Raw genomic sequence first — 72,089 nt, 5'->3', positions numbered from 1 at the left:
CGTTCGAAGCGAAAAATTCGTTAAAATTGAGTCGCCAAAGACAGAAAGTTCGAAAAAAAATGTACAAGGAGCGGTAAAAAAAAAACCACCCCAATTGATGAATGCTTGTATGTTAGAGAGAGACAGCGAAACGTCCAAGTTCAAGTGAGAGTGAAAAGTGTGGAGGTGCGAACAGTACAGAACCCTGAAGTTTGCGTGGCAAAGAGGCTGAAAACGCAAAGAGATTGACGATCGTTGGAATTTTGCACAAATTTACGTGGCAATGAGGCTGATATAGCGTAATTTTGGTAAATGTGTTGGAGTATCGTCGTGGGAACTATTCACTGAGATGGTAGATTTATGTGGCAAATGGCCTGGAACATAGAATCTATGTGGTGAGCAGCTGTACCTAGAGTGGGAAATTCTTGAGAATTGGCGGCAAGAGAAGCTACAACAATTGGCGGCAAGAGCGAGAAAGCATTAGACGCACAAGTTTGGCGGCGTCAGTGGAAAAATTTGTACAAGAGCGAGGCATCGGCATTGGCGTCACGAGCGAGACATCGGCATTGGCGTCACGAGCGAGACAGCGTTAGTGAGAGCATTCGTGAAAGATAGGCATATCAGCAGAATTGGCGCGAATAAACGGCGTTGGTGAGTCAACACGAGCGAGCGAGAAGGCAACATAGTGGTGAGCCAGATGTTTATGTTAATTAACAGTATGTTAACAGAACGAAAAATGTTATAATTTAAATTGAGTTGATGCAATCATTAAATTAAATCAAGATAAATTTATGTCAAAATTATAACTAATAATTTAAAGATTTGCTTGAATAAAAGTAAAGTAAATTAATGTTGATTCAAAAGTAAAGTAAATAAATTTGGAATTAAAAGAAAAGTAAATGTTAAAAGAGAAATAATTATATTTTGAAATTGCTAAAAGAAGAGAAAATTAAATTACTAACAATAGAGTAAGATTATACTTTTGTAAAATATATTGAAATTTCAGCTGTAACGAGTAAGCTACGACGAATACAAAATCAATAGAGACGAAGTATTAAGTTTAAATGTAAATGAGCTCAAAGCAAAGTTAGCCAGTTTGAATTTGGCAATAACTGGTAGAAAGCAATCGTTGCAAGATCGTCTTCTCGAACATTTCGGTTTGGTGGCTGACGAAGTCGAGGTTGAATCCGAAAGTGATGATGCGGGATCATTTCAGTCTACGGCACCAACTGTAGTTAGAAATAATTTTACTTTGCGCGACATTGAGGATTCTCTTTCTTCGTTCAATGGGTCAGGTCAACCGTCTATAGAAAATTGGTTACGGGATTTTGAAGATAATGCAGAAGCAGTTCAATGGAACTCTTTACAGAAATTTATCTATGCGAAGCAATTATTAAAAGGTGCAGCAAAAGTTTTTGTGCGTAGTGAGCGAGGAGTGACTGATTGGATATCATTAAAAAGAATTTTGTTAAGCGAGTTCGGCGCAGAAGTATCAGCAATTGAAGTACATAAATTGTTGCGAAATAGACGTAAACGCCCAAATGAAGATTTTCGTGAGTACCTTTATAGTCTGAGGGAAATAGGCAGTTCCATAAATTTAGATGAAGCTAGTCTTATAGAATATTTCATAGAAGGAATACCTGATTCAAAAGCTAACAAAAGTAACTTGTATCAGGCAAAGACAGTCATTCAGCTGAAGGAACAGATTACAATTTACCAAAAGGTTTACTTTGGTCACCCTCAAGTGGTAAATAGAAATAGAAATCATAATGAGAAGGATGATAAAAAAGCGGAAATATCTAAACAACCGAGAAAATGCTATAAGTGTGGCTAAGTATCTCATTTGATGAGTGAGTGTCCGAAGATTAAGTGCTTTAAATGCGATCAGATAGGGCATAAAGCATCAGTATGCCCGACACGTAAGTTAGATACTAAAAAGGAATACAGTAGGGCTAGTACAATGTCAAAAGAAATCAATGTAAAAGGAAAAGCTATTTTCAAAACAATATCATGTGGAAACGTTGAGCTGTCTGCACTCATAGATACAGGATGTGATCTATGTTTAATAAGAGATGATATTATCAGAAAACTTCATGGTATAGAATTAAACGATGAACGAAACCGTTTATTGGGAGTGTGTAAAAGTGAGTTAAATACTATAGGTAGTTTTAAAGCGCAGGTGACTATTGATGGTCTTCAATGGCCCTTAACGTTCCACGTTTATAGAAAAGAGGATATTGACTACGAAGTAGTGATTGGAAACAACATTTTAGAATTAGCTAATTTGGTTATCACAAAAGGAAATGCTACTTTTAAGCCTAGAGAAGAAGAAGTGATGCCAAACACAGAAGCGAAAGAAGCTGTACACAATGAAGAAGTGAAAACTCCGAAGGGTATGTTACAGGAATTTGAGAGTTTGTGTTTATTAGCTGAAGAAGAAAAGAGTGAAATAGATTTGTGCCATTTAACTAAATCGGACGTCAAAGAAGTCAAGCAGCTTATTCACAGTTATGTACCACAGTCTTCAAAGAAGAGTCCAGTCGAAATGAAAATATTATTAAGTGACGAATGCCCAGTATACGAACGGCCAAGGCGTTTATCTTTCGTTGATAAAGGTATCGTGGACTCAACAGTAGAAAAATGGTTAGCCGAGGGTATCATTCAACCAAGTACATCAGAATATGCGTCTGCTATAGTTCTTGTTCCAAAAAGGATGGAGGAAAAAGACTTTGCTGTGATTATAGACGTTTGAATGCTAAGATTGTAAGAGAACATTTCCCAATGCCACTCATAGATGATGTAATTGAGAGATTGCAGGGTAATACAGTGTTTACAACCTTGGATCTTGAAAATGGATATTTTCATGTTCCTGTGGAGCCCAACTCAAGGAAGTATACTGCTTTTGTGACACATAGCGGTCAGTTCGAATTTTTGTATGTCCCATTTGGAATTTCGAATTCCCCTCATGTGTTTTCCCGCTACATCTTTGCAACATTTATTGATTTGATTAGAGATGGCACAGTCGTAACATATATGGATGATCTAATTATTCCTTCAAAGGATATTAAAGAAGGAATTTACAAGCTGAAATGTGTGTTAAAGAGGGCATCTGAGTTTGGTTTGCGCATTAAATGGCAGAAGTGTCAGTTCTTAAAAGAAAGTATAGAGTTTTTGGGATACATTGTCGAAAAGGGTTCTATAAGGCCTTCTAAAGCAAAAACACAGGCGGTGAAAAATTACCCAAAACCACAGAATTACAAGAGTGTACAAAGGTTTCTTGGGCTAACTTCATATTTTCGTCGTTTCATAGAGTCTTACGCATTGATAGCAAAACCACTGTCAGACTTGTTAAGAAAAGATGCAACGTTTGTGTTCGGTGACGATCATCAAATCGCATTTGAACAGCTAAAGGCAGCCTTGATTAGCGCACCAGTTTTACGATTGTATAACCCAAAGGCAGTAACTGAAGTACACACTGATGCGTCCATGTTTGGTTACGGAGGAGTTCTTCTACAAAAAGATAGCGATGATCAGTTATTCCATCCAGTACAATATCTCAGCCGGAAAACCAAGCCTGCGGAAGAAAAATATCACTCATACGAATTGGAAGTGTTAGCAATAGTGGAGGCGTTGAAGAAGTGGCGCGTATATTTACTAGGAATAGAATTCAAAATCATAACAGATTGCAATGCTTTTGCAATGACAATGAAAAAAAGAGACATTCCAGTAAGAGTTTCGCGTTGGGCTTTATTTCTTCAAGAATTCAAGTATGAAATTGAACATAGAAGTGGCAGTAAAATGAAGCATGTAGATGCTCTAAGTCGTATGTCCTGTTTAATGTTAGAGGATTCAATGCATCACAGACTTAAAATAGCTCAAGCTAGTGATGATTGGATTAGGGCAGTGACAGCTGTTTTAGAGCATCAGACTTATGAAGATTTCTTTATAAAAAGCGGTGTTTTGTACAAGGATCCCATTAAGGATTTAATTGTAGTCCCATCACTTATGGAAGAGGAATTAATTAAGATTGCACATAGAAAGGGTCATTTTTCGGCCAAAAGAACTCAAGAGGAAGTTGAGAGAAAGTTTTACATACCGAAGTTGTTCCAAAAGGCCTCTGAGATTGTAAAAAATTGTATCGAATGCATTGTTTCGGAAGGTAAAGCAGGCAAGAAAGAAGGTTTCTTAGCTCCAATAAATAAAGAAGTTAAACCTTTAGGGACTTATCATGTCGATCATGAAGGACCTATGGATCCGACAGCGAAGAGTTATAACTATCTATTTGTAGTTGTCGACGCGTTTTGGAAATTTGTGTGGCTCTATCCAACAAAAAATACGGCATCAGAAGCGGTAGTAGATAGGCGTCAAGCATCAGTTTTTGGAAATCCAGGGCGTTTGTTTCTCACCAGTTCGGAGATTATTGTAAAGAGCAAAACATTCAGCATTTAATGATAGCTACCGGAGTACCTAGGGGAAATGGTCAAGTTGAACGTATCCATAAGATAATTATTCCTATGCTAACAAAACTTTGTTATGAAAAACCGACTATGTGGTATAGGTACGTTGAAAGAGTGCAGCAAGCAATCAATAGTACCCCTCCTAGAAGCACAAAAGTGTCGCCATTTAAATTATTAACCGGGGTTGAGATGAGAACTAATAGTTTCCCTGAGTTACAAGAACTTTTGGAAGAGGAAGCCATAGAAGAGCTAGAAATTGAACGCACTAACGTTCGTCAGGAAGCTCAGCATAATATTGAGAGAATCCAAGAGGAGAATCGTAAAAGTTATAACAAAAAACGCAAAAAGGTAGTTGAGTATAAGATCGATGATTTGGTAGCAATTAAGCGAACGCAATATGGTTCAGGATTAAAACTTAAGGCTAAATATTTTGGACCATATAGGGTGGTGAAAGTTAAGTCTCATGGACGCTATGACGTAGAAAAGGTAGGAGATCACGAAGGTCCTGGGAAAACCTCAACTGTCGCAGAGTATATGAAGTCGTGGAATGGTCAAGTGAATTCATCAGACGATTTAACATTCGAGGCGAATGATAAGTCAGTCCGGCCGAATGTGGGAATGGGTCGAGAGACGAGAAGCGGTCGATTGTACTGAACCAGTTCAGAGGTGCATAATTTAAAGTTTATCAACGATATCGATGACAAACCATCGATATCATTTGAGAAAAGAGTTTTATGGCGTCAAGTTGTGTCGACCGGTTGTGCTCCTCGTGGCTGCTCGAATAAGAAGAGTGTAGTTATGTGGTAATTAAGTGATAAATGTATAAAGAAATAATGTTGAATAAAACTGATTGATTGTGAGAAAAAACGGCCTAGAAATTCGGGAGGAAAAAGTGGGATTGCACTAACAGTCCCACAAATTGGTGTCAGAAATGGGATTGCACTAACAGTCCCACATATGTATCCGCCCATATTTATAAATAAATACATATATATTTTTTCCAGCACTATCGGGTCCATATTTATATATCCGCCCATATTTATAAATAAATACATATATATTTTTCCAGCACTATCGGGCCCATATTTATATATCCGTCCATATTTATAAATTATATATCTAATTTTTTCCGGCCAGTATTTTGCGCACATATATATATCCGCCCATATTTATAAATAAATACATATATATCTTTTCCAGCACTATCGGGCCCATATTTACATATATATCCGTTCATATTTAAAAATTATACATATATTCTTTCCGGCCAGCCTTTCGCGCTCATATAGATATCCGCCCATATTTATAAATAAATACATATAAATTTTTTCCAGCACTATCGGGCCCATATTTATATATTCGTTCATATTTAAAAATTATATATATATTTTTTCCGGCCAGCCTTTTGCCCTCATATATATATCCGCCCATATTTCTAAATAAATACATATATATATTTTTTCCAGCACTATCGGGCCCATATTTATATATCCGTCCATATTTATAAATTATATATATAATTTTTTCCGGCCATTATTTTGCGCACATATATATATCCAGATCCAAATTTATATAAAAACGTCTTTTCTTTTTATTCTATACATCTTCATTTATATATTTCATCCGTGTTTTGTTTTATACGTACTCCCATCGTTACTCACGAATCCATATAAACTTGTTTTGTAATCATTTCGCTTCGTCTACGTGTAATTTTCAATCCGCATTCGTGCGTTCGTATATTATTCCGCATCTATCCCCATTAAAGGGGCTTCGTTTCCGAGCCACACGCGAGAAAATTCTCCCGCCATCCTGCGGTGCACAGTGAGAAAGTTCTTGCGTCCCCATACAGTCCACTTCTCACTTCCAAAACAAAAAAAAAGGGACGCGCACAAACTGGGTGTTCGTCGGTAAGGTCGTCCCCTGAGTATGTCCACGGAGCCGTCCAAGACTGCGCCGAAGTCCAACAGTCTTTCGTCTCCCTCTGCAACTCCGGAGAAGGTTCGGCCTCCGACAACTCCGGTGACCGTGAAGCGTACGGATATTTCGCGCAAGTTCTCGTCAGTTCGCAGCCGCAGCGAATCCCCAAGGTCCCGTCCGTCTTCGTCCAGCCTACCTGAGGGTCGCAGATTCTCGGTTAAAGACTCGAGTGAACACAAAGGTCGTTCCAAGCTTTCAACCCAGACCCAGATTCCGCACGTTGTTGTGACGCACTGTTCTGACGCTCCCGTCACCCGATCCGTATCACAACAGCGTAGAGAACACTCCAGAATGTCCCTCTCCGATTTCGTTCTAGCGTGCGTGAAGCACTAACTTCTGAAGTGCCCTTGTTTTCCATTAAAATGCACTTAGAGCAGCTCAAATCCCTTTGGTCAACTGTCGAGATGGAATACTCCCGTTGTCACAAGGCCTTGACAATCCAAGCCGACGAGGAAAGCTTGGCAAACATAAGCCACATCAAGGCGAAGCACGAATCCGCTTACGCGTCGTATGTGCGATGCGGGACGTTGTTCGGAGAACGCATCGAACAGCTCTCGGCACAGATGACGACTCTTAGGCGTCAGCCAACCGCTCCGTCGGGGCCACCGGGGCATAGAGTTCCTCCGTGTGAGGTAGAGACATTTGATGGCGACAGCCTAGCATGGCCCACATTCCGCGATTTGTTCGCCGCCATTTATATCGCCAATCCGTATTTGTCACAAGTGGAGAAGCTCTATCACTTGAACGCCAAGACGCGAGGGGAAGCGAGAACCATCGTGGCTAAGTCCCCCCTGACGAATGAGGGTTTCCAGGCCGCGTGGGAGAACCTCACCGCACGGTACGAAAATAGCCGTCTGCTTGTCATGACTCAAGCCAGACAACTCCTTCAGATTCCCGCGGTGGCACAAGAGTCGGGCAAATCCTTGCGAGAGCTGCAGACCGCGTTTCAAGGGTGTCTTACCGCACTTGAGCGTTCGGGTGTTAGTACTGAGAATTGGGATGTCCTACTTATCGCCATCTGCACTAGTAAATTGCCGAAGGCCACAATCCTCCTGTGGGAGCTATCAGTGACCAATAAGACTGTCGTCTCAACGTGGTCCGATTTGAACCAATTTCTTACCGATCGGTATCGTGTCCTGGATGCCACCGAAGAACATAAGTCGGAACCAAGTGTCCAAGCCATCCCCATTGGTCCCCGCAAATCCTCTGCAACGATGAAGGTCCAAGCGTTTCCAGCGAAAGCTCAGCTCAAACCGGCGTCTTGCAAGCTGTGCCATCGGGAGAATCACCCAATACGGCTCTGCCCTAGTTTTCTTGATATGCCTGTTCAGAGGCGTTTGGAAACCATTAGACAGCAGGGACTCTGTCTGAACTGTTTTGCCCGCGGTCATCAAGTGAAGGGCTGCTCCAGTGCGCATAATTGCCATACCTGCAAGGAACGTCATCATACTCTGTTGCATCCTAGTGATGTGTCCGTGCCCTCGGCCTCCGCTGCGCAAGTCCCACCATCCAGCGCCACAGAGCATCCGTCCACGAGCAACCAGCTCACAAATGCTCAAAGTTATTTTGCATCTACCCCAGGCAGAGGCCTTTTAGGCACTGCGATTGTCACTCTGCACCATCGTGGTGTGGATCATCATATTCGGGCGTTGATCGACTCTGGGGCCGATTCAACTTTTCTCTCCGAGCGTGTCTTCAGCATAGTCCAGCCCCCCTTCTACCCAGTAGACGCCGCGGTTACTGGCATGGGCTAGAGTGATGGAGGCTGCGCCGACAAGGTGTGTCTGCTAATGCTGTCTCCCCCGTGTGACAGACTGAACAAGATTGAGGTCTCCGCCCTGGTCGTATCCAAATTGTCAGGGGCCACTCCAACAGCTCCATTCCTTAATACGGTTCCGGCGCAGTGCCTCGATCGCCCCCTGGCTGACCCGTACTACAACAAGCCCGCGCCTATTGACATGATTATCGGTGTAGACCTGTTTCCCCACATCCTCGGAGAGCGGATCAAAAAGGAAATTGGTGAGTTCGTCGGGCTAGAAGCCATCTTTGGATGGGTTCTGTGTGGGGCTATCACTCCTGACCCTCCGGTGTCTCGATCAGTTTTCGCGGCACAGACGCGAGTTAGTCCCGAAGCAAAACTTGATGTACTCCTCACCAAGTTTTGGGAGGTGGAAGACCTTCCCGCAAAGCCGGAAAAGGAGGATGACGCATTCTGCGAGCGGAACTTCCAGGAGACCACCCAAAAAAAAAAAGAGGCGATATTTGTTCCCTACCGTTCAAAGGTCGAATAGCGTTGACTTGGGCCACTCAAGACCGATCGCGCTGGCTCAATTCCTGCGGAATGAAGCACGCCTTCTCAAGGATCCCGTCCTAAAAACGCAGTACGATGCCATTATTCAAGAGTACGAGGAATTGGGTCATATGATTCGGGTGACGCCGCCTCAAGATGGGAAAAACTTCTATCTCCCCCATCACGCGGTGTTTAAGCCCGATAGCACCACCACTAAGGTACGCGTGGTATTTAACGCGTCGAGCCCCTCCACACAAGGCGTAAGCCTCAACGATGTCTTGCACACCGGTCCCACTCTTCAGGCCGACCTCACGCTTCAGGTACTGAAATGGCGGTTCTTTCAATTCGTTTTCAACGCCGACATAACGCAGATGTATCGACAAATCCGAGTCGACCCCAGGCATACCCCCTTTCAGCGGATCCTCTACCGAGACCGCTGCGGCAATATTCAGGATTACGAGTTACAAACTTTCACGTTTGGGGTTAACTGCGCGCCATTCTTGGCGATCCGAGTCCTTTTACAACTTGCACAAGACGTGCAAGCGATGTATCCTCAGGCGAGCGAAATCCTTCGGAACTACATGTATGTTGATGATGTCCTTGCCGGCGTTCACACTGAAGCCGACGCCCGTTTCGCCATACGAGAGCTTCAAGCGGCCCTCCAATCTGCGGGCTTCCCGCTTCGGAAGTGGACTTCCAATAAGAAGGAAGTACTTCAAGCCATTCCGAGAGAGCACCTGCTGCGAGAGGACTTTCTCGAGCTGGAAGACGCGAGCACTGCAAAAACCTTGGGCATTCGCTGGCAAGCTGCTGAGGACGTCTTTTTCTTCACCGTAGCGGACCCCCCCTTGAAGGAATCGATCTCCAAGAGGCAGGTTCTGTCCCATATCGCTAAACTCTTTGACCCCGCTGGTTGGCTAGCCCCATTTGTCATCCGAGCGAAGATATTCATGCAGCAAATCTGGCTTACCGAACTGGGCTGGGATGATGTTTTGCCGCCTCTCCTGCTGCAGCAATGGCACGAATTCCTGCAGGTTTGCCCAGGCCTCAGTCGACTCCGCATTCCCCGTTGGCTAAACACCAGCGATAAGCTCTCTTGGGAGCTTCATGGCTTCTGTGACGCGTCAGAGAAAGCGTATGGAGCGGCCCTATATGTGCGGGTTCGGTACGGCGATCAAGTAGACGTCCATTTATTAACGGCTAAGACCCGTGTAGCTCCAGTCAAAACAGTCTTGCTGCCTCGGCTGGAGTTGCTGGAAGCGAGAACCATCGTGGCTAAGTCCCCCCTGACGAATGAGGGTTTCCAGGCCGCGTGGGAGAACCTCACCGCACGGTACGAAAATAGCCGTCTGCTTGTCATGACTCAAGCCAGACAACTCCTTCAGATTCCCGCGGTGGCACAAGAGTCGGGCAAATCCTTGCGAGAGCTGCAGACCGCGTTTCAAGGGTGTCTTACCGCACTTGAGCGTTCGGGTGTTAGTACTGAGAATTGGGATATCCTACTTATCGCCATCTGCACTAGTAAATTGCCGAAGGCCACAATCCTCCTGTGGGAGCAATCAGTGACCAATAAGACTGTCGTCTCAACGTGGTCCGATTTGAACCAATTTCTACCGATCGGTATCGCGAAGAACATAAGTCGGCCCCAAGTGTCCAAGCCATCCCCATTGGTCCCCGCAAATCCTCTGCAACGATGAAGGTCCAAGGGTTTCCAGCGAAAGCTCAGCTCAAACCGGCGTCTTGCAAGCTGTGCCATCGGGAGAATCACCCAATACGGCTCTGCCCTAGTTTTCTTGATATGCTTGTTCAGAGGCGTTTGGAAACCATTAGACAGCAGGGAGTCTGTCTGAACTGTTTTGCCCGCGGTCATCAAGTGAAGGGCTGATCCAGCGCGCATAATTGCCATACCTGCAAGGAACGTCATCATACTCTGTTGCATCCTAGTGATGTGTCCGTGTCCTCGCCGTCCGCTGCGCAAGTCCCACCATTCAGCGCCACAGAGCGTCCGTCCACGAGCAACCAGCTCACAAATGCTCAAAGTTATTTTGCATCTACCCCAGGCAGAGGCCTCTTAGGCACTGCGATTGACACTCTGCACCATCGTGGTGTGGATCACCGTATTCGTGCGTTGATCGACTCGGGGGCCGATTCAACTTTTCTCTCCGAGCGTGTCTTCAAAATGGTCCAGCCCCCCAAAACCCAGTAGACGCCGCGGTTACTGGCATGGGCCAGAGTGATGGAGGCTGCGCCGACAAGGTGTGTCTGCTGATGCTGTCTCCTCCGTGTGACAGACTGAACAAGATTGAGGTCTCCGCCCTGGTCGTATCCAAGTTGTCAGGGGCCATTCCAACGGCTCCATTCCTTAACACGGTTCCGACGCAGTGCCTCGATCGCCCCCTGGCTGACCCGTACTACAACAAGCCCGCGCCTATTGATATGATTACCGGTGTAGACCTGTTTCCCCACATCCTCGGAGAGCGGATCAAAAAGGACATTGGTGAGTTCGTCGGGCTAGAAACCATCTTTGGATGGGTTCTGTGTGGGGCTATCATGCCTGACCCTCCGGTGTCTCGATTTGTTTTTGCTGCCCAGACGCGAGTTAGTCCAGAAGCAAGAACTTGAGGTACTCTAACCAAGTTTTGGGAGGTGGAAGACCTTCCGCAAAGCCGGAAAAGGAGGATGACGTATTCTGCGAGCGGAACTTCCAGGAGACCATCCAAAGAGGGAAGGGCGGCCGATTTAATTTAATTTCAAACTGCATCACTTTGGACACATTTTCAATTAACTCCTATATATCAAGTCAAAGTGTTGTTTAGCAAGTTTGCAAGCAAATATACAATAACAAAATTCAACATTGATAAAATGTTTTTTTCTGAAAAAACCAACAAGTTGAGTAAATGTGAAAAAACTGTCTACTAACCTGACCATTTTCATATACCCCTTTCCAGGGTATCATGAAAAGCATCATTAATGCAGCGGCAACTAGCATAATTATCAACATTATCTACACTTATTTTTGTTGTCGCGCAAAAATTAATTAACAATTTGCATAATGATAAACGAAGTGAGTTAAAAGAGAACCAGCAAAATAAAGGAAAAGTGAAATCAAAATGAATCATAGTCCCCATGCTGGCCGGCAAGAGTTCTGATTTCATAGTGAAAGCCAACCAAGTCATTTGTCGTCATAACTTTTGTCATTAAAAGCAATCCTAGTGGAGGGAGGTCGAGAGGTTAAGCTGTACGTGATACCCGGACAAAGACAGGGTGTATACATTTTTCATAACATGCTAAATATAGAGGAGACATAGACATAGACATTCACATACAACATATAGACACAGAGACAGAAAGATAGACAGACATAAAGCGTGACAAAGGCAAGTCACGTTCCTTAATATGTCTGTCTCTATATGAGCGCTCTTCGATTGTTTGTGTGTGTGTGTTTCAGTCTAACACATTTTTAATTTATTTTCCTGCCACACATTCTATACAATGTACACTCAATAAAAACAATTCAACGGACATATGTGTATTTGTTTTCCTTTTGGTGTGCATCTAGCCGCAGCAGCAGCCCCCGAGCAGCGGGTTAAGAGCCCCTTTTGAACTCTCAAGTATGAAGTTGGCTTTTGCTGCTGTCATTGGTCAAACTTCCATTCACAGAGTAGACTATGCTTTTAACTGTAACGAAACAAAAGTCGTAGAGTCAATTCCAATCGGAAATATTTTCATTGTAGATTCAAAAGTCGAACCTTTAGTATCTAACGAAAACAAAAAAAAACAAAAATTAAAATTTCGCTAAAAGTGTGTTACATTTTGACTCTTTTACAATCTTTTGATCAAACTCAATTGATATTCCTTTTTGTCGTATCAATTGTATTTGTTTATTTTATATTCAGATTCTATGGTAAATCCAAGCAGATTGAAAAGAAGCAAGTAGCTGATGACCCAGGATCAAGAATTGACGAGTTCGAGCGTTATGCCGAGGACTCCGAGTTGGATGAAAGTGATGAAACAATCATTGAAGAAGAAAACGTAAAAGATTTTAATGAGGGTGGCGAACCGCACATGCAGCTGGAGAAAGAAATGGCAACTGGATCTGAAGATGGCAAGGACAAGGAAAAGAACGAGAATGACAAGGATGTAAAGGAGATAACTGAGGACACTGTATCCATGGAGGAGAGTATTGACTGCAATGATGAGCCCTTGGTTTTCGGCAATTTGAACCCCTTGCAAAGTGTCGAGCGGATGCGCCTAAATCGCGGAAGTGAAACTTCATTGGCGTCTCCGCAAGCAGAGCACATCAAGCAAAGGTGTTTGTTCTCTAGGGAGTCTGACGTCTAAGCATTCTGGACGAAAATTTGGATATTAATTAAATATTCGTTTTCAATTGTTAAATATTTGAGCAGAACAAAAAAAAAAAAAAAAAAAAAAAAAATCCCCCACAACAACCAAGTCTTGGCCATCTAGGCCTTAATCCTTTCAAAATTAATTTGTTGCCTTTGTGGTGCCGTCACAGGACTTACTCGTGCTACACAAAGACTACCAAACAGGAGGCATACACACAATATTCCATTGGCCATTTTAATTGGTTTGCTAGCCCATAATCTCTAGGTATAAGTCCCAGGTGGGATGGAGTAGCAAGTGTGCAAAGCATAAAAAATACTAAGTTGACAGTGGTCCAACTTGGCCAAGATGATGCAGCAGGAAAATCCCGATAGTCCCCTTCTTAGCCCTTGCTTCGCTCCCTAGTCTAGACAATTTTAATGGCCATTGTGGTAAAAGAAAAGCGCTTAAGATTAAAAAGCATCGCTTGGACTTGGCTGCGATGTCAGAAACCGCAAAGCAAAAATAAATACAAATACGAGAAGTCGACAGGAGGAATATGTGGTGACACGGTACTGAAATGGCGGTTCTTTCAATTCGTTTTCAACGCCGACATAACGCAGATGTATCGACAAATCCGAGTCGACCCCAGGCATACCCCCTTTCAGCGGATCCTCTACCGAGACCGCTGCGGCAATATTCAGGATTACGAGTTACAAACTTTCACGTTTGGGGTTAACTGCGCGCCATTCTTGGCGATCCGAGTCCTTTTACAACTGGCACAAGACGTGCAAGCGATGTATTTTCAGGCGAGCGAAATCCTTCGGAACTACATGTATGTTGATGATGTCCTTGCCGGCGCTCACACTGAAGCCGACGCCCGTTTCGCCATACGAGAGCTTCAAGCGGCCCTCCAATCTGCGGGCTTCCCGCTTCGGAAGTGGACTTCCAATAAGAAGGAAGTACTTCAAGCCATTCCGAGAGAGCACCTGCTGCGAGAGGACTTTCTCGAGCTGGAAGACGCGAGCACTGCAAAACCTTGGGCATTCGCTGGCAAGCTGCTGAGAACGTCTTCTTCTTCACCGTAGCGGACCCCCCCTTGAAGGAGTCGATCTCCAAGAGGCAGGTTCTGTCCCATATCGCTAAACTCTTTGACCCCGCTGGTTGGCTAGCCCCATTTGTCATCCGAGCGAAGATATTCATGCAGCAAATCTGGCTTACCGAACTGGGCTGATATGATGTTTTGCCGCCTCTCCTGCTGCAGCAATGGCACGAATTCCTGCAGGTTTGCCCAGGCCTCAGTCGACTCCGCATTCCCCGTTGGCTAAACACCAGCGATAAGCTCTCGTGGGAGCTTCATGGCTTCTGTGACGCGTCTGAGAAAGCGTATGGAGCGGCCCTATATGTGCGGGTTCGGTACGGCGATCAAGTAGACGTCCATTTATTAACGGCTAAGACCCGTGTAGCTCCAGTCAAAACAGTCTTGCTGCCTCGGCTGGAGTTGCTGGAAGCGAGAACCATCGTGGCTAAGTCCCCCCTGACGAATGAGGGTTTCCAGGCCGCGTGGGAGAACCTCACCGCACGGTACGAAAATAGCCGTCTGCTTGTCATGACTCAAGCCAGACAACTCCTTCAGATTCCCGCGGTGGCACAAGAGTCGGGCAAATCCTTGCGAGAGCTGCAGACCGCGTTTCAAGGGTGTCTTACCGCACTTGAGCGTTCGGGTGTTAGTACTGAGAATTGGGATGTCCTACTTATCGCCATCTGCACTAGTAAATTGCCGAAGGCCACAATCCTCCTGTGGGAGCAATCAGTGACCAATAAGACTGTCGTCTCAACGTGGTCCGATTTGAACCAATTTCTTACCGATCGGTATCGTGTCCTGGATGCCACCGAATAACATAAGTAGGCCCCAAGTGTCCAAGCCATCCCCATTGGTCCCCGCAAATCCTCTGCAACGATGAAGGTCCAAGGGTTTCCTGCGAAAGCTCAGCTCAAACCGGCGTCTTGCAAGCTGTGCCATCGGGAGAATCACCCAATACGGCTCTGCCCTAGTTTTCTTGATATGCCTGTTCAGAGGCGTTTGGAAACCATTAGACAGCAGGGAGTCTGTCTGAACTGTTTTGCCCGCGGTCATCAAGTGAAGGGCTGATCCAGCGCGCATAATTGCCATACCTGCAAGGAACGTCATCATACTCTGTTGCATCCTAGTGATGTGTCCGTGTCCTCGCCGTCCGCTGCGCAAGTCCCACCATTCAGCGCCACAGAGCGTCCGTCCACGAGCAACCAGCTCACAAATGCTCAAAGTTATTTTGCATCTACCCCAGGCAGAGGCCTCTTAGGCACTGCGATTGACACTCTGCACCATCGTGGTGTGGATCACCGTATTCGTGCGTTGATCGACTCGGGGGGCCGATTCAACTTTTCTCTCCGAGCGTGTCTTCAAAATGGTCCAGCCCCCCAAAACCCAGTAGACGCCGCGGTTACTGGCATGGGCCAGAGTGATGGAGGCTGCGCCGACAAGGTGTGTCTGCTGATGCTGTCTCCTCCGTGTGACAGACTGAACAAGATTGAGGTCTCCGCCCTGGTCGTATCCAAGTTGTCAGGGGCCATTCCAACGGCTCCATTCCTTAACACGGTTCCGACGCAGTGCCTCGATCGCCCCCTGGCTGACCCGTACTACAACAAGCCCGCGCCTATTGATATGATTACCGGTGTAGACCTGTTTCCCCACATCCTCGGAGAGCGGATCAAAAAGGACATTGGTGAGTTCGTCGGGCTAGAAACCATCTTTGGATGGGTTCTGTGTGGGGCTATCATGCCTGACACTCCGGTGTCTCGATTAGTTTTTGCTGCCCAGACGCGAGTTAGTCCAGAAGCAAAACTTGAGGTACTCCTAACCAAGTTTTGGGAGGTGGAAGACCTTCCCGCAAAGCCGGAAAAGGAGGATGACGTATTCTGCGAGCGGAACTTCCAGGAGACCATCCAAAGAGGGAAGGGCGGCCGATTTAATTTAATTTCAAACTGCATCACTTTGGACACATTTTCAATTAACTCCTATATATCAAGTCAAAGTGTTGTTTAGCAAGTTTGCAAGCAAATATACAATAACAAAATTCAACATTGATAAAATGTTTTTTTTCTGAAAAAACCAACAAGTTGAGTAAATGTGAAAAAAACTGTCTACTAACCTGACCATTTTCATATACCCCTTTCCAGGGTATCATGAAAAGCATCATTAATGCAGCGGCAACTAGCATAATTATCAACATTATCTACACTTATTTTTGTTGTCGCGCAAAAATTAATTAACAATTTGCATAATGATAAACGAAGTGAGTTAAAAGAGAACCAGCAAAATAAAGGAAAAGTGAAATCAAAATGAATCATAGTCCCCATGCTGGCCGGCAAGAGTTCTGATTTCATAGTGAAAGCCAACCAAGTCATTTGTCGTCATAACTTTTGTCATTAAAAGCAATCCTAGTGGAGGGAGGTCGAGAGGTTAAGCTGTACGTGATACCCGGACAAAGACAGGGTGTATACATTTTTCATAACATGCTAAATATAGAGGAGACATAGACATAGACATTCACATACAACATATAGACACAGAGACAGAAAGATAGACAGACATAAAGCGTGACAAAGGCAAGTCACGTTCCTTAATATGTCTGTCTCTATATGAGCGCTCTTCGATTGTTTGTGTGTGTGTGTTTCAGTCTAACACATTTTTAATTTATTTTCCTGCCACACATTCTATACAATGTACACTCACATATGTGTATTTGTTAAATTCCTTTAAATAACATGCTTTGTAAAAAACAAAGTGTAGAATCAATTCCATTGAAATTTTTTTTTTTTTTTTTCTTTTGGTGTGCATCTAGCCGCAGCAGCAGCCCCCGAGCAGCGGGTTAAGAGCCCCTTTTGAACTCTCAAGTATGAAGTTGGCTTTTGCTGCTGTCATTGGTCAAACTTCCATTCACAGAGTAGACTATGCTTTTAACTGTAACGAAACAAAAGTCGTAGAGTCAATTCCAATCGGAAATATTTTCATTGTAGATTCAAAAGTCGAACCTTTAGTATCTAACGAAAACAAAAAAAACAAAAATTAAAATTTCGCTAAAAGTGTGTTACATTTTGACTCTTTTACAATCTTTTGATCAAACTCAATTGATATTCCTTTTTGTCGTATCAATTGTATTTGTTTATTTTATATTCAGATTCTATGGTAAATCCAAGCAGATTGAAAAGAAGCAAGTAGCTGATGACCCAGGATCAAGAATTGACGAGTTCGAGCGTTATGCCGAGGACTCCGAGTTGGATGAAAGTGATGAAACAATCATTGAAGAAGAAAACGTAAAAGATTTTAATGAGGGTGGCGAACCGCACATGCAGCTGGAGAAAGAAATGGCAACTGGATCTGAAGATGGCAAGGACAAGGAAAAGAACGAGAATGACAAGGATGTAAAGGAGATAACTGAGGACACTGTATCCATGGAGGAGAGTATTGACTGCAATGATGAGCCCTTGGTTTTCGGCAATTTGAACCCCTTGCAAAGTGTCGAGCGGATGCGCCTAAATCGCGGAAGTGAAACTTCATTGGCGTCTCCGCAAGCAGAGCACATCAAGCAAAGGTGTTTGTTCTCTAGGGAGTCTGACGTCTAAGCATTCTGGACGAAAATTTGGATATTAATTAAATATTCGTTTTCAATTGTTAAATATTTGAGCAGAACAAAAAAAAAAAAAAAAAAAAAAATCCCCCACAACAACCAAGTCTTGGCCATCTAGGCCTTAATCCTTTCAAAATTAATTTGTTGCCTTTGTGGTGCCGTCACAGGACTTACTCGTGCTACACAAAGACTACCAAACAGGAGGCATACACACAAATATTCCATTGGCCATTTTAATTGGTTTGCTAGCCCATAATCTCTAGGTATAAGTCCCAGGTGGGATAGAGTAGCAAGTGTGCAAAGCAGAAAAAATACTAAGTTGACAGTGGTCCAACTTGGCCAAGATGATGCAGCAGGAAAATCCCGATAGTCCCCTTCTTAGCCCTTGCTTCGCTCCCTAGTCTAGACAATTTTAATGGCCATTGTGGTAAATGAAATGCGCTTAAGATTAAAAAGCATCGCTTGGACTTGGCTGCGATGTCAGAAACCGCAAAGCAAAAATAAATACAAATACGAAAAGTCGACAGGAGGAATATGTAGTGACACGGAGAAGCGAGAGAGTAAGGCATACAGAAAGAATACAAGGAGTACTCGACTTATTAACTTCCTGCAAAATGTGCAGATAATATAGGGAAAAAAATTTAAAGAGATTAGGTTGATTAAAGATTAGAAAAGAGTTGAATAAGAACAAGCAGTGGTAAAAGAGGTTTATAGAGGTTTGTTAGACTTATCAGACAAGCAAAATGATTTCAACACATTTTCCGTTTTGCCAGAGCCTATCCCACATTTGGGGTATCGTTCAAGTCGATGCAATCCATGAAATTTTTCGCCCACATGTCCAAAAGTAAACATTTTAAAGTTCAAAAGAAGGTCCTTAACCTGCAGCCTGAGGGAGTGGCAGATGCACACTCTAAACACGCTCAAGCCCACATACATGCACATATTTACACACACACACACAAACAAACTCTCTTGTATGCCATTGCAGCTGCAGTTGCATTTGCAGTTGTTGCCTTTGTGCTGGAGTTGCTGTTGCTTTGGGCTGCTAAATGAAGTGAGTGTCAACGCAAATGCAAACAAATGGGGAAAAAATGAATAAAGCAAGAAAAAAAGGAGCGAAAGGCGTCACAAATCAACAGAGGACTTTCATCAGAGGAGGTAACAGAATCCCCTATGTTTCTACTGTCATTTCAATCCCTTACCGCACGAACCCGGATTCCTCATCCTTTAAAACCAAATGAGGTCAGCGCTCTGGGCGGGGTTTTAATAAAATTAATGCACTCAAATGTCAGGACAAAGGCAAAATACATTAAAATAAAACAAAACGAAGTGTCACTCTAAATATAACTACAAAAAGAAATAAAATAAAAAAAATGAAATTTAACTTTATGTAAATTCAACTCATGCATTTCCCGTTGACATTTACACAAATGGACGGAATTTGTTGATTGATATGAAAGACAGCAGTGTCAATAAAGAAATTGAAATTTGCCATCAATCAAACATTGTAAGTTAAGTGCGGGTTATGGTATCCTGCAATCGCAAAGGTCAATCAAGGGTTCAACTGGCAGAAGTAACCAGATCACTTTTTTGCAACGGGAAACTCTTGAGGATCTAAATCCAAAGGATTGTTGATGCTGATCAAGATTTAATATACGGTCTCTGAGGTCCACAAACGCTTTCAAACAAGGAAACTTTTATCTCTCTTTAAAGTAGTCAGTCTTCTTCATACAAAGGGCTTATATATATATTTCAGTGTTTATCAACGATCCAGTGCTCTGCCCAACAGTGTAGATAATTCGTGCAGACATATCGGTTGTCGTCCTACTACACTTAGTAGGCGAGACTTATTAGTATGATGCCGAAAATTTATTGTCTACTATCAGTTGTTAATCACATTTTATTTTATTTGGCATTAAATATTCAGTTGTATTTGGTTAACTATTTTCATCATGGACAAATCCGACGGCTTCTTTAATCCATTTCTAATTGGACCACCAAGTAGTGGAGGTTGCTTGGACTTTGAAATACCTTTATATTTCAAATACTCAGAACCAGTATTTGAGGTTAAACCGGAGGCGGATATTCACTCGAGGGTAGAAACAGATATCTGTTGAAGTTTTATTATTCTGAATTCTTCTTTTCATAGCTTTCTTCGTCAAAAACTAAACCCAAATCAATTAAATTACTACAAATGAGTAAATTTAAGTAATTACTTTAAAATTCTCGGCAGCTACTTTTCCCACAAAAAACCACAATCTGAGATAATCGTGATTTAATTTCAATTAGCAAGAAATCTGCGTCTTACATTTTAGCATCATGGCCAATGCATCTTTCAATCCATTTAGTATTGGGCCACCGGATGGCAATGCTAGTTTGAACATCAAAATTCCCACATGTCCTTCCTACCCACCGCCAGTGCATGCTGTTACACCCAAAATCAAGGTACATACAAATCGATCTGTTTCACAGGCCTCCATGCCCGAGATGCAATTGAACTTGGCCGAAAGAAAGGTGCCAAATCACAAATAGGCGAAGTGGCTATTTCGAAAGCCATCAATGAAGAGATGGCTGCATTCAAGCAGCTGGCCACTGCTACCAGTCACGAACATCAACGCATACATGCTGGAGGAGGCTCGGAGATGAATCTGCCCCACAACATGACGAAAGATGGCTCGGACACGGTATCGTTGCAAACATTGATGCCAGTGAGAGTGTGCAGCAATAGCAGCAAAAATAGCAGGATGAGTGTGATGGGAAAAGGTTTCGCCTCAAAGTCAAGTGTCAGATCGAAAGTTTCTGGGAAAAGTCATGTTTCCGATGTCACCGAGGCTTCCAAAGGAACTCAAGCAGTATGGCTGAAATCACAAGGTGATTCAAATTTCGATTTGGAATCCACACATAGCGCAAAGGCTGTCATTAGTAATCTGTCCAAAGCAATCAAGGATTCTAGGCACAGTTTGAAATCTTCTCTAGCTAAATCGAAAATCACATCGGAAGGGACACTTGCAGCAAAAGTTTCCAAAAGAAGTTCTTTATCCAAGTCCAGTAATGTCTCTCAAGAAGCTTCTGCAAAATCTGATAAAATCTGTCAACCAAAATAAGTATGCATTCAAATGCCTCAAAGCCTACCAAATCGAATGTAACTATTAAATCGCGAGCAACCCTGAAAAGTTCGAAGAAGTCTTCGAATATTTCCATAAAAAGTTCCGACAATAAAAATTTATCATGCATAGAACTTGAACCTCCTAAGACTAAGGAAACAGCGAAGGATTCTGATCAAATATCTCATTATTCAATCAAGTCGACCAAGGACAACCCATCACGAATAGCCCAACAAACAAGGAATGAATCTCATCACTCAATTAACTTGGAGAACGAACCTTCCTCCCGCATCTTAATCGAAGAGAAGAAAAGACACTCAAGAAAAAAGTGCAGTCAAGGAAATTGGGTCAAGCGTTTCGAAGCAGCTAAAAAATTTTATTAAAGAAAACACTCCAAATAAAGTGATCGAAGAGGCCAATGTATTGGCCAACCGTCTGAAAGCTGGCAAAGTGAGTTCATTCAGACGCTTTAGTCCACTGATCAGCACCTATCCGACCTCCGAGCCCGAGAAACTTTTCCGTGATGATCGCATGTCCCAATGGTTCAAGGAAGCGGTGCTCTCCTAAAACAAGATTCACAACAACAACAATTCAATAAAAATTAAAGCTGAAACTAAAACTTTATTCGTTGCAATTTCAATTTTTATTAAATTTTTTTTTTTTTTTATACCCTTGCAAAAAGGGTATATTAATTTTGGTCAGAAGTGTGCAACGCATAGAACGAAGCATCTCCGACCATACAAAGTATATATATTCTTGATCAGCACGACGAGACGAGTTCAACTAGCCATGTCCGTCCGTCCGTCCGTCCGTCCGTCCGTCTGGATCAACGCAAACTCCTCATAGACCGTAAGAGCTACAGAGCTGAAATTTTGCACGTAGGCTTGTATATACTGCAGGCGTTGTATATCTCGGATTCAGCCGGATCGGACCACTATATCATATAGCTCCCATACAAACCCCAAAGTCACGAACAGTGACTTTTCTCAATAACTTCGTTATTTTCTATGCTATTATCGTGAAACTTAATATTAGAGAGTTTACTACGCCTATAAGCGACTATGCCAAATTTGATCAAGATCGGGTGACTATATCATATAGCTCCCATACAAACGGCCAAGTCACGAACAGTGACTTTCTCAATAACTTCGTTATTTTCTGAGCTATTGTCGTGAAACTTAATATTAGAGAGTTTACTACGCCTATAAGCGACTATGCCAAATTTGATCAAGATCGGGTGACTATATAATATAGCTCCCATACAAACGGCCAAGTCACGAATAGTGACTTTCTCAATACCTTCGTTATTTTCTGAGCTATTGTCGTGAAACTTAATATTAGAGAGTTTACTACGCCTATAAGCGACTATGCCAAATTTGATCAAGATCAGGTGACTATATCATATAGCTCCCATAGGAACGATCGGTGGAAAAAAGTGACTTTGATCAATATCTTCGTTATTTCCTATGATTGTAGGCCTTTCTTTCTCAAGCTTAAGCCTTTTTTAGATAAAACGTTCTTCCACATTGATGGCTAATAAGTAAGGATAGAGTTACCAAAAAAGTTGCAAGGGTATACAAACTTTGACGCGGTCGAAAGTTTTTCCCGGCCCTCTTGTTTTTTGTTTTGTTTTATTCATTCTATTGCAACTTGCGGTTGAACATTTTGCTGACATTTTGGGTCGTTAATTTAAATGCTCTGCAAAAAAAAAAAAGAAAGAAAACTGTTGTGGTTAGTTGTGCGTTCAAAATGCGCTGGGTCATAAAATATGCATAAACATTTGTTTCACTTGCATAAAAAATACAAAAAAAATAAATTTATTTGCATCAATATTCTTTGTCTTTAGTTTAAAGGGAAATACTGTACATGCTTTTGACGATTGTAAAATGTTATTTTAATTACAACACAAATGCAGTTAAGGGTGAATTAAAGCGGAAAAAAAATTAAAAAGCAGAGGGGGAATTAGTATATAGCTCTTTGTGTCCCAAAACTATGTTAGATTAGTTTAAAAAACCACTGCCGATTTAGGAAATATTAATTTGACAGGTTTTGACGTGAATTATATTTATGGCTTTTTTATCTTTATCTAGATTAGTACTTCAAAAGACTAATCTTAAGTGGTATTTGTTGACCCTTCATTCATTCCAAAACAGTTCAAAATTTTCTTATATTTGGAAAAAGCTGTTTTACATTGCAGCTAAAAATTTAGAAAAATACATGATCTTTCGTCTTGACATACTAATCCGGCTAATCCCATATTATGGCAAGTGTATAGATAAATATTTATGTAGCTTGCCAGTTTAGGGGGACAGAGGGGAGTGTTGGGGAATGAGTTAAGAAAAATTTTCATGTTGACCATGTTGTTTGGAAGCATTGTGGTTAATTTTATTTATTACAGCGCAAAATGCTAATTGCAACACAAACCATAACAGCAACAAAATTAGTCGGTGGCTAGCTGCCTAATCAGCATCTGGATAGCTGTTGTTGTTGTTGTTGTTGTTGGGTCTGTAACAATTATAACAAATGTTCATGGCATATACTAACTACATTTAATTGCATGTCAATTTGTTAGCACTGAAAATACTCGCATGGCCGGATGAATGTAAGGACTTTTGTAGGTAGCAAATGGGAATGATGGTTGGAGGGTGGTTGGCCAAGTAAGTAGGCCACAAATAAATGAGCCGAGTCCATAAAATATGTAAATGCAAACCATTTTTATGGTTCCTACTCTTACTTCTCCCACTTCATTTTGCTTTTTTTTTCTTTTTTGTGGCATCAAATAAAGGAAACAACTGCAATAATGGCCACCGAGCATAAAGTACCACCCAGAAATAACAGCAACAAACAACTTTGCCAAAGTGCAAAAACCAGCAACAACAACACCAACAAAGCCTTTCCAAAAGAAACAAGAGAGCAACGAGGCGCAGGTAGGGGCGATACACAGAAAAATATATTTAATACGAAAACTTTTGCAATAACGGAAATGAAATGGAAATGGACGCGCGCCAATAGACATAAATGTGTGCGAGGTGCCGCTGCCGCCACCGACAACAGGATACAAATAGGACACGACTGCAGCAACAGCAACATGAACAATATCAATGCAGGCCATGTGAAACAAAAGGGCTATACAATGCAAAAACAAATATACTAAAAAACAGGCACACCTAGTATATACACAGATCTCAAAAGTAAAACTAACAATATCCGCAAAAAGCGATTGCACAAAGCCAAAGAGGCAACAGTCAAGACCATAATGTAGGTAGGCACTGGAATAATAATCGAAATTGAGATGTTTTACCATGCGCACTGTCTCTATAGGCGCTTTCGACTGATCCTGATTATGGTACCTAGGCTTTCCATATACTATAAAAAGTTCCCAAATAAAAAAATTTCTATAAGTTACATTTAGTATCAAAATATATATTTTCAGAACCAGTTTTATCGAGCCCAGTTCGACTCAGTTATTAAGAACCATGTGACCAGTATCCCATAATTGAAGAGGAAGAAGCCGGACTGAATGTATTCCAAGGTTAATTGCATGATGGTTAAGATCGTTGAGATATACTCACCCTGTTCAACGTATGATATGATGAGAGAGAAAGCAACTAATAGATTTGTTTATTTTTTTTTTGTCAGTTCGGTTCAGTTTAGTGTTATTAAGAACCATGAGACCAGTATCCGATAATTGAAGACGAATTCAAAGAGAGCCACACTGAATGTATTCCAAGGTTAATTGCGTAATGGTTAAGATCGTTGAGATATACTCACCCTGTTTAACCTATGATATAATGAGAGAAAAAGCAAACCCGTAGATTTGATTTATTTTTTTTGTCAGTTCGGTTCAGTTTAGTGTTATTAAGAACCATGAGACCAGTATCCGATAATTGAAGACGAATTCAAAGAGAGCACACTGAATGTATTCCAAGGTTAATTGAGTAATCGTTAAGATCGTTGAGATATACTCACCGTATTCAACGTATGATATAATGATATAATGTGTAAGGAATGTTTTTAATTTATCACTTTATACTTAACCTAAATGAGTAAAAGATATAAAAGGATGTTTTTTTTTTTTTTTTTTTTTTTTTTTTTTTTTTTTTTTTTTTTTTTTTTTTTTTTTTTTTTTTTTTCATTGTATTTGTTGTGTACGACGAAGCAACGAAGAGAGAGTAAATATTTTTTTGTGTTAGACTTAAGTTATACTAAAACAAATTGAGACTTTTAAAGTCATAGGTTACTAGACCATTAGATAAAAAGTAAAACAGTTTTGCTCCTATCTTTGACCTCAAAATTACTCATATTAAGGATTCCAAGATAGCGTGGAAAAATGTTGAAAAACACTTGAACTTTCATACGGACAGACGCACACATATGGGAATCAAATTAAAATATTTTAATATTTAAAATCTTGATCAGCTTCAGAAGCTGAACGGCTTAACCATATCGGCCGTGCAGTTCGCATTTTTATTTTCGCTGCCAATTTGAAATTTATTAAGATGAAACTTGCTATTTCAAAACATGATGAAACAATAGCTTTCACTGCTCTAAAAAAATTTGGCGAGGAAGTTGGAGTATAGAGATAGGTCATCGTGTTTTTTTAATCTCTGTCTTTCGGGTCTTAGAAAAAGCAAAGAGAAGATACAAATGTTCACATTTAATAAAATTAAAAATAAAACAAAATGCTCGAAGACTTAGTGTTCTTTTTTCGTGACAACTTTCTTTTTGGCAAGTAAGTAATTTCTCTTTTCAGGTAAAAAGGTAAATTAATTTCATCTAAGAAAAAGCAACAAGAAACGAACTCAGAAACTGCTTCTCTTTGGCATAATTAATTGAAAGTGCACACACAAAAACCTCTCAAAATAAACTGCAATTTCAGCAGCAGGAACAGAGGCAACAGCAGCAACATTTGTACAAATTGCATCTACTTTAACGCTTAAACGATTTCGCTTTTATATATTATTTGCCAGTGTGTTTTTTTTTTTTTTTTTTTTTTTTTTTTTTTTTTTTTTTTTTTTTTTAAAAAGAAAAAAAAAAATTTTTAAAAAAAAAAAAAAAATTTTTTTAAAAAAAAAAAAAGGTTTTTTTAAAAAAAAGGAAAAAAAAGGGGGGGATCTTTAATATAGGAGGGGGGACCGCCTGGGGGTATTGCATCGCAGGGTGTGTTGGGGAGGGGGGATGTGGGCTTCTCAGACCCCGCCTGTATTGCGCTGCCTTTCGCGCGCGCGTAGCTTGCTGATCACCTGTTTCGCAAAGGTGCAAATAGCTGTCCAATTTCGTTGGTTTAACGTCATCAGTGGAACCAGATTCTGTGAAGATAATGGCTCACCACAGAGCAGTTCGGCCGCTGCCTTTCTGTCGCAAACATAGTGCATGCGAAGAGAGCATGATCAGGACTCTCCGACTCACCGTTCCTGCACCAAGTGCATTCCGCACTCGCCTGGTGACCAAATCTGAAGAGATATTCCCCAAAGCATCCATGACCGCTGAGTATCTGTGTCAGCTCGAAAGTTACCTCGCCATGCTTCCGTTGCAGCCACATTTTCAGATCGGGAATAAGCCTGAATGTCCACCTGCCCTTAATCGAGTTCGTCCAGCGAAGTTGCCAAGCGTCCCAGCTTTCCTGACGTGCCGCAGCCTTGACAACCTTTAGCTCAGCAGGACTCGGCGCTGACTCCATCTTGGTGGCATAGATGCGTTGTGCTTCATGTGCTAGCAGGTCGATGGGCGTCATACCTGCTATGACAAGAGCTGCATCGTCTGATATTGTGCGGAAGCCGCAACAGACCCTCAGCGCCGCAAGACGGTATGTGGTCTCTAGGCGTCTCCTATATGTCTTGACCGTCATGGCATTAGCCCAGGCTGGTGCCCCATAGAGCATAGTGGACTTCATGACATTCATCAGGAGCAGGCGCCTACCCTGTTTTGGGCCTCTGCTGTTGAGCATGATGCGGCTAAGTGACCGTCCCAACTCAGCTGCCCTGGCTCCAACAAGCTCCAGATGCTCCTTGAAGGACAGGCGCGTGTCCAGGTGTATAACGAGATACCTGATGGCCCGTGAAGAGGTAATCGTGGTGGCGTCCACGATGATGTTGGCAACCTCAACCGTTTTACGACTACTTATTAGCACAGCTTCCGTCTTTTGTACGCACTCCTTTTACATCATAAGTATGCGTCCCTCCGTGTGATCTGTAGTACAGAACTCTGTTTCTGAAGTAGTCCTCCATTGTTCTTGGGCCTCCATTGTTCTTGTGAGATACTCCGGGACTCTAAAGTTTCGCAATGCTGCAAGAATGTTGTTCCAATTTGCTGTGTTAAAGGCATTTTTAACGTCCAGCGTGGTGACAAGGCAATACTGCTTTTGCCCTCCCTTCCATCGTTGCCCCTCTATAGCCTTGGCAGCAGTGTCGACGACGGATTTGATGGCATCAACAGTCGACATAGCTCTGCGGAATCCAAATTGCATAGGCGAGAGGTCGCCAGCCGCCTTGATTGCTGCCTCAATTCTGTTGCTGAGTAGCCTTTCAAAAATTTTGCCTGCCGCATCCAGAAGACAAATTGGCCTATATCCAGAGGGGTCCTCTACAGGTTTATTTGGCTTTGGAATCAGTACCAGATTCTGTCTTTTCCACCTGTCCGGAAATGTACCTTCACCCATGCAAGCGTTAAAAACATCCGCGAATCTTTCAGATTGTAGGCCAATGGCTAGTTTTAAGGAATTGTTTGGGATGGTATCCGGGCCAGGAGCCTTGTCATTTTGCAATCTCGCTGCCGCCACTAACACCTCTTCTCCAGTGATGGGCCAATCTACTGGCAAAGCAGTATGCTGCATCTGTTTCGGGCCTATTGACGAGGTGGCCGGAAACAAAGTTTCCACAATCATAGCCATGCGCCCTTCGTCAAGAGCCGCCGGCTTAACAGCCCTAAGCTTTTTCATGGCTACTTTATAGGCCAAGCCCCAGGGGTCATTTTCTATCGAGTCACAAAGTTCGAGAAAACAGGTTTTTTTTCGTGACTTAATAAGCTCTTTAAGGTCCCTTCTTCTGGCTGCAAATTCTGCTTGCAGCAGCAAGAACTCTGACTGCCACGCGATCTTTGGTAGAGCCTTCTAGCACGAAGACACTTTTTCCTTGCCTCCGCAATGTTCTCGTCCCACCAGTAGACAGGGGCTCTATGTCGGCTATGCCCTCTTCGGGCCTTCATGCTAGCGTTGCATGCCGCCCTCACTGCGTCCATAATGGTGTCCGCCTGACTTGAAGCATCTCCGTCTAGTCGGGGAATGTTGAGTGCCGACGTAAAAATAGATGGATTAAGAGTATCCACGCGGAATGCTTGGCCTCCTTGATCTGTTCGCGGTTGGTTGGGCATTTGGTGTGCGCTTCTATTGATGGAGCATATAATGGCCAGGTGATCGCTACCAGTGTAAAAATCACAAAGTTTCCAGATTGAGTGAGGGAAAAGACAGGCACTTGTGAATGTAACGTCGATTACAGAGCCGCATCCTGCCCTACTAAACGTATGCTTGGATCCAGTGTTTAGCACAGCAATATCGAGGATGGCCCAGGATTCGAGAAGCGTTCTACCCCTAGCATTAGATGAACTGCTGCCCCATTCTTCAGACCAAGCGTTAAAATCACCTGCGATTATAACATTTTGCTTTGAACTTGCATCAGCGGAGATGGAGTCAATTATTCTCTCGAATTCCGTGAGTCTCAGGCTGGGGGGCTAGGTAGCAACTATAGTACCACATATCCCCGATTTTCGCGCGAACGTAGCCAAGGGACGAATAAATCGACTCCATAGCCGGTACGTTTTGTCCGCATAACCAAATGGCAGCTTTTTTAGACGAGTCCACTACCCACAGTGGGCCATCGCCTGTTTTATACGGCTCGCTCAAAATCGCTATATCAGCGTCTACTTCACGCGCTGTTTGCGCCAACAGATCCTGTGCCACTGCACAGTGGTTGAGGTTTAGTTGAATAAACTTCATCCCGGTTTGTTTGTTATTTGGGCGCCAGATCTTGTCAACGGGCAGTCTTTACTGCCGGCAAAATGCTTCCTGTCGGTGCGGTTTGCTTCGACGCAGTTGTAACAATTTGGATCGTTTTCACAAGCCGCAGCTTTATGTCCAGGCTGCCCACATCTGAAGCACCAGCTGGTTCGGTCAACTGTGCTCTTGCAGTTGAAAGCCACATGTCCAAAATTGAGACATTTGTAGCATCTCCGCTGAGCCACTCTTTCCCTGATGTGGCAGCTGAACCAGCCCACTACCAGTGTTCTCTTCTTTACAAGAAAGGCCGCAGCTGTCTGTGGCAGACATACAACTGCCATTTGGGTCTCGTTGAAGGTTGGTCGCAGCGTCTTCACTGTGATGGCGCTTCCCAATATACCCGTTGCCTTTGTAATGGCCGTAATGATGTCAGTTGCCGTTACCAGGCAATCTAGCTTCCGCAGTTCGATGTATGACAAGTCAGTGACAGTTCGAACTTTGGCGTTCATGCCCAATACGTTGCATATCTCCTCTTGTATTTTCCGGTCTCCATCTTTGCTTTTAAGCTCCAGAAGCAGATCGCCATTTTGTGTCTTCCTGGCCCTTACCACTTCGTCTTTAATGCAATTTAGCCGCCCGTCGTCCCGTCGGGTTACCATTTGCAACATTTGCGCATACGAAATGCCCTCTTCCGCCTTGATTATAATGGCATCTGGCCGACCTCTGCGCGGCTTGCGCCTCGCTGAGACCACTTGCCAATCTGAGGATGGCCCATGAGTACCCACAGTATCGCCCTCAATAGCATTAGCGCTTGTGGGTGCACTACCGCCTAACATGGCCGCATACGTGGGCCTAGACTGCCCGCTGCCTCGCTTTCTTTTGGGTGGAGTATTTCTCTGTCCGGGTGGCTCCTCTCTCGGGCGCTTTGGGCTGTCGGAGTGTGCTACCGAGTTCTCAATACGCTTGGCTTTGGTTGCCGGCCATGTGGCCTGCGTGGCCACATCCACTGTGGTGTTTTTTACGCATTTTCCGCCAAGAACTAAATGGCAGATCGCTGTTTGCAGCTCTATCATGCGCCTTATGTCGTGCATCGTGTTTTGATTCACATGCCGAACCTGCGGTTTGCCGTCATCCTTCTTCTTAAAAGTGTTCTCCAGTTGGCGTAGGAGATTGCCCAAGTCGTCAAGCTCCGGAATGCGCGATAGTACAACCGGGCTTAGTACCGGCGTCCACCATGACTATCAGACGGTGGTAACGGTGGCCTGGCCGGCGAAGCCACTGGCGACCGCGTCATCCTACTGCTCTTTCTAAACGCCATCTCTTCGCCCCCCTGATCAGTGGCCACACCATCCCAGCGGGCTTGATCCATCGACGCAGTCATTTTGTCCATTTCCCTATGTTGTTTCAAAATTAAATTTGAATTTAAATTTAAAAATGCAACGGCAAGGGAACGGCGCGTAGGCGCCACCTGGCGAATGCAGCCTTGGGCACAGCCCAAAGCCTATTTGCGTTGTCCAACACTGGTCGCTCAGCTGATCAGTGGCGCTTTGAGGGGCAACTCTACAAGTTTATTTCGCTGCCACAAGTGAACGTGCGTCCAAAACGGAGTGGATTCCGGATAACAGAGAGAATGGGAGAGATCTACGCACCAATACTATGACGAAGGCGGCGGCTGGAGACAAAAGGCGCCAAGTTCCCCGAGCGCCAACGAGAACGAAGCTGGCTATGAAAAGATCCCAAAGCCCTCGCGTAATGGCAAAATGGCCAGGCTGTCGCAGGTAAGCCTCCCTGTACCTTGTATGGCCTCTATATATTGGATGGCACCCTGTGTAATCAAAATGGCGGCTGTAGGGTGGACCCTGTACCTTGCTATGGCCTCTATATAAAGGGTGGCGCCTTTTTTTAATCAAAGTGGCGGCCGTAGGCTGTAAAATTAGGCACCCTGCACATTGTATGGATTCTATATAAAGGATGGCACCCTGTGTAATCAAAATGGCGGCTTTAGGGTGAACCCTGCACATTGTATGGCCTCTATATAAAGGATGGCACCCTGTGTAATCAAAATGGAGGCTGTAAGGTGGACCCTGTACCTTGTATGGCCTCTATATATAGGATGGCACCCTGTGTAATCAAAATGGCGGCTGTAGGGTGAACCCTGCACATTGTATGGGCTCTATATAAAGGATGGCACCCTGTGTAATCAAAATGGAGGCTGTAGGGTTTTTTTTTTTTTTTTTTAATTCGTTTATTAAGAATAGGAAAAAAAAACAATTAACGATAGCTTAAGGTAACAACGAAGAAAAGAAAGGACAGGATAATTCAGAAAGATAAGATAGATAAGATGTCATCGGGAACCTGCGGGACTGCCGTGGGGTATTGCTTCGCAGGACGATGACGGGCCTATTATGCCCCTCCTGCGTTTCTTAGGCGTTCCAGTCGGCGGAGCGTGCCCATGGTATTTGCTGCATATATGCAGACCGCAGACCACTTCTCCTGACTCTCGGTCATTGCTGGGACCAAGTTTTCAACTGTTGGCGTCCGTCCTAGAATGGCCTCTAATTCGAGTCTCTCTGTCGAAAATCTTGGACAGCTGAATATTACGTGTTCCGGGTCCTCGATCATGCCATTAAGACAAAGCGTGCATTCGGGGCTACTGTCTTTACCAAAACGGTGTAGGTATGACCTGAAGCAGCCATGACCACTCAGAACTTGAGTTAATTCGAATGTTACCTCGCCATATTGTCTGGAGAGCCAATCCGTTAGGTTAGGGATCAGCCTATGAGTCCATCTACCCTTTGCAGAAGTGGACCATCTGCGTTGCCACTCCTCCATGCTCGCTCGTCTGGCCGCTGTTTTTGCTGCGCTTTTTTCCGCCTGCGTCCATGCCACGGTTTGTCTCCTAGTAAACATGAGCTTCGCCTCGCGTGCTAGCAGATCGATTGGAGTCATCCCAGCTATGACCAGAGCCGCCTCGTCCGAGACAGTTCGGAAGCCACGACATACCCGAATCGCTGTCAGTCGATATGTAGACTCCATCCCGCGCCGATATGATGATTGTTCCATCGCGGATGCCCATACAGGTGCACCATATAGCATGACCGACCTTAGTACCGACGCTAGCAGTAGCCGTTGCCTTTGTCTTGGGCCCCTGTTGTTAAGCAGGATGCGATTTATAGCTCGCCCAATGTCTGCAGCTTTTATGTTGGCATGATCCAAATGCTCTCTAAAGCTGAGTCTGGTGTCCAACATTACTCCCAGGTATTTTATTGCCCTTACCGATTCAATCGTGCAGGTCTCAAGTGTGATTTTCGCTCTTTCAAAAGTTTTCCGGATGCTTATTAGCACAGCCTCTGTTTTGTGGTCTGCCAGTTGGAGTCCTGAATTGGACAGCCACTGCTTCACCATTTTCGCCGCCTCTGCAGTTTTCTCCTCTGCTTCGTGGATGTGTTTCGCAACCGAGGTGAGCGCCACATCGTCAGCAAAACCAATGATTTGCGTGCCAGGTGGTAGAGTCAGCCGCAAGACCCCATCATACATTATGTTCCACAATAGGGGTCCTAAAACCGAGCCCTGGGGAACACCTCCTTGTACCAAGTGTAATTTTGAGCCGCTTTGTGTGCTATATCGCAGTATGCGGTTTCTAAAGTAGTCCTCCACTAGGATAATTAGATACTCGGGAACCTGAAATGAACTCAAAGCATGTAGGATTCTGCTCCAATTCGCCGAGTTGAACGCATTCTTGACGTCTAGTGTGGTCACCAGACAATATTTTTTGCTGCCACCTTTCCACCGTAGTCTCACGATGGCTTTGCTAGCAATGTCGACTACTGTTGTTAAGGCGTCTATTGTTGATTTTGCCTTTCTGAAACCGAACTGCATCGGGGACAAATCGCCAGACCGTTGGATGGCTGCTTCTACACGGAACGCAATTAGCTTCTCGAACATCTTTCCTGTCGAGTCCAAGAGGCAGATCGGCCTATATGCAGATGGATCTTCTGCTGGCTTGTTTGCCTTTGGGAGTAGCACAAGGTCCTGGAGTTTCCAAATGGTGGGAAACACGCCTTCTGCCAAACATTTGTTGAACACCATTGCGAATTTATCGGGGTGAAGCCGGGCAGCCAATTTAAGTGCCTTATTAGGTATTGAATCTGGACCTGGGGCCTTGTGATCATTCATACCGACAGCTACTTGCAGTACCTCTTCCGGACTGATGTTGCAGGCATCTGTTGCTGCACTGTGTAGGGTGGACCTTGGTTCTACTACTGAAGTGGCTGGGAACAATGTTTCCACTATCAGCTGCATTTGAGATTCGTCTGGTGTGGCTGGCTTGGCAGCTCTGAATTTTTTCATTGCCACTTTATATGCCCGACCCCAAACGTCATTTTCAGCCGCGTTGCAAAGTTCGAGAAAGCATTTCTTTTTGCTTTCCTTAATAGCATGTCGCAGTTCGCTTCTCCTGCTAAGGAACTCTAGTTGTAGGCTGGTAAAATCCCCTCTGCCGCGTGATCTTTGGTACTGGCGTCTGGCTTGTAGGCACCGTTTTCTCGCCTCCTCGATGGTCGCATTCCACCAATAGACTGATGTCTTCTGTTTGGTATGGCCCCTACGGGTCACCATACTGGCATCGCACGCTGCTGAAATCGCGTCTACCAGCAGTTGGGCGCAATTGTTTGCGTCACCAGTTAGTTGGGGAAACTGTAATGCAGCATCGAACACAATGGGGTTGAACGTTTCCACCCGGTACATTTTGCCATTTTTTCGCGCATTTGCGTTATTGGCTGGATTTCTGCCGATTTTGCACATTATGGCCAAGTGATCACTGGCTGTGAAGTGGTTGCAAAGTTTCCATTCGGCTTGCTGGGCCAACTGACTGCTCGCAAATGTCACGTCAATTACCGATCCGTAGCCAGCTCGCTGGAAAGTGTGCTCCGAGCCAGAATTCAGCACTACCAGATCCAGAGCTGCCAATGCCTCCAGCAGAGTGCGGCCTCTGGTATTAGACTGACTGCTGCCCCATTCCGTTGACCAAGAGTTAAAATCACCAGCAATTATGACCTTGGTTTTACCTCTGGCATCCATAGCGAGTTGGTCTACTGCCGATTCAAACTCGTGTAACGAGAGGCTAGGTGCTATGTAGCAGCTGTAGACCCACACGTCTCCGATAAGCGCACGTACGAAGCATTTGGAAGATCTAATGTGCTGCATAGGCGGGCCATTTGATCCGCAATTCCAGATCGCAGCCTTGTGTGTCGTGTCTGCAGCCCAGAAGTTATTAGACTGCGTCCTGTACGGCTCACTCAGGATAGCCAGATCGATCTCCAATTCTAATATTGACTGCGCAAGTAAGTCCTGCGCCGCCGAGCAGTGATTTAAATTTAATTGTAAAAGTTTCATAGATTCTTATTCGAAGCTTGCTCTCCAGTAGTTACCATTGGGCAACGGCGACTATCAGTGTAGTGGCTCGCATCCATGCGTTTTGCGTCTACGCAATTAAAACAAACTGGGTTGTTGTTGCATGTGGCTGCCTTGTGATCAGTCTGGCCGCATCTGAGGCACCAGTTCGTGCGATCTTTGGCGCTAGTGCAACTATCTGCTTTGTGGCCGAAGAATAGGCACTTGTAGCATCTCTTTTCAGCCTGCCTCTCTCGAATCGGACACGTATCCCAGCCAACTTCAATGGAGCCTTCTCTCAATAATGTGGCTGCTATAGTCCGCGGCATGTTCAAGATAGCCATCTGTTTGCCTCTGTACGACTTGCGCAGGCCCCTTACATTTACTTGCCCGACGTCATCGCCAATTTTTTGTTTAATGGCCTTTTTGATTTCCTCTACCGTCGCTAAATGGTCGAGGTTGCGCATTTCCAGCCACGCATCGGCTCCAGCTGCTCGTACTGAAGCTTGGTGGCCCAGTACTTGGCTCAAGTCTTCAGTCAGTTTCCTGCTGTTTGCATTTCCACCCCCCTTAAGTTCGAGAAGTAGATCGCCCGTAGCCGTTTTCCTCGTCCTCTTGACGTTATTTTTAACCTCGTCGAGCTTGCCGTCTGGCCTTCTGGTAACTAGGCTCAGGATTTCGGCATAAGTGCAGCCCTCTTTCGCCTTGATTACGATTACCTCCGGCCTAGCTTTCCTCAAGGATGGCTTGCTCGCTCTTTTCCTTGAGACAGTCTGCCATTCCGCCGCTACTTGGGCTGCCTGCGGCTCGGTCGCAATGGCTCGCTGCCCAGTACCTGGCTCCGGATCGCCGCGTGGCGTGTTTAGCGCGATTGCTCGCGGTCGCTTAGGAGGGGTGTTGCGCTGTGCGCCCACGTCTTCTCTCTGGCGTTTGGGCGTGTTTCCCATCGCATCCATCTTTTTCGCACCGTTTTTCGGCCTAATAGCATTAGGAGGCGAGGTTTGAGTTGCACTTTCGTGCAGCTCTTTCATTCGCACTATTGCATTCTTCGTGCCGAGGTTTATGTGGCGTACTGGTTTTTTGCCATCATCACCTTTGTTGAACATTGTGTCCATCTCCCAAATGAGTGAGCCCAACTCGTCTAACTCCGTCACATTTGAGATGACTTTTGGCGAGGTGGTTGTCACCGGGCTGCTGGGAGCCATTGCCGGTGTTCCAGCCGTTCCTGAGCTATTACCGGGTAAAGCCACCGTCTCCGCCTCCATATGGTTGAATTTGCCAGGCGGCGACCGAACAATTTTTGGCCGCTTAGCAAATGCCGCCTCTAGGCATTGGGATGCAACTGTTGGGACAGCAACAGCCTCAATCTTATGGCCAAAAGCCAGGAATACAACAACCACCTGAAGCATCATTTGGACAGTCGGCACAAAATTTGCCAAGGCAGTTGCAACAGCTGCCTCGACAGCAGCATCAACTTCAACTGCAGCAGCAGAAGCAACAGTTGCCACGCCAGCAGCCGCAGCAGCAGCAACAATGGCATAATAGCTACGGCAACATTAGAGCTATGGATGGTAGGAATGGCAGTCATGTTGCAATGGTACCGTCACCGCAAATGTTCAACTATAATCACGACTATGGTTATGTGCCCACTGGAGCCGAATCGTCAGGTTGGACTGGTTATGCGTCCTGTCAGCCAATGGATGCCAGCAAACCATTTGCATTTGGCTGGAGTCCCACCGACTGAACTCAATTGAACTGAACTGTACTAAGCCGTATTGTGGTAATACAATCAACAATTTGATTAATTGATTTGTGAAACCGAAAGTTTAGAGAGGAGGTAATTGAATAAACCAATATTATTTATTGAATTTCTATTATTTTGCATGATATCTTTGGCCATTTACAGTAGCATATTTAATTTAATTTTAGAATTGCTTTTGCTGATCTCATTAATTGCCGTTCTTTTGGCATTTGCCAATCGAATTATACAATGTTCGAATATTGCATTTGAAGAACCAATTATTGGTTTAATCAGGCAAGAGTAAAGTAAACTAAATTCACACTGGTAATTAATGTATCTGACTAATTTATACATGTGAGTGTGCAGATGTTCAATTCTTGGCCTAAAAGCATTTGAGGCAACATGAAACACAGAGAACAAATCAAATAAACCTGAAAATTTGTGCACAAAATTAAGATAATATTTCGCATGTCAAATATTTGTGACAAATCAAAACCAAGTCAATAATAAATTGGCCTCAAACTCAAAATTGAACTAATAATAATTGTAAAAGTAAATCAATAGAGCGGAAGGGCAGGGAACATTAAAAACTTGCAAGACGTTAGGCATGACAAGGCTTTAAGGGCCCATCTGTGTGTGTGTGTGTGTGTGTTTTGTTTTTTTTTTTTCATTTATTTAACAAAAAAAGTGTAACAATTTAGAGAAAGATAGAAGAGTAGAGTGAGGAAAAAGTAGAAGTGTGAAAGAACATTGAAGGGGAAAGGGATGTTTTGGGTGCCAATTTAGCCTGCGGGACTGCCGGGGGGTATTACTTCGCAGGCTAGAAAGGCGGGCTACATGCCCCTCAGGCGTTTCGCTGCCTCTCCAGGCGGCGAAGAGCGTCCATAACTTTTTTTGCAAATGTGCAGGCCGCGGACCATTTTCCTTGGCTAGGACACATTATGTTGGCAGTGTTCTCAACCGTAGGTAGTTCCCCAAACGCTTCCTCGAGCTCATTGCGTTCACTCTGAAATCTCGGGCAGCAGAAAAACACATGCTCGGCATCCTCTACTACGCCGTCTTGGCATAGCATGCATTCTGGACTGCTTTCGTGCCCAAATCGGTGTAGATATGAATTGAAGCACCCATGGCCACTTAACAACTGGGTTAACTCGAACGTTACTTCGCCGTGACTTCTCGAGAGCCAGGGCTCCAGGTTCGGGATCAACCTAAACGTCCATCTGCCTTTGGTTGAGGATGTCCATCTTGCTTGCCAGTCTTCTAAGCTCGCTATTCTGGCTGCTCTTTTGGCCTCTTGTTTTGCCAGTGGCGTCCATTCGTTAGTTTGCCTTCTATTGTGGATGTATTGGGACTCCTTCGCCAGGAGATCGATGGGTGTCAGTCCAGCTATGACCAACGCAGCCTCGTCGGATATTGTTCGGAAGCCTCGACACACTCGTATGGCTCCCACTCTGTACGTCGATTCGAGCCCTTGGCGATATGATTTCTGCCGCATAGCCGTTGCCCAAACGTGTGTGTGTGTGTGTTTTTTTTTTTTTTTTTTTTTTTTTTTTTTATTCCTTTATTAATAGGTATAGATAGATATATACATAGGAAAAAGATGTCATAAAGGGAGCTTGAATTGCTTACTAGGGTCGGTGGCTCTCTCTACGACGCTCCAGCTCTCATGCGTTCGGATTGTCGCAGATCCCGCATTACATATGCTGCAAAGTTGTTGACCGCTTCCCATGTTTGTGGGCTGCCAACCATTGAATCCACGAGGTTGTTCACCGTTAATCCAGCCCCTGCAGTGAGTTCTAGGTACCTTCTTTGGGACCTCATAGCGCCGACACCTGAAAAAATATGTTGTGCGTCTTCTACGCTGTTATCGCTGCAGACTGTGCACATAGGCGATTCTTCGTGTCCAAAGCGATGGAGATATTGCCTAAAGCATCCATGCCCGCTAAGTATCTGGGTTAGGTAGAAATTTACTGACCCATGCTTTCTGCCTAACCACTTCTCTATATTTGGGATCAGCAGGTGGGTCCATCTGCCCTTCTGTGACGCGTCCCATCTTCTCTGCCATGTTAATAGGCTTCTGCCTCTAGCCTGTGCGCGTGCCAGTTTCTTCGAGGGCTTATCACTAGGTGCTGCAGCTACGACTGTGTCTTCATCCGCCTGAATGTCAAGTGGCAGCATCCCAGCTAACACTAATACTGCGTCGTCAGATACCGTTCTAAACGCGCAGCAGACTCTGAGTGCACAAAGTCTGTGGGTTGACCGTATGCCCCTGCTGTAGCTTTCTACTAATAAAGCCGATTTCCAGATCCGAGCCGCATAAAGTACAATGGATCTGTGTACTGTCGTCAGCAGCTTTCTCGTCTCTTGTTTTGGGCCCCTCGTGTTTAAGAGGATCCTTGACAACGAACGCACGCATACAGATGCCTTCTCCTGAATGTTTGCTAGGTGTTCCCGAAAGGTTAGTCGAGTGTCTATCCACACGCCAAGATAGCGGATAGCTCTTTTGGACTGGACCGTAGTCCCCTCAACAGTAATTTGTGCTGTCTCAACAAGTTTCCTGCTTGAAATTAGAACGGCCTCTGTTTTTTGCGCCGCTAATTTGAGTCCCACGGAGCCCAGCCATTCTACTATCTTTCCGATGGCCATGTTCGCTGCAGCCTCTGCTTGCTTAATCTCTTTTTTAACGACGACTAGTGCAACATCATCTGCATAGCCTACTAGTTGACAGCTATCACAGAGTGTCAACCTCAGGACGCCATCATACATTATATTCCATAGCAAAGGGCCCAGAACGGATCCTTGGGGAACCCCGCCAGATATGGAATGCAGCACGCTTCCAGCATCGGATGTATACTCCAACTGCCTCCTTCCGAAGTAGCTCCAGGTGATGGCATGAATGTGGGCCGGGACTCCAAAGTTTTGCAGTGCGTCAAGAATAGATCCCCAATCGGCAGTGTTAAAAGCGTTCTTTATGTCGAGGGTGACCAGCAGGCAATATTTTTTTGCACCTCCTTTCCATCTCTCACCTTTAATAGCTTCTGAGGCAATATCGACCACTCTTGAAATGGCATCAGTTGTGGACTTACTTTTTCTAAAGCCATATTGATTGGGTGACAAACCGCCGCCTAGCCTGATGGCTGACTCTAGCCTCGCACATATAATAGATTCCAGGACCTTGCCTATGGTGTCTATTAGGCAAATTGGCCTGTATCCTGATGGCTCATCTAGGCTTTTGCCTGGTTTTGGCAGCAGGACCAACTTTTGCAGCTTCCATATGTCCGGAAAGCAGCCCTCCCGGAGGCATTGGGAATACACCTGTGCAAATATATCTGGGTTCAGCATCATTGCCAGCTTAACGGCGCGATTTGGTATGCCGTCTGGCCCTGGAGCTTTACTAGGGTTGAGGCGTCCAGCCGCGGCCTTTATCTCCTCATTTGAGACAACATCGACAGCAAAATGTGTCTGCATCGGTCTTCTGCACGTTAGTGCATCGCTTCTAGCTGGAAATAGAGATTGTACTATATCCCGCAGCTGCTCCGGATTTGTTGGTGCAGTTTTTTTATTTGCATACACACGCTTCACTACAATCTTATAGGCCTTGCCCCAGGGGTCCTTATCAGCTGAGTCACACAGCTCAAGGAAGCATTCCCGTTTGCTGGAATGTATGGCCCGTTTTAATGCCTTGCGAGTTCTTGCAAAAACTATATGAAGAGATGGCCAATTGCCATCATTCCTTTTTCGCGCCCGTTGGTAACACCGTCTTGCCCTAAAGCAAGCCCGTCGAGCTTCTGCAATGCTATCATTCCACCAGAATACCGATCTATGGTGGCCTCGGTAAGCTTTACGTTCCTGCATGCTTTTGCCACACGCCTCGTCTAACTTACGAGCCAATTGGTTTGCCATACTCTGGGCTGACTCCGTTGCCAACTCTATACCAGTTATAGCGGCAGTGAATTGGGGAACATTCAGGGTATCCGCTTTGTACGTTTTACATGCCACCGGATGCACATCTCGCCGACGGATTGATCCTCCGATCTCGAAAAGGATCGCCTCATGGTCGCTAGCCGTGTAGAATTCGCCGATTTTCCAAGAGGAGCGCCGAAAAATGCTGCTGCTGACAAAAGTGAGGTCAATGACCGATCCTACACCCGCTCGGCTGAATGTATTTTGATTGCCACTGTTTAGCAGGCAATATCTAGTAGGGCAAAAGCCTCCCATAAGGCACGGCCTCTAGCATTGTTCGAAACGCTGCCCCACTCTAAGGACCACGCGTTGAAATCACCAGCTATAATGAGTGGGCTGTGGCTTCTTGCGTCGGTAGCCAGCTCATCCAGCGCTGCGCAAAATTCTTGGTGATCGATGCTAGGTGGCATGTAGCAACTATACACCCAGAACCGGTCTATCTTAGCCCGTAGAAAATGTGCAAAAGCCCGGGTTTGAGACATTTGCAGCGGTCGCACGCTAGTTAGCAAAATCGCCGCTTTTCTTTGCGTACTACAGGTCGTGTTGTTGCCGCCATGGAGTCTGTATGGCTCGCTTACGATGACTACATCAATGTTTTGTTCCCTCGTCGTTTGCTTCAGCATATCATGTGCTGCTTCACAGTGGTTTAAGTTAATTTGCATGAACTTAACCATGATTTACATTTTTTGTAAGAGCGTTCTGGCCACAACGGGGCCCATAAGGACAACGCTGGCTCCCGGCAACATGACCCGCTTCTTTTATGCCATTTGCAGTGCATAGGAAACACTTCGCTGCGTTTTTACAGCCTCTGGCTTTATGCCGCTTTTCGCCGCACCGTAGGCACCAGTCGCTTCTGTCTTCTTGGCAATTGCATTGTGCTGAAACATGCCCAAATTCGTGGCATCTGAAGCATCTAACAGGTGTATTGTCTATTCTAATGCGGCTTTCGTTCAGCCTAATCTTGATTCTGCCCACATTTAGGATATCTTTGGCTAGGGCTGCCTGAACGCTGATGGTCGCCCGCTGTGTACCAGCGAATGCTGGTCGTAGACTCTTTATCGCCAGAGTAGTAATTTGGACGCCAAACTGGCTCGAAAATTCAGCCACTAGCTCGGCCTTAGACACCATCTCATCCAAGTCTCTGACATCAAGCTTGATGAAATCTGAGAGTGCTTTGGCCTCAATCTGAGCACCGAAAGCTACTTCGATATCTTTCGTAAGCTTCTGGAGGTTTTCAGCCATCGGCTTGTTCATCTCCAATAAGAGGTCTCCATTCGCTGTGCGTCTTGCCTTGCGTACATTAGCGCCAATCGAGCGCACTTTTTCATCTTCACTAGACGTTACCATTTTTAGCATATCGCTATATGACAAATTGGCTTTATTAGCTAACAAAATAGCGTCTGGCCGGTGCCTAGGGAAATCCTTTTTCGCTGGTGGTTTTTTGTTCGCACGTTTGTACGTAACTTGTTGCCATTCATGGGCGATTTGGTCTGGATCGCGCTCATTTCCTACCTGCCCAGGGGCAGATGTTTGTTCCCGCATTAATTTTTCTCTGGGAATTGTCGCTCCACGGTGTTTTTTTGGGGGAGTATTTCGACTTATGTCTTCTCTGCGGCGCTTGGCGGAGTCATGATCGCTCCCCATTATAGGCCTATTTGGCTTAGAGCCCAATTTCGCTGGCGTAATTTGTGTGCTTTTGTCGCTGTTATGCGGGGTTTTGCGAAACTCACCCGCAAGCACTCTGAGGCAGAGCAGTTCCTGCAGCTCCTTCATTCGCACAATGGCTTGCTTAGTGCCCATGTTAACGTGTCGGACTGGCTTTCGTGGTTTATCGTCCGCCGAGATGCCTTGATTAAAGGTGTTGTCCAGCTGCCATATCAGTGATCCCAGTTCATCCAGCTCTGGAATGTGCGAGACCACTTGAACAGTTGGGCCATTCGGTGCCAAACATGGACTGTCTGGCATTAACCCAGCCTCTGCAACCGTTTGGGGTACGCTGTATGCCGATGTTGTCGCTGACGGTGGCGAACGCATGAGCAGCGGGCGTTTACCGAAAATCGACTCTTCTGGTGCAGCAGTGCCTAGAAGATCTTCACCAATGCGGGATTGATGCTCCAAGGATGCAGCTAACTTATCCATGGGGACAGGCTTGGAAACAAATTTGAATTCAGATTTTAAATTTTAAATCCAAATTTAAATCTGCCGCCAAAAATGCCCGGAGGCGCCCCCTGCCGAATTCTAGGTAGGGGCTCCCCTTTGCTCCCCTCGTTTACCAACACTGGCAAGATCAGCTGTGTTGATGCAGTTTTGACTAAGAAAAAGTTGGTGCAACAACAAGACGCACAATTCTGGAAGTAATTCGGATAAAAAACTCTCACCCACACCAGGAAATATTTGGTGGTGAGAGGCGGGAAAAAAAAAAGAGAGGCAAGTAGCCGTCACCCTTCGCCCCCTCCACCGTCAGTGGACCGCCCTGCCGCAGAAGCAAAGATTGCTACTAGGCCAAATATTGAGGTCTGCAGCGGGGGTCCAACGACGTGGTATGTACTTAGTCTCCCTTGGAATCAATCTGACTCCTTTTTTGGCTTTTACAGGCGTTCCGGACACCAGTTTATGAAAGTTTAGACGGAGCAAAATATATACCGACAGTTCCGGGGTTTTTTTTTAATTCCCGCTTGTGTGGGGGGGGGGGGGTGGATGTCTGTGGGGGGGTGTCAAAAGCTTGTCTTAAAATTTATGATTACATTTATAGGCAATAAAGACTTTGCCTTGAGCGAAAATGTGCCACAAAATTGTTTGGCCTGGTCTATCGTTAATTCAATTTTATTACGCTTTTTTTTTTTTTTTTGTGTTTTTTTTTAAGGAAATATTATAAATAATTTTTTTTTTTGTTTTTTTTTTTATATTTTTTTTTTTTGTTGTTTGGGGCCTTTTTTTTTTTTTTTGTTTTGTTTTAGTTTTCCTTTACCTATTCCCTTCAGGCCACTCTCTCCGATTGTCAAGTGTGCAGCAATTAATTAGTGTTCTTTTGTTTGCGTATCCTATTTGTAGCCCATTTGCCTGTTCACTTTCTGCCCGGCAACATTAAGGGATAACTATACAAACGATTGCAATGTTCACTTTCTCAATTTCGATTCAGTAAATCGAATCTAATTGATTTATCTAAAATTTATACAAATTTACATTTGAGTTGAAGTTTAGCTAACTAACTGAATGGGGCTGACCAATATTTTGTTTTATCCCAAATAGACATGTTTTACATATTCCCATCATTCTTTAGACATGGGTTCGGTTTATATGTACCCTTTATTTTGCAACTGAAATACATCTAATCTGGCTTCTTCTACCTTCAGATTTGGACAATGGAAAGATGGAGCTACGAAAAATATCTAATATTTCTACTTTGGTTTTGTTACGTTGTTTTTTAAAGATTTTGTTATCCATAATATTGAGGTCTATGTCTATACCCTCCAGCTAAGTAATAATAATTAAGAAAACTATCTGAGACATAAACTATTGTGGCATTTTCCGGGTTGTTTATTGGCAGCGGAATTCGAAAGACGAAATTAATACAATGGTCCAAAAATAGAAACCAATTAAAATTGCAGGACTTGTCCAAAAGTCGCTTTTACGTTCCAAAGTTAAGTGTTAACTTTGACTCCCTTTTATTATGTTATCCTGTTTCATCACTAAAAATCTAGCTATAGAAACTGCTTCTAGTTCTCTTGCTCTCTATCGGTGCCTCACCACTGGTTTCTACAAAACTAGAGTATAACTTTATACCAAGATTTCGTTGTAAACTTATGCCTCATTAATTCAGATAGAATGGACAAGAAGGCACGAAGTCGAGAGACGAGAAACAACGCAAAGGACAAAGAAAACGGGAAGGTTTTCGCCGGCACCAGCGCGCCAACCCGAGTCGGACGCAAAAAGTCGAAGCGTCATAGACTAGCCGATCCAAACGTCGATTGTCATTCAACATCTTGTACTCTCTAATAAGTCGTATTTTCATGTAAAAACCCTAGACTACATATAATTAACTCGAAACTTCCTAGACCATAATTAACTTGTAAATAAAATCCCTCATTAGTGTGCTTAGAGAAAACCATCAGTGATTTAATTAGTTTAGTAAAATTCAGATGTATTTTTATTATGCTTGGATATTTTATTGTGTCAATCGTATTCCAAATTGTTTTTGAGGTTCATTCAATTGATAGGGGAACAGGTAAGATTTTCGTTCTAGAATTGACATCTGATTGATCATATTGAATACAGCTAAAATCGTAAAAAGCCCAAAGATTGTCGGTGGCTATGCGATAAGCATCGATGATGCTCCATACCAGGTTTGGATTGCTCTACGTTCCAGGCATGAAACGTATTATGGCGATGGACGTTTTTGTGGTGGCTCGGTAATATCCCAGCGTGCCATTTTATCGGCAGCGCATTGTTTCTATAATGAGTAAGCCACCATTCCTAAAATAGTATGCCAGTTTTTGGATTCCCGATTCTTCCACAGAGCATTTTACTTTTCAGGGAAAGATGTGTCGAGCCTGATTATTGTTGCAGGTAGTGCTTCTGTCAATGAACCCGACAAGTATACCAAGCAATATCGTGTACAAGAAGTCATTATACATCCTGCCTTTAATGATGATTTGGATAACGATATTGCGTTGGCATTTTTGATGGGTTTTATACCTTGGGATTGGTCGAAAATAAAACCAGTGGGTCTGGCTGAAAGGCCACCGACTCAGGGCGAAATATGTCTAACCAGTGGATGGGGCTATATGAATGAGGTGACTTATACCCAAATCTATTATATTGTCATGTTTTTTACCTCACTAGCTTTTATATATTTAGATGGCCACTCCTTTCGTTCTACAACAGGCTAGTGTACCAATTTTAAGTATTGAAGATTGCAAATTGACTTACCCTGACATGCCCACCTCTCAATTATGCGGAGGCTACTTGGAGGGTGGTAGCAGCCCATGCTTCGGTGATTCGGGCGGTCCCCTAATATGTTCTAATCAATTATCCGGCATTGTGTCTTATGGCAAGTCTTGTGCTGCTCTGCAAATTCCGGTAGTTTACACGAACATTTCCTATTATATTGATTGGATACGACAAGCCAATTCATCATTTAACTATTCGCTGTATTTATTTAAAGATGCTTCTACCGGCCTAATGAATTGCAATTTAAAAATGATTTGCTTAACCACATTCTTTATCCTTCTAGAATAAAAATGAATATACCTAGTAATCGACTAAGTTACAGATCTATTATAATACAACAGTTATGCGGTAAATTTAGTGAGCCGATTCTGTTTGGTTGAAACTGATAAAAGATTCAAGCAAATTTTCTGGCAACGTCTTGTCATATGTCATGCGGAACATGTGCGCTAGGGGCTACCCGCTAAGCTCTTCAGCTCATCCCTAATGTTAGATCCGTTTTTAATTAAACTCAACTGCAAACAAAGTCATAAGAAAAGAGGCTAGGGCCTTAGCTATCGTGCAGTGAAACCCTCGTCCTGTTTCATAGCGCTTTTGACACGCAGCTGAGGTTTTGTCAGGGCGCACACACACACATTTGAATGAAAGGGGGCTAGGCAGGAAGATGCGCGGAATCAAAGGAGCGAAGGCAAGACCAAGACCAAGATAGTTACCCCAGCTGAAAGTTGTTTGCACCTATCTATGCATGGCCCAGTCATCTGACTCTTACCGCTGCTGCTGCGTTTAGTGGAATTATGCCAAAATGCAATTTGCATTTACCAAGGCCTTGTCATGACACAAGACACTAACATGATGTGGCAATGGTTGGGAAGGAGTAAATGGGGTTTTCGAGTGACATGCGCGTATTAATTTTAAATTGACTGTGAAATTACGATGAGCGTTTTATGTAACCGAACTGAGTGAATGACTGAATGAATAAACGAGGGCTTTTTTGGGTACTCTCTTTCAGAGTTTCGCATACCTATATTCTTGTGTAATTCTGCATTACAGATATCCCTTTAGACCTTTGACGAAACTAATAGTTGTCCCCAATTGTGAAAATTAAGTAATATTTAATAACAGGGTGCTCCTCTTTATTTTGATATCCCAACAATGCAAAGTATTTATAGCTTTTACTGTGGTCTTAGCCTTTCGGCTATTATAATCTGCAAAAAGTAATATATATTTACCATTTGCATTCTCTGACTTTAACAAATTAAATTAACAGAAATATATATTTTCATTTGCCCAGTATACATACAAACACATATATTTTGATTTTTCATTGTTCAACTTTTGAAAAACATTTTGTGTTAACCATTTTTCACAGTTTTTTATCCATTTCCAAATAAAATATTATTTATTTTCATATGTACATTGCTTGTGTTTGCACACATATAAAATTAAGTTTTTTTAAAATCAAACTATGTGAGTCATTAATGAAGCTCCATTTTTATTAGGCTCTGAAATTAAATTGCTATTAAATCTCCTTTACGGAGATTTACGAGAGAATAAACTGTAAAAAACGTGTTAACAACATTGAATGAAAAACAATTTTCCCATATTAATATCCTCCGTTCTGTAGAGCAAGAGAGCATAGTAAAGCTAAATGCTGGATCGGAATAGAAAGCATAGAAATAGTTTTTTATAAAGAAGGTATATTCTTTAGAAGACTATGTTATATACCCATCTCCGTCGTTCCATCAAAATCGGGTGACTATATCAAATGGCCCCAGAAAAGATCAGTCGAAAACAATAACTTTTATCAAAATTACCGCTACTTTTGACGCGATTGCCTTAAAATTCAATATTTGCCAATTTAAGACTGTTTCAAATCAAACATCACCGGGTGAACTTAGCCACAGCCCTCTGGTTCCTTTTTGTAGACTTTTGTCCTTAAAATGTTTATCAGTTAAATATAGCTGTGAATGGATTTGCCGAATTGGATCAAGATCGAATGACTATATCATTTAGCTCTCATATAAACGATTGGTCATAAAATCATTGTGGTCGTACACATTGTTTTTACTAAGTAATTAATTGACGCATATATTTATCTATGAATCTGGAAATGTTTTATTAAAACTTGATAACGATATTTTATAGCTGTCATATAACCAAACAATAAAAATATATTATGCTACAGGTGCCGCACTGCAGTAACTTGATTATGTGGTCCGTTCTTTGACCTGACGAAGAGTAACAGAAAAACATGAAAGGCTATACTAACTTTAGCATGGCCGAAATTGGCCCCGGTTCTCTAGGTTAATTGTTAAAAACTAACAGCTTGAAACTTCAATTGAATCTAGCACCCCCAGACAGGGCTTCACTCAAGACAATAAACAAACAGCATTGATTTATAACCTGGGGTATTTTCCTTGTAAGTTAATACTTATCAAGAAAGAGGGAAAGAGTTTTGTGTTCCTATTTGTTCTACTAAATTCTATAATAAAAGATTTATTATTTTTTTATGACGCAACTTTTCAATATCAATTTAAGAGATATTTGATTTGCCAGATACTTTCACTCAACGGCAAAGTGGGCCAATGTTTAGCTTAAGAACATGCCAAATTGCCTGTAAGGCATTCATATATATGTATTACAAACATATATTATGTGTACATAAGTGAACAGACCGACATGGCAACATGGTGCACTATATGCACATATTCTCTTGCCACACTCGATGACATTCTGCGGCAGCGAAATCTTGATTATAGCCAAGTGCCGCAAGCATTTCGCTTGGCTTTCAGATATTTTCATTGCATTCACTTGAGCAACTTTCGCTTGGCTGCGCATTTCAAATGCCCGGTGGCCATAGTGGTTGGAAAGGGCATCGAAAAACAAAAGAGATTTTTTGCCGCTAGTAACAATAATTTTTATTATTATGAGACCACCTCGAGTAGCTTGCGCCATGTAGATGAGCTGATGCCACAGCCAGAGCCACACTGATTACTCTCAGTTAGCAAATAACATTTCCACACAATGGCCTCAAAACACACACACACACACACACACAAGAGACAGGACAACCAAAACGAAGGGAAGAGTTAGCAGCAGAGGCAGAAACAGAGACAGACTCTAGTCAATAAAATCGAACAGCTGCCATTAAAATCATTTAAATGTTATTGTCTCTGTGCCCTGCCGCAAGTTATTTCTACTTTGGTTCTGCTGCCTCCCAGTGGCTTTTTCTTGCTGACTCAGAGAAACATAAGGATGTAGCTACTGCCTGCAAGTGGAGCTATAACTGGAAATGAAGCTGGAGACGGAGACGGAGCGAGAGCCAGAGCCACTGCCTGAAGTCACTTTTGCTTTTTGCCTCAGTTTCCTCAGTTTCAGTTTTAGCCAAATGTGTGTCTGTCAGCAAGTTGCAGTTGAATTATGGGGTGTAATTGCTTTAAATGTCCTTGTATGCGAGTAAAAATAAGCAAGACACACAGAAAGTTCTGTTCCAAAAAGGTAAGTTGTCTTAAACACGAATGCCAAATGAAAGAAATCTACATACATATTTGATTGGGCTTTTGGCATGGGCAACGGAAATTTTTAAAGAGTTGCAAGTAAGTGTAACAAATGATTTTTGAAATTGAGCCAAAACTGAAAATTAGTTTTCCCATTGATTTTTCTTAAAAGAGAAAATATATTGTAACTGAAACACAATTTAAAGCAAACTAACAGAGAGCAAAAAATGTTTTAAGTGTTAACTATAAAAGGACAAAACCCAACCAACATCCTATAGGCCAATTAGTTTGCTGCCATGTCTTTCGAAGCTTTTTGAAAAGGTCCTGCAGATCCGACTAAACTCATTTCTGGCATCGGAGAAAACAATCCCTTCACACCAGTTCGGCTTCCGCGAAAAACTTGGTACAATTGAACAAGTCAATCGCATAACATCCGAAATACGAACAGCATTCGAACTAAAAGAATACTGTGCGGCTGTCTTTCTCGACGTTGCCCAGGCTTTCGATAGAGTTTGGCTGGAGAGTCTGATGTTCAAAATCCGGGAAAAACTGCCACAGTACACCCACAAACTCATGGAATCTTACCTTTACAAAAGGCAATTCGCTGTAAGATGTAATGGCTCCGTCTCGGCTGATTTTGAAATCAAAGCTGGTGTACCGCAAGGCAGTGTACTCGGCCCATTGCTCTACCTACTGTACACAACAGACTTACCAACGAGTTTAGGGCTTACAACGTCCACTTTTGCCGATAACACGGCAATCCTCAGCAGATCCAAATGCCCAATACAAGCCTCTGCAAAATTAGAGGAACACCTCAAGGTGGTAGAGATGGCTAGCAACCTGGCGTACCGGGTCAAAGAGCAGAAATGCAAACATGTTACATTTACGCTTAACAGAAGAAACTGTCCAGCTCTAATGCTAAACAACGTACCAGTTCCTCAAGCCGTGGATGTCACTTACCTTGGCATCCACCTAGCCAGAAGACTAACTTGGCGCAAGCACATCGAAGCAAAAAAGTCACAGCTTAAACTGAAAGCGAGTAGCCTACATTGGATCATCAATGCTCGGTCCCCTCTACGTCTGGAATATAAAGTCCTCCTATACAACTCCGTACTGAAACCCATCTGGACTTACGGAGCCGTACTATGGGGGAAGGCAAGTACCAGCAATGTCGATAGTATACAAAGAGCGCAGTCGAAAATTTTAAGATCAATCATGGGGGCCCCGTGGTATATACGGAACGACAACATTCAAAATGATCTAAATATACCTAGCGTAAAATCTGAAATAGGTAGTCAACAACTAAAGTATTCTGCGAAACTGGATGCACACCCAAATGTTCTTGCCAATTCCCTTACGCGAACTAATAATAGAACTCGTCTTAAAAGAAATGGCAGACCAACCCAATAACAAGTGATTCGGGCCGCCTCCAATATCCCCAGGATTTATCTTAAGTACTAGATTAAGAAAAATATCTCAAACTTGTTGTTAGGCTCTAATTTAAGAGTAGATTCAACAAATATATATTAAAAATTAAAAAAAAAAAAAAAAAACTATAAAATATGAACAATCTCTTTTTCAGTCTTTTTCAGTCTTTTCAGAAAAAAACCCATTTCTGTACAAAATCTGCATTAAATTCTCTTTCTTTCTAAAATTGGCTCTTCATTTTTAGACAAACTATTATGCTTTAATTTTTCAAGCCAACAGAAACTAATCAGAAATTTTGAAGCTTTTTTAATGAAAACTTTTGCAAAATTCGTAAAAATCTGTTCTGATTTTTTTGTGTACAATTTTTTAGTTGCATGTATCTTAAAAATGTATAAAATTATAAAATTAAATCTATACAGAAAGTGGGCATTTTATTCGCTTTATTCACAGATATTAAGAGTTTCAAATACTTAATTATAATCTTGACTATAATCTAGCTTGTTTAAATAATCAATTTTCATCAGATATTAGGTAAATGAAGTTTGGCAATTGAAACATTGCGTCATTTGGCACGTCATTTCATAGAATGAAAATTTGCATTAAAAATAAAAACAATAAAATAAAAAATAAAGTGTAGCACATTTAGTTGTTGGCAATCGAAACATTTTTCATATTCACGAAATTCATAAATATGAAATCGATGTGTTAAACCTAAATGAAATGCTCTTAGCTTTATTTATATCCATCTCTATTTTATGAATATCCAACGAATTAATCAATCAAAATGAACATTCCTTTTGCTGCATGTTTCAGCATCGTTTTGTGCAACATTTATATCATGCAATCAAATAAAGCTTAAAAAGCATTCATCTACAAAAAATTGCATATAGAAATACAATTTACGGGCACAAAATGTTGGCAAAATGAGAAGAAAGAAAATAAAAATGGGCATACGGGCTACCAGTAGATCGGTAAATAAAGAAAGAAAACTAAAGTGAAACACGAAATTTGTGGCAAATTTGTTTTTAATTTTCCGCTCTACTTAAAACTGAAAATTGCAAAGAACAAGTCAACAAGGAAATGCGACGAGTTAGATAAAGAAGCTGCTTACTAACGTAAGGAAAATTGGAAAAACTCACTATCCCTTTCTACCTCTGTATCATCCATGCGATAGACTCAAACAGATGGAGGCCGAGTGAGAGGGGGAGGAAGAGAAGGATAAGCTAGCAAGTATGTGCGACTTTTGCTTTAAAGAATCGAATTTGCATATGCATTTGGCTCCTTTGTAAGTTGCAGACAACAACAAACAGTACAGCCAGCAAACGAGCAGAACCTGCTAAAAAGTCAGCGAATCCTCTAGCCTGGCCATGAAAATGGAATTTTTTGTAATCCTGTAATCCCATGAAAAGGAAATTATAACAACTTTTGTCAAATATTCATTACATACATACACACATACCGAAGTGGCTAGAAGTTTCTAACAGTTACCTTGAATTCAAATGGTTCACATTTGGAAACCCATTTAAAAGGGAACCCACAATTCGAATACTCTGTATATGATCTGCTTTGCTTCAGTCGGACCTCTAGAATTGTCAATTTTGATGCAACATCCACCCAAAACCCACACCCATGACAGGCAAATGAAAAGTAAAGGACCTCAATGTGGCTGAGCTTCTGTTGCAGCTGCAAGTTGAACCAAAGCTGGCAAGCAAACACTTTGGCAATTTGACTTTTGGTCAGCAGTGTCAACAGCATCATCAACACACACACACACAAACACACACATTATACAAACGATGGCATACACTCCCATTCAACGAAATGGAGTTGGGGATAAGCCATGTTTGATTCATTTATTAATTTTACCACAAATTTTTGCAATTAAAGTTTGCTGTTTGCTTTATCTGTGTTTTGGCTTAACTTGACTTGACTTGACTTTGCATGGCTCGGATGGACTAGCGTGAGTTGCGTAGTGCCGATTCGGGTTGAGAATGGATGAAACATGAAGTCAATAAAACTTTGTCGCTACTTAATGCGAATTTATAGTATAAACACACATATACATACTGTGTGTAGGAGAGACAGACATGGTCGTGGAGTAAAGGGGTAATATTTAAATAGAAAAGGTTCATATACAACAACAAAAACAGCCATACAACAACAAAATTTGATTGTCAACTTTCTTAAGCTTTAAAAATTTTACTTCCTTTAAAGTATCAGATATTTGGCTACGCCCATGGGAATACAGATAGTGAGAAAGAGAGATCCGTGGCAGGACAAAATTGTGTAACCAACAATTGCATAACAATCATTTCAAGTTTTCCGCAAATTGTAAAAAAAAACACTTTTTATTGTTATTATGAACAACAGCAAAAGCAAAAACAAATATATGTAAACGTTCGTAAATTCTGGCAGGCCGAATTGCGGTATATACATATACATATATACATTTATTTGTTTCTTTGTATGTGTGTGTGTATATAAAACAAAATGGCCGCACATCCTTTTGCCAGCGCTCATTTTGGCACCCCAAAAACTATGCAAAATTGTTGTCGTTGTCGTTGGCGTTGCTGTTTTGTTTAGCTTTTGATTTTGTTTGTGCATATGCTTGGAGGTCGCCGGGTGTAGGAGGCTGACAGACTATCCCAATGGTTGGGTAGATGGTTGAGTCGGTTTCTGGTGCCTCAATTGCAGTCCGTTTTGTGGTTTCCGTTTGTTACTTGCAATTTTCCTTTTGCTGGTGGCCAACAACAACAATAACAGCAGCAGCAACATCAACTGAAACAGAAACAACAACTGCGGATGTCTGCCATCAGCTGACAACTTTGCTTGGACAACTTTTACAACTTGGCTCCGGCATTTTGCTTTTTGTTGTTGACTTTTGTTGGGGGCTGATGATTTTTTAATCGCATACGCTTTTTCGGTTTTACCCACAAAGTTCCCTGAAGTTTTTTTTTTCTCCAACATCTCCCACCGTCTTTTCTTGCTCCTCTTTTTCGCTTCATTAATGTGGTTATGTTCATCATTTTCCTCCAATTGTTTGTGGTCTAATGCTGTTTAAAAAATAAAAATAATAATATAAATTTGTTGACCTTAATACCAAAGGTTGCAAATGTTTCAACTATTTTTATGGTATCCAGCGCCTTATTCGTTGTCACGACTTTTAAATTAACTCGACGTAACTCGAATGAAATCTACATTTCATCAAGTTCATTTGATTTTTCACCTGCGTATCTTTTGTGTGCATATGCATAAAAAGTAATCTTTCTCACCGTGGATCAAATTTGTTCCAATACTCAATCCGTCTGGAGAAATTTAGATATACAAACTGTAAGCAACACCTACACAAATTGTTTTGTCTAAATAAAAACCTTTAAAATATTATAAGAGAACCTTAATAGGGCATTCCTCTGTAATTTTTCTGCGCGAAATATGAATCAATATTTGAGCCAACACTGAAAAACCAATCTGTGGTCTTTCGGATTGTCTTATTTAGTACACTATGCTCTATTTCGATAACGACTACCAGTATGTTACCCCTATTAGGAATAAGATTGTCTCCACCTGTCGCCAGTGTAATAGGGTTTCCACCTGTCAAAACTTTCTTAATTATTGGTTTTACCTCGTTGAGCTGTAAATAATTATATTTGGTGATTTTTAATTTGAAATGAACATAAGTTAAGTAATTTACAAATAATAATACTCCAAACTACATTAACTATTTATTTTATAAATTAATAAATTTTAATCTTTTAAATGTGGCAATAACCTAATAATTGTATAAAATTAGAATTAAACAACATTGATTACTTTTCTAAATGTTAAGTGTTTATGTACACTTTTAGAAGTGAAAAGTGACACTCATATTTTATACTCAAAGAAAAAGTTGATCTTAATTGTTAAAAACCTTTTTAAAGTGGAGAGAGACGCTGATTCTTGTTAATTTGCGATGATAATTCTCATCTTTGTTTTCATGCTTTTAGCACGCGCACATGTGTATGTCCATTGATGATGGCTTAAACATGATAATGGATGGTTAAGTGGCATGGTGATTGGGAGGATGTACACACTAAGGAACCTAGATGCCAAAGGGGGCTTAACAGTTCGCTGCATTTTGTATGGCTAATCAGAATTGCGTATTTTCAGCATTTTCGGCCTTAATTATGAGCTTCGATTTCTGAATATGCAATGCCAGTTCGGACAATTCAGCCAAACATCGAACAATCTGCCACTGCCAATTGAATCCATCTCCACTTTAGTAGATATATACAACTTACTCCCTCCCCTCCTAGTTGAGTTGTTGGGCTAGGTGAGTGCCATTGCGAATGGAGGCTAATGGAGAGTCCAGTTCATTGCCACTAAGCAGGCAACAGAAGCAGCTGGTGCCATTTTATCTCTGGTGCTAATTATGCATGCGCCTTGAGCTGAACTCATTGACGACTGAATGGAACTGAAGTCGGGGCTCGACAAGGATGATTGACCAAACTTGGCCAATAAGCCATTTCTATTGCTTGTGTAGCCATCATTAACGTCCACATCAACATTATAATAGCCCTGGCTGTTGTTTAGCGTAATTGAATTACTAATTTTGTGTCTGGTCCTTAGTTAATTTATGTTTATTAATGTCATTTTTTCCATCTTTTAAGTTACCCTGTATGTCTTCTCTTTCCGCTCTTACAAAAGTTAAAGAAACTTCATCTGAGAACGAGACAACTGCAACTCAGGTAGGATATGCAGAAACTTCAAATGGAAGTCAACGAAACTGAAGCTAAAACAAAATTTTGTATATAAAGATTGTAAAGTAACAGTAAAACAGAAGAAAAAGAAAAAAAAAAAAAAGGGAAACACCAACCAAAGTCACAGCTTAAACTGAAAGCGAGTAGCCTACATTGGATCATCAATGCTCGGTCCCCTCTACGTCTGGAATATAAAGTCCTCCTATACAACTCCGTACTGAAACCCATCTGGACTTACGGAGCCGTACTATGGGGGAAGGCAAGTACCAGCAATGTCGATAGTATACAAAGAGCGCAGTCGAAAATTTTAAGATCAATCATGGGGGCCCCGTGGTATATACGGAACGACAACATTCACAATGATCTAAATATACCTAGCGTAAAATCTGAAATAGGTAGTCAACAACTAAAGTATTCTGCGAAACTGGATGCACACCCAAATGTTCTTGCCAATTCCCTTACGCGAACTAATAATAGAACTCGTCTTAAAAGAAATGGCAGACCAACCCAATAACAAGTGATTCAGGCCGCCTCCAATATCCCCAGGATTTATCTTAAGTACTAGATTAAGAAAAATATCTCAAACTTGTTGTTAGGCTCTAATTTAAGAGTAGATTCAACAAATATATATTAAAAATTAAAAAAAAAAAAAAAAAAATAAAATATGAACAATCTCTTTTTCAGTCTTTTTCAGTCTTTTCAGAAAAAAAACCCATTTCTGTACAAAATCTGCATTAAATTCTCTTTCTTTCTAAAATTGGCTCTTCATTTTTAGACAAACTATTATGCTTTAATTTTTCAAGCCAACAGAAACTAATCAGAAATTTTGAAGCTTTTTTAATGAAAACTTTTGCAAAATTCGTAAAAATCTGTTCTGATTTTTTGTGTACAATTTTTTAGTTGCATGTATCTTAAAAATGTATAAAATTATAAAATTAAATCTATACAGAAAGTGGGCATTTTATTCGCTTTATTCACAGATATTAAGAGTTTCAAATACTTAATTATAATCTTGACTATAATCTAGCTTGTTTAAATAATCAATTTTCATCAGATATTAGGTAAATGAAGTTTGGCAATTGAAACATTGCGTCATTTGGCACGTCATTTCATAGAATGAAAATTTGCATTAAAAATAAAAACAATAAAATAAAAAATAAAGTGTAGCACATTTAGTTGTTGGCAATCGAAACATTTTTCATATTCACGAAATTCATAAATATGAAATCGATGTGTTAAACCTAAATGAAATGCTCTTAGCTTTATTTATATCCATCTCTATTTTATGAATATCCAACGAATTAATCAATCAAAATGAACATTCCTTTTGCTGCATGTTTCAGCATCGTTTTGTGCAACATTTATATCATGCAATCAAATAAAGCTTAAAAAGCATTCATCTACAAAAAATTGCATATAGAAATACAATTTACGGGCACAAAATGTTGGCAAAATGAGAAGAAAGAAAATAAAAATGGGCATACGGGCTACCAGTAGATCGGTAAATAAAGAAAGAAAACTAAAGTGAAACACGAAATTTGTGGCAAATTTGTTTTTAATTTTCCGCTCTACTTAAAACTGAAAATTGCAAAGAACAAGTCAACAAGGAAATGCGACGAGTTAGATAAAGAAGCTGCTTACTAACGTAAGGAAAATTGGAAAAACTCACTATCCCTTTCTACCTCTGTATCATCCATGCGATAGACTCAAACAGATGGAGGCCGAGTGAGAGGGGGAGGAAGAGAAGGATAAGCTAGCAAGTATGTGCGACTTTTGCTTTAAAGAATCGAATTTGCATATGCATTTGGCTCCTTTGTAAGTTGCAGACAACAACAAACAGTACAGCCAGCAAACGAGCAGAACCTGCTAAAAGTCAGCGAATCCTCTAGCCTGGCCATGAAAATGGAATTTTTTGTAATCCTGTAATCCCATGAAAAGGAAATTATAACAACTTTTGTCAAATATTCATTACATACATACACACATACCGAAGTGGCTAGAAGTTTCTAACAGTTACCTTGGTTCACATTTGGAAACCCATTTAAAAGGGAACCCACAATTCGAATACTCTGTATATGATCTGCTTTGCTTCAGTCGGACCTCTAGAATTGTCAATTTTGATGCAACATCCACCCAAAACCCACACCCATGACAGGCAAATGAAAAGTAAAGGACCTCAATGTGGCTGAGCTTCTGTTGCAGCTGCAAGTTGAACCAAAGCTGGCAAGCAAACACTTTGGCAATTTGACTTTTGGTCAGCAGTGTCAACAGCATCATCAACACACACACACACAAACACACACATTATACAAACGACGGCATACACTCCCATTCAACGAAATGGAGTTGGGGATAAGCCATGTTTGATTCATTTATTAATTTTACCACAAATTTTTGCAATTAAAGTTTGCTGTTTCCTTTATCTGTGTTTTGGCTTAACTTGACTTGACTTGACTTTGCATGGCTCGGATGGACTAGCGTGAGTTGCGTAGTGCCGATTCGGGTTGAGAATGGATGAAACATGAAGTCAATAAAACTTTGTCGCTACTTAATGCGAATTTATAGTATAAACACACATATACATACAAAAATGTGTGTAGGAGAGACAGACATGGTCGTGGAGTAAAGGGGTAATATTTAAATAGAAAAGGTTCATATACAACAACAAAAACAGCCATACAACAACAAAATTTGATTGTCAACTTTCTTAAGCTTTAAAAATTTTACTTCCTTTAAAGTATCAGATATTTGGCTACGCCCATGGGAATACAGATAGTGAGAAAGAGAGATCCGTGGCAGGACAAAATTGTGTTACCAACAATTGCATAACAATCATTTCAAGTTTTCCGCAAATTGTAAAAAAAAACACTTTTTATTGTTATTATGAACAACAGCAAAAGCAAAAACAAATATATGTAAACGTTCGTAAATTCTGGCAGGCCGAATTGCGGTATATACATATACATATATACATTTATTTGTTTCTTTGTATGTGTGTGTGTATATAAAACAAAATGGCCGCACATCCTTTTGCCAGCGCTCATTTTGGCACCCCAAAAACTATGCAAAATTGTTGTCGTTGTCGTTGGCGTTGCTGTTTTGTTTAGCTTTTGATTTTGTTTGTGCATATGACTTTGCTTGGAGGTCGCCGGGTGTAGGAGGCTGACAGACTATCCCAATGGTTGGGTAGATGGTTGAGTCGGTTTCTGGTGCCTCAATTGCAGTCCGTTTTGTGGTTTCCGTTTGTTACTTGCAATTTTCCTTTTGCTGGTGGCCAACAACAACAATAACAGCAGCAGCAACATCAACTGAAACAGAAACAACAACTGCGGATGTCTGCCATCAGCTGACAACTTTGCTTGGACAACTTTTACAACTTGGCTCCGGCATTTTGCTTTTTGTTGTTGACTTTTGTTGGGGGCTGATGATTTTTTAATCGCATACGCTTTTTCGGTTTTACCCACAAAGTTCCCTGAAGTTTTTTTTTTTCTCCAACATCTCCCACCGTCTTTTCTTGCTCCTCTTTTTCGCTTCATTAATGTGGTTATGTTCATCATTTTCCTCCAATTGTTTGTGGTCTAATGCTGTTTAAAAAATAAAAATAATAATATAAATTTGTTGACCTTAATACCAAAGGTTGCAAATGTTTCAACTATTTTTATGGTATCCAGCGCCTTATTCGTTGTCACGACTTTTAAATTAACTCGACGTAACTCGAATGAAATCTACATTTCATCAAGTTCATTTGATTTTTCACCTGCGTATCTTTTGTGTGCATATGCATAAAAAGTAATCTTTCTCACCGTGGATCAAATTTGTTCCAATACTCAATCCGTCTAAAGAAATTTAGATATACAAACTGTAAGCAACACCTACACAAATTGTTTTGTCTAAATAAAAACCTTTAAAATATTATAAGAGAACCTTAATAGGGCATTCCTCTGTAATTTTTCTGCGCGAAATATGAATCAATATTTGAGCCAACACTGAAAAACCAATCTGTGGTCTTTCGGATTGTCTTATTTAGTACACTATGCTCTATTTCGATAACGACTACCAGTATGTTATCCCTATTAGGAATAAGATTGTCTCTCCAAAAACACCTGTCGCCAGTGTAATAGGGTTTCCACCTGTCAAAACTTTCTTAATTATTGGTTTTACCTCGTTGAGCTGTAAATAATTATATTTGGTGAGTTTTCAATTTGAAATGAACATAAGTTAAGTAATTTACAAATAATAATACTCCAAACTACATTAACTATTTATTTTATAAATTAATAAATTTTAATCTTTTAAACGTGGCAATAACCTAATAATTGTATAAAATTAGAATTAAACAACATTGATTACTTTTCTAAATGTTAAGTGATTAAAAAATATTTTTCGTTTTTTATGTACACTTTTAGAAGTGAAAAGTGACACTCATATTTTATACTCAAAGAAAAAGTTGATCTTAATTGTTAAAAACCTTTTTAAAGTGGAGAGAGACGCTGATTCTTGTTAATTTGCGATGATAATTCTCATCTTTGTTTTCATGCTTTTAGCACGCGCACATTTGTATGTCCATTGATGATGGCTTAAACATGATAATGGATGGTTAAGTGGCATGGTGATTGGGAGGATGTACACACTAAGGAACCTAGATGCCAAAGGGGGCTTAACAGTTCGCTGCATTTTGTATGGCTAATCAGAATTGCGTATTTTCAGCATTTTCGGCCTTAATTATGAGCTTCGATTTCTGAATATGCAATGCCAGTTCGGACAATTCAGCCAAACATCGAACAATCTGCCACTGCCAATTGAATCCATCTCCACTTTAGTAGATATATACAACTTACTCCCTCCCCTCCTAGTTGAGTTGTTGGGCTAGGTGAGTGCCATTGCGAATGGAGGCTAATGGAGAGTCCAGTTCATTGCCACTAAGCAGGCAACAGAAGCAGCTGGTGCCATTTTATCTCTGGTGCTAATTATGCATGCGCCTTGAGCTGAACTCATTGACGACTGAATGGAACTGTAGTCGGGGCTCGACAAGGATGATTGACCAAACTTGGCCAATAAGCCATTTCTATTGCTTGTGTAGCCATCATTAACGTCCACATCAACATTATAATAGCCCTGGCTGTTGTTTAGCGTAATTGAATTACTAATTTTGTGTCTGGTCCTTAGTTAATTTATGTTTATTAATGTCATTTTTTCCATCTTTTCAGTTACCCTGTATGTCTTACTTCTCTTCCGCTCTTACAAAAGTTAAAGAAACTTCATCTGAGAACGAGACAACTGCAACTCAGGTAGGATATGCAGAAACTTCAAATGGAAGTCAACGAAACTGAAGCTAAAACAAAATTTTGTATATAAAGATTGTAAAGTAACAGTAAAACAGAAGAAAAAGAAAAAAAAAAAAAGGAAACACCAACCAGAAAGCCGCAAAAATATTTATAGAAATTCAAACAAACAAAGCAAAAGTATAGGAGTAAAAAAAGTAGAACAAAAAATTTGTAAAGCTGAAAATGCGCACAAGCGTAAACAGCATAAAAAAGATAGCAAATACTGTGAACGGAGATTTCAATGACTTGCAAATGCTCTACCACGGCCAAATTGCTTCCAGCCTCTAAAAAAAAGTATTAGCCAAAAAATTAATGTGGATCAGATTGTTTAACCACATAATCATTTTCATTTCTCAATGAAGTTGGGTCTAAAATTACTTAAAGATATTGGCCCTTTGTAATTTTTTTGCTGTTGAAAAGCTTTTCCATATTAAATCATGGTCAAAATGTTTGGCAAATGGAAAATATCTTACTTTTCACTATATTATAACCAAACAAAAGTCAATGCCAGGCTTTTGTGGTAGCCAATCTTAATGGATTTCTTGGCATAATTAACCCATGCCCCCTCATGGCTCCCCACGGACCCTACGCTCACTATTGCTTAGAGAGAAGGTCACAGTATTGGCAGTGGTTTTCTGCTGAAGAGAAAGTGTTGATGGTTTTTGGCAAATGCCAAAAAATATAAAAGCCAAGTCATGCGTGGCAATTTCATGGCAATGGCAGCTGGCGTCCATAACAATATATGGATAATATATCTACCCAACATCTGAGAGATGGAGGTGGGAAGAACGATGAGAAGGAGAATATATGTTGAGAGAGAGAGAGAAAGAGAAAGTAAAACCAGGAAGGAAACGCATTGAATGACATTCCTCATGCGTGGCAATTTATGTGATTCGGGTTAAAATACTTAGGCGAGAAAAACAGAGAGAGAGAGAGAGAGAGAGAGAGAGAGAGAGAAAAAAAAAAAAAAAAGAACAGAGTAAGAGTAAGAAAGACCGTAGAGAAACTCTTCAACTATTTTATGCCACTGCCATATAAATCATTTTCCCCCAAGCATTTACTTTATGTTATTTATAAATATTTTATTTCAACCTCTCACCCACAGATCACTTGAGAAATGTCATATAAAATTCATAGATTTCACATGATTTTTCTCTTCTCACACAAAAATTTCAGTTTCAATTTGCATATCTTTGATTTCCAGCATGGGCTAAAAGTTCTGCACAATCCACCAAGGACACAAAACAATGGCCACAAAAGCTTCTCAACACTAGGCTTAAGGAATTTTCCTTGGTAGCTCACGAGAGTGTACGTAAAGGCGTGTGTATGTGTGTAACCAATATGCGTTACTAATACTAAGAAAACCATTTCATTTTACGTTTGACTAATAGAAAGGATTCATTATTAATTAAACATATGCGTGTTGGGGTTATGGAAACCAAAAACCAAACCCAAACTATGCGTGTCCTGGATAAAATTTGTTTTTCCTCAGTTTGTACTCTTTTTTTCTTTTTGGCTCTGTCAATCTCAACGTATTCCGTGTGTGTGTGAGCGTATATGTGTGTCCCCAAGGATATCAAGCAGGCATTGCCATTCGTAATTGTGTGAGCTTTGGCCTAGGGGCCTCGGCTTCGGCTTTAGTTCCATTCCCTTGCTGGCTATTTAGTGTGTGTGTGTGTGGCTAATTTTCAGCGTAGATTTTCCTAGAGCCAAACTTGATTAGAATTGATGGAAATTGATAGTGAGAGTGTGAAGGTGACACAAAGGGTTTGGGTCTACCTTTGGTATATTATTTACAATACGTCCAAAGACAAGGAATAAAAGAAAACAAAAAGAAATTGACAATGATATTATTGAAAATCCTTCAGGAATAGAAAGTTGCCTTTGTTTTTGGGACAAATGTTGAATCCATCACAGCTCAATCAGACATTTATTGGAACTGAAAACAAAAGAGATTAGTTTCGGAATCGAGTTTGCCCTGAAGTATCAGATTAGCTAAACTAGATATGCTATTCAAATTGGTTTCAAGAACTAAAAATAAAAAATTCAATCGACTTACTAAAGTGAACAGCTTGAACATCAGTATTAAACAAGAATCAAAACTGAGAATAAAATTTCACATGAAATGGAGTATTTACATATTATGTAGCATACTTTTTAGGGCAGCTATGGATCTTCATCAAGGAAAAAAAAGACCTTTAATATTCCGCACAACAACGATTTTCCGTGTATCGTAGCATCGTTTGTTTACAATGGTTATATTGCCTGTCTATAGCTTGCCCAGCATCGTAGATGGGTGAAGCTTCCTTTCCGTTTCCTCAGTAAATAAAAGCATCCACTTGAGAATAAAGTGGAATTTCATTGAATTCCGCTGAATATTCATTGTACACATTAAGCCCATTTATTTAACTAGTTACTTCATTTGGCCATTTGCACCCACACATTTCACAGTTCAAAGCGAAAGCCACATCTTTAAGGTTTGACCACAACATGCAGCACTCAAGAGTCCCATTCTCATTTCCGCAATTTCCAAGTCCAAGTTCAGCTCTGCCGCATCGCGGCCATAAATAACTCAAAAGGGAACGGGGGCATTTAAGTGTGTGTACAAGGAGTAAGAAAATGAAAGTGGGGAAAAACTATTCTTTGATATTAATTGTCAAGGCGACAAAGTTTTTGGGGTTTAGCACAACCTGTGTCTCCCTTCACCCTCTCCTGCCCTGCTCTGCTTACTCTTTGCAAATGTTAGGCCATTAATTTCCGGTCAAGTGGCTGATAGACAATCATAATTATTTATTTAGCACACATCAAATTGACCAAATGCACACGTGGTTGTGGGTTCCAGCAGAGACTAGAGACAAGAGACCCTTCGCCATGCGTGTGTGAGTGTGTGGGTGTATGAATGTATGTGTGTGTTAGTTGTGCGGTTTTCCAAGGTGTTGAAATGTTTACTTTGTATGTCAGTCAGAGTTAATGATGCATAACTCGTGTGGTTGATAATGGGAACAACAAGGACGCCTCTGTGTGTGTGTGCTAGCAATTTATAGACCATAATTGCAACAATTTTGTTGCCTCTTTTCGTTGAACACCCACAACTATTCGCACATACACAGAAACTTAACATTTTGATTTATCCTGGAAATGCACTCCAGGACGAACAATTTTAATGACATGGCATAATGCATGCTGCTTCTACTGCAGCTGATGTTGCTGCTGCTACTGCTGGCTGAAATCCAATCTATATGTTAAAAACAAGGAGCAAAGGAGCTAAAAGGAACCTTCAATTTGTGCAATAGCTTGGAAATAATTTATAACATTTTGCAATGGCAAAAACGGCAAAAAGCCAACCCAATGGCAAGAAGCATTCAACTGCTTATCGTTTGCCAACTGCTTCCCCCTCCCTTCGCAGACATCCTCTACGATAACTTGTGTTATCCCCTCCCCCTTTTGCCATCCTACTATGTATTTTGTCCCCACACTCACACTATTATAATAGGTATTTAGATATAGTAAAGGCTCTTTGGAGGGTTGAATCAGGTGGACTGATTTGCTTTCTTTCTAAGCAGTTGGATTATCGATCAAATTTCAATTTTTAACTGAGCATTGGTTTTTCTTTCTCTGTGCGTTAAATGCAAATAATTGAAACGGTTTCTTTTTCTGTCTGTCCTACTCATTAAATTACATTTTAATTTCGTTTCCTTTCGTTTTTTTTTTTTTGTCGGTTTGCCTGGCCCCAATATATCATGTCAGCAATCAAGTGACAAAAAGAAATCTGCTGACAGCTTCCATTCTCATCTCTTCTCGTTTATCGTTGTTTGCCCCCGTCCCCAGGCTTGGTAATTTCATGCTTGGCAACATTTCGCTGGCTCAAAGAGACAAAATAAAAAGTTTTTTTTTCCCCAACACTCCTCTCTCCATCTTGCCATCACCCTAGCCCCCACTCACATTCGCCTTCACTCAGCCAAAGTGCTTAGCATTATTGAAAGTTTTATAATTTATCAAATATTCCAAAAAAAAAAAAAAAAAATTGGCACGACTGACTGGGGGAGGGCAAACGAATTGTTGTTTACCGGACACATAGCTGACATTGCTGGACATCAGGATCGCTCTATGGTATTGGGTATCTGTCGTCTGGCAATTTGTATTTGGGGGCCATCTACTTACAAATGTTTCTCCCCCATCGATATCGAGTGATGGTGAGCAAAATTATAAATATCTGTCGCAGTTCATTTTTTATACATTTTTTGTTTACTTGCACCTGATGTCACATATACTCACTTATTGTTGGCTAAAGCTATCGACCAGTATACCAGCCAGGTATACAAGACAGATTAGAGGTGCAGGTATCGGGGTACAATCAATCTTCTTCAATCTTCATCAATCTTATTGTATGATAACGTCTGGCAGGCAGCTCGTAAATCTCAACGCTATCAGTATTCTCTTTTTCTTCTGTTTTTCTCGTCCTCTTTTTTTTTTTTTGCTTTCTAGTCGCGGATGTCCTATTTTGCGTAGCCTGTCAGTTCGAGGACGGTCAACACACATGAGACTCAATCGAGTGGGTGCAGGGAGAAGGTGTTCTATGCTTTGTGTGTGTGTGTGTGTGGGGTGAGTGTGTGTCAGTGGGGAAAACGGTGAAATCAAATCAATTCTCCTTTAAACGATGAGTTTCTGACAAGTTTACTAAAAGAAGCTCTACTTTTCGATGAGAGCATGATGAAGTTTTCTGAGAAAATACAATCGAACCAGAAGTGACTTTCAGCTATATAAAAACTAATAAGTAATAAACTGATAATTTGAGAAAAGGCGAAAGATGATAGTGTAGGAAATAGTTAGCACTACTAAAATTAAGCTAGTAGGGTTAAACTACTACGGTTAAAGTAGTCTACATTAATCCATTTCGTGTTTAACATTAGTACACTATTGAAACTATGGACTCTTAAAGTTATGAATCTAGAAAATAACGATCACATTAAAAATGTTTCTCCAACTAATTTAAGACATTCTATTCAAAATTCTTGAAAGTTTCTTTAGCTACTTGCATCGGCAATTATGGGCAATGCAGTTGTAAAGGAAAGAATAGTTTGTCAGAGCTGCTAACCGTACAATAGCCCTTATCCTGTAAACTCTCTACTTTTTAAAGTAATTAATCCCTTGGGATTGATTTTATATTTCCGGATTTTATTTATTTTTTCAAATTAAGTGCACCTTCGGTCTTATTGACTATATTCAAGCGAGTGTGCCCGTATCCCGCCTTAGCGTATTATACCCTTTTAGTGTGCCCAAATTCGGTTATCGGGGAAATTCACTGAGACGAGGAGCGGGCTTATTTAAAATATTCCTAATGTTTACATTCGGCCAATCCTGACATTTGATCGACCTCGATCATACAATTCAACAAACATACAACATACAATATACATATAAATACTGCTTATCAGATACATATTACAAACAGAAACTCACAGTTTTATCACACGCATGCATCCACGGCTTGAGTCGGGCTGATTCTAAGATACCTTTGTAGGGCAATTGAGTAAGTTGACAATCGTCAATATCGGTGACTTCGTAACGGTCATTTGGAAGAACTCGATTTATTTTATAAGGACCACGGTATTTAGGAGCGAACTTTTTGCACGACCCGGGAGTGACATCTACATTGCGAATGGCAACAAAATCATTGACTCTATAGGATAATGGTGCCCTATGCCTTAAGGCGTACCGCTTTTCATTGCGCTCCTGCGATAATTGAATTTTCGCACTTGCCTCTTGCCTAGTGGCCTCAAGGTTACAGGGGTTTTCTGAACTAAATTTCTCGTCAAGATACTCGGTTAATTCGTCTACTAAGGGGCCTCGCTGATCGCAACCAAACAACAACATTGACGGAGTTTTACCGGTACTACACTGCACTGAGTTATTAATAGCGAACTCGACACGATTAACTAATTTATACCAATCGGCTTGGGCTAAAGGTTCTGACAGCTTTCCCAACATTGGGGTCAACACACGGTTCACACGTTCGACCTGCCCATTGGCTTGAGGGGCAGCAGTCGCTACTTTAATGTGGTCAATATTTCGATTTTCTACAAACTCAGCAAACTCAAACGACGTAAAACACGTACCTCTGTCGGATATAACTCTTCTTGGTCGGCTATAATAATCAAAATATTTTTCTAACGGGGCGGTTACTTCTTTGGTACTAGTGGAATTTACGGGATACAATTTGACAAACTTTGTAAATGCGTCAATCACTACCAAAAGGTGCTTTCTTTTTGATGTAACACTCGGTAAGGGACCTAAGTGGTCAACATGGATAGTATCAAATGGAATCGGACTTTTCGGAATACTATGCAAGGTTCTATTATGTATAGTTCTTGGAACACTATGTAGAATACACGGCAGACAATCTTTTATAAACGACTCAACCTTTGGATTCATTAATGGGAACCAGTACTTTTCTTTCAAATTGTTTACACATTTCTCAACGCCTAAGTGACCTAGTTTCTCGTGACACCTTCTTATTAATTCCCCTTGCATGCGAGCCGGTGCATACAAACACAGTCTTTCCTTAGCATTTCTTTTGTACACTATACCATCTATTAACTCAAATCCAACATCATTGGCTTTTTCTAACTTTTCTCTTAGTTTACGGATATCCGGATCTCTTATTTGTTCTGACTGCAATAATAAATCAACATCTTGCGGAGACGCACCCACTACACCAACCAGGTTTGCCGACTCATTTCGATCGAGCTGGTCACTTCTTTCGATTTGGTTACTCAATCTCGGATCAACAGAACTTTCATTTAAAGAAACGCAAGGTTTATTCTTAACCAGTTTTAGCCGACTTCTTTCTAAACATAGCTCACACGGTCTGAAACAACTCTTCGCTAAATGAACACACGGGTTTGTCCCAAACGGTCCTAAATAATTCTTCCCTAAAGGAGCACATGGTTCTATTTTTATACGGGTTTATCTCACACGGGTCTATCTTACACGGGTTTTTCTCAAACGGGTCTATCTTACACGGGTTTTTCTCACACGGGTTTTTCTCACACAGGTCTATCTCACACGGTTTTGTCTCAAACGGTTTTATCTCACACGGGTCTATCTCACACGGTTTTACGCAACTTTCCTCAAAAGTAATATGCGGTTCACAAGGTTCAATTGGGGCATTCTGGTCTCTCTTCACTAATAAATCGCAAGGATCAAAATCACCTTCTACAATATTCCCTAACAACTCGGTTTGCCGACTTAATGCATCTACATGGCCCATGTTTGAACCGGGTCTGTGAGCAATGGTATAATCAAAGTTTTCCAATTCCAACGACCACCGCGCAATGCGGGGATTTATTGATTTTTTACTCAAGGTTTGGACCAATGAATTACAATCGGTAACGATCAAAAATGGTCTGTGTTCTAAATAAACGCGAAATCGGCGCACGGCATATATTATGGCCAAAGTTTCAAGCTCAAAACTATGATAACGGGACTCGGCGGCTGTCGCCTTTCGGGAATAATAAGAGACTGGATGCATTTTGCCATCAGTCTGTCTTTGCATCAAAGAGTCACCGAAGCCATTTGAACTGGCGTCAGTATGCAACTCAGTTTCGTAGTTAGGGTTAAAGATAGCTAATACGGGCGGACTGGATAAGGCGGATCTTAATGTAAGAAATACATTTTTAGCGGTTTTGTTCATCGGAAATGGACCACCTTGTTTAAGCAACTCAGTTAACGGTTTAGCTATGCTGGAGAAATTCGGAACAAATTTGCGAAAATAAGAGAATAAGCCTAAGCACGAGTGTAACGCTTTGCTGTTAAGTGGTTCTGGGTATTCTTGAATAGCTTTTAAATGTGTATTATTTGGTAAAATTCCCTTTTCACTGACTTCATATCCTAAATAATCTATGCTCTTCTGTAGGAAAATGCTTTTCTTCAAATTGAGCTCTAAATTGTACTGAATAAAACGATCTAACAGTTTTGCTAACAACTTAAGATGCTGATCTACGGTGCGGGTGGCAAGAATAATGTCGTCCATATATACTACAAGTTCTCGATCTCTAATCATATCACTAAGTATGTTCGATATAAATCTCTGAAATACAGCTGGTCCGTTCTTTAGACCAAAAGGCATTCTCAGATATTCGAACTGCCCATCGGGTGTAACGAATGCTGTGTATTTAATTGAATCCTCTTCCATGCCTACATGGTAAAAGCCACTTTTCAAATCTATGACGGAGAAAACGGTCTTGCTCTCCAGGTATTCTAGGCAATCTTCTATCAAAGGCAATGGAAAATTATCCCTCACAGTCTTCTTATTTAAACCTCGATAATCAACGCACATTCGTATATTGCCATCCTTTTTTCGCACTAGGACGATGGCGGACGCATAGGGGGAGTTGCTTGGTCGGATTACATTATTGGCTAACAACTCACTAACCGTTTTAGAAACGATTCCTCTTTCATAATATGATAACCTTCTAGGACTACTATGAAATGGTGTTGTATCTGTCAGACATATTCTCATCATATATTTAGGCAACCCGTAATTAATTGAAAATCGGTCAATGTAATGCTCATGCACAATGTCTCGGCACTCACGCATCGCGCCTAATCCAAATTCACTGCCAACAGTAGTATTCCCGGTATCTGACAGCGTTGCACAAACAGTTTGCAACTCTGTTAGCCATTCTCGAAACGGGGATGCATTCGTGTTTACATTAGGGTTATTACAATTATTATCTAGATCAGTGGTGTTATTACTAATGGTATTATGCTTAGGATATTTAGTAAACAGGGATGCACAGAAGGATTTGTAAACAAAAGCAATGGTACTCTTTAATGATGCAGAATTCTTTTCATATTTTCTTATATTTTCAATCAATGAGAACTTAAGACCTATTTTATTCAAGGCGTCTCTACCAAGAAGTAGTTGCGTCGGCATAATATTATCGGGAATAACTAAAAATTGAATTTCATAATATTTTTTACAAAACAGAACTAAACATTTGACTGTTCCAAAAGTCAGAATAGAGCCACCGCTCAGTCCATGAAAAGAACTTTTAACTAATTTATCGCAATCTAAATGCGGCATCAACGCTCTACTGGCAAAACTAACTGGGCTTCCGGAATCTAATAGGGCAAAAATATTATTAACATCAGTGCATCCCTCTTTACAAGATATTCTTAAACTTACTAATTGAATAAATGACTTATCATCAATGGTGTCCGGGTCTTCACTAGAGCTCATGGCGGCGATCTGGGCTCGCATTGGACAATTCCGGTACTGATGGCCCACTTTGAAGCACCGATAGCAACTTCCTTTTGGTCTCTCCGGGCGTGGACAGTCAAACATTAAGTGACCAATCTGGCGGCAATTGAAACATCTCTTATCCTTTGCAGCAGGCGTAATGGCCTGCAAACGGTCTGAAGTCTGACGAGCCTGAGGAACGTAGTTTTTGGCTGGTGGCTGAACTGATTGAAAACGCATCATCTTCTCTCGCAATTCATTCAGAGAAGTACAATAATACAAAGGAGCTGACAATCCGGTTCGATCTTGTAGTCCGTCAACAATGTATTTGACCACATCGGTGTCTTCAAAATTGCCCTGCTGAGCAATATTTCGCATAATGATGAAATACTGCAAGAGTGACTCTCCTTTGCCAATTGAGCGCTTCCCTCATCTGGTTAGCAATCTCGTAGTTTGTCATTTGTAGGCCAAATACCTTCACAAGGGCATCCTTCAGCTCGCTCCAGGTTGTAGTCTTTTCATATGTCATGTATGCTTTAGCAGATCCCTCCAGCAGTCGGTTGCCCAACGACCAACATTGGGCATCACTCAGTACATACACTCTTGCTGCTTTCTCCAGCTCACGAATCCATACGTGAATGGACAGATCACCATCACCAGAGAATTTAGGTACAGTAGTTTCGACATCTTTCAAGTTCATGCGCCAATTATATTCCGGTCCGCCTAAGTTCTCCTCCAGCTCCATAACACGTGTTTTTAGCTCCGCCAGGTTTTTACGTGCTGTATACAATTCGATGCTACTAAGAATCGAAGACAATTCGTCGGTTTCGCTCGCTTGTGCGCTTTCACGAACATGCACGTTCGCGTCTGGTCCTACAGAGGTCTCACGAGACATCGTCGGCGACTGGTTAGCACCCACTTGATCCGGTGTACTTGGCTGCTCAATGTTTCCCACGCCGCGCTGCTCAATAAGAGGCTCCAGACCAACATCCACAAGTTGTCCGGCAAGCACATTTGCAGACACTGCTGGGCTGACTGCCTGCTCTTCGGGTACATCACTCTCTCCAGACTGATTCTGTGCCAAGACTTTTTTTCCCAATGCTCGCAATTGGTAAATTGACGCTTCTTTGTCGCAAGGTACTTCCTTGGCCGCTAGCAACTCAAACAATGCGGTTTTGTTTAATTTAATAATCTCGGTGTATTTCATGAAAATACGTTCTTTAGGGCAAACCCCACAACTGATTTGTAAACTCTCTACTTTTTAAAGTAATTAATCCCTTGGGATTGATTTTATATTTCCGGATTTTATTTATTTTTTCAAATTAAGTGCACATGCGGTCTTATTGACTATATACAAGCGAGTGTGCCCAAATTCGGTTATCGGGGAAATTCACTGAGACGAGGAGCGGGCTTATTTAAAATATTCCTAATGTTTACAATCCAAAAACTCTTTAACCGTTTGTTCCACACACATTTCATTGGCTTTTCCAACTCACAACAAAGGCTGCTTGCTACATTACCTAAAGCCACGCTCTTACACTCCCTCTCTTTGCTATCTCTTTCTCCATCTTACCATTTGTCTGTTTTGAAATCCTGTATTTGAATGGCTGAAAACCTTTCATTATTGCTAATAACAGTACAGCAACAAGGAATCAATCAAGCTAAGCTAAGTACCCGTCACAGAGAATGGGCAGAATGGAATGGTAGGAAGTTCAATTGCAGCTCGTATGGCAACAATATTGCCAGGCATTTCAAATATTAATCAATGATTCCACTCCTCCTGTGAGTTCACTCCACCTAACTTCAACATTGCTTTCATCGTCATCCCGTACGTATAGTCAAAAGGTGCATTAGATGCCGTTTCCACTGACTTTGGCCAGCAATTGAGCAGATACTCCATATACAAACGCACATTGACCATAAATTCAATCGAACGTGTTTGTGTGTGTGTTCATGAGTCTGATTGTGTTTGTGATTGACCAGAAATTGTTCATTCTATGCAGAGGCCCTTGAGGTACATATACGGACACAGCAAAGCCGACACGAGGTGTGACTTCTCTCCAAATGCTCTTAAACAGAAAATTTCCACAATTTCCAGCAATGTACTTTTCGTTTGCCTTGCCAATTTTTTTTTTTTTTGTTGTGCATTTTAAGCATGTTATTAAGTTACAAGCAATTAAAATTACTCGCGTAATCAGAGCGAAAAAGATAAATTCACGTTATAATACAGATACCTATGTATGTATGTATTTATGCTATTTTTTTCGTTTTGTCTTCGTCCATTCCCCTGGTCTCGCCGTCGTCCCTAGTCCTTGGCACGCATGCGGAGAAGAAGAAATGGGATTTAACATCGTTCTCCGGCGTATTCGCGCGTAATCAGGCTGCCGCACTGGGGGCCTAATTAATTTCGCCACTTTACTCCGTTACGAGAGTCTCCAGAGATGCGGCAACGGCGAGAGAAAGAAGGTTTTAGCTCTGGGTTTCGTTTCTCCTGCCGCCACCAACTTTGCTTTGTATTGCTGTATGTGCTGCTTTGATTTTATTTTTTCTGTTATTTTTTTTTTGTTGCTATTTTCTCCCTCATTCTTTTTGTAGACTGCAGGCACCACCCTAAAGCCCTATACCTCTTTTGTATACCCTACTACACTCGCTTTGTATTTTCTAATTTGTTTCTGATACCCTTTAAAATAAGTGTACATAGGGTTCTTGCGGGCACCTGTTGTTCGGTATTAAATATTTATATTACAATAAAGACCTGGCCTTTGATATCTCACTTTTGAAAATTGTTTTTCATATTTTCCTTCAATACTTGTACAAAACTGAATGGGATATCAGCTAGGCGGTTACTTGCCTTGCAATTTTCTTATTCTTCTCATTTCGCTTTTTCTCAGAGATTTTTCGTGTATACCTATTTTGTTTTCGTTATTGGTGTTTTTCTTTTTTATTCCTGGCGGCTGCTTGGTGTTTATAATTTTTCACAGAGCTCGTTAATATGGCTTAAGTTGATGAAACAACGCACTCTTAACTC

General features: G+C 41.6%; 2 protein-coding genes and 2 long non-coding RNA genes across 5 annotated transcripts; 3 read left to right on the top strand and 1 right to left on the bottom strand.

Annotated features, from left to right (window-relative positions):
- Positions 1-19,569: 19,569 nt before the first annotated feature.
- On the top strand, positions 19,570-21,025 carry LOC137578718 (uncharacterized). The gene is made up of 3 exons (XR_011032755.1): positions 19,570-19,792; positions 19,846-20,159; positions 20,460-21,025. It is a non-coding gene; the product is annotated as an uncharacterized lncRNA (long non-coding RNA).
- A 3,177-nt stretch (positions 21,026-24,202) lies between these two features.
- On the bottom strand, positions 24,203-24,710 carry LOC137578723 (uncharacterized). The gene is made up of 2 exons (XR_011032757.1): positions 24,572-24,710; positions 24,203-24,316 (listed from the first exon to the last, which is right to left on the bottom strand). It is a non-coding gene; the product is annotated as an uncharacterized lncRNA (long non-coding RNA).
- A 10,786-nt stretch (positions 24,711-35,496) lies between these two features.
- LOC137578720 (transcriptional activator MN1) lies at positions 35,497-35,925 on the top strand. The gene has a single exon (XM_068292278.1). The coding sequence runs from the start codon at positions 35,497-35,499 to the stop codon at positions 35,923-35,925; it is 429 nt and encodes a 142-aa protein (XP_068148379.1).
- Positions 35,926-43,804: 7,879 nt separating this feature from the next.
- LOC137578722 (serine protease 1-like) lies at positions 43,805-45,141 on the top strand. 2 transcript variants are annotated; one of them, XM_068292280.1, is made up of 4 exons: positions 43,805-44,110; positions 44,161-44,344; positions 44,402-44,678; positions 44,770-45,141. In XM_068292280.1, exons 1-4 carry the CDS (start codon positions 44,038-44,040, stop codon positions 45,121-45,123), a joined length of 888 nt encoding a protein of 295 aa, XP_068148381.1. In that variant the 5' UTR covers positions 43,805-44,037; the 3' UTR covers positions 45,124-45,141. The 2 variants fall into 2 exon arrangements, with proteins under 2 accessions (XP_068148381.1, XP_068148380.1); XM_068292279.1 differs by having other exon boundaries at positions 44,743-45,141.
- The last annotated feature ends 26,948 nt before the right edge of the window (positions 45,142-72,089 follow it).

This window comes from Drosophila tropicalis, unplaced genomic scaffold (genome assembly GCF_018151085.1).
Source record: "Drosophila tropicalis isolate 14030-0801.00 unplaced genomic scaffold, ASM1815108v1 contig_662, whole genome shotgun sequence".
NCBI classification, from domain to species: Eukaryota; Metazoa; Arthropoda; class Insecta; order Diptera; family Drosophilidae; genus Drosophila; species Drosophila tropicalis.
This window is presented reverse-complemented; position numbering and strand designations above follow the sequence as displayed.

Excerpts from the sequence above, each read along its gene's own strand:
- LOC137578720 (XM_068292278.1), top strand. The coding sequence starts at position 35,497 with ATGCCGCCTCTAGGCATTGGGATGCAACTGTTGGGACAGCAACAGCCT.
- LOC137578722 (XM_068292279.1), top strand. The coding sequence starts at position 44,038 with ATGCTTGGATATTTTATTGTGTCAATCGTATTCCAAATTGTTTTTGAG. Across the intron at positions 44,111-44,160 it reads TTCAATTGATAGGGGAACAG|CTAAAATCGTAAAAAGCCCA; the intron begins GTAAGATTTTCG and ends TATTGAATACAG. Across the intron at positions 44,679-44,742 it reads GATGGGGCTATATGAATGAG|ATGGCCACTCCTTTCGTTCT; the intron begins GTGACTTATACC and ends TTATATATTTAG.